At 42.1% G+C, this 60,339-nt stretch overlaps 1 long non-coding RNA gene across 2 annotated transcripts; it reads left to right on the top strand.

The window, feature by feature from the left end:
* The first annotated feature begins 25,014 nt into the window (after positions 1-25,014).
* Positions 25,015-48,838, top strand: LOC108496784. 2 transcript variants are annotated; one of them, XR_001874583.1, is made up of 3 exons: positions 25,015-25,100; positions 47,804-47,914; positions 48,316-48,838. It is a non-coding gene; the product is annotated as an uncharacterized LOC108496784 (long non-coding RNA). The 2 variants fall into 2 exon arrangements; XR_001874584.1 differs by having other exon boundaries at positions 25,021-25,100; positions 47,807-47,914.
* Positions 48,839-60,339: the final 11,501 nt, after the last annotated feature.

Below are 60,339 nucleotides of genomic sequence, written 5' to 3'. Positions count from 1 at the left end.
GGTTGAGATAAAGAGAATTAAATAGGAAAGTAGAAGCCACATGCATAAACAAAGCAAAAGAAGAAACTAATTCACTACTCCCTATGGGCAGGCAGGTGTTCAACCATCCCCAGGAAAGCAGGGCTCCATCCCACATAACTATTATTTGGGAAGACAAATACCATAGCTCCAAACATCCCCCCTTCCTTCTTATTCCCCCAGCTTTTATTGCTGAGCATGATACCGTATGGTATGGAATGTCATAGAATCATAAAATGGTTTGGGTTGAAAGGGACCTAAAAGATTGTTTAGTTCCAAGCCCCTTATCATGGGAAGGGATATCTCCCAGTAGACCAGGTTGCTCAATGACCCATCTAACCTGGCCTTGAATGCTGCCAGGGATGGGACATCCGCAAATTTTATGGGCAGTTCCCTTTGGAGAGTTGAAGTCAGCTGTCCTGGCTGTGTTCCCTCCCAGTCTCTTGTGCACCCCCAGCCTGCTCGCTGGTGGAGTGGGGTGAGAGGCAGAAAAGTCTTGATGTCATGCAAGCACTGCTCAGCAATAGCTAAAACATCCCTGTGCTATCAACACTTTTTGTGTCACAAATCCAAAACCCAGGACCATACAAGCAACTATGAAGAAAATAAACTCTATCCCAGCCCAAACCGGTGCATCAGCTCATCTATTTCGCTCTCTAATAAGGGCTGCCAATGATATATCTTCCAGATCTCCATTCCCACAAGCACCGACTTTTTGTCCTGACCTGCTGATTTCTCACCAAGCCACTTTCTCCTCTGTGTTGCTTAAGACAGGGTGATCCCTCAGGTCAGGGTGCAGAAGAAAATCTTCCTGTATTCTGCTCAGGCCCCAGGTTGCAGATGTGGATCTAAGCCTTGCCTGGCTTGCAGCAGCAGAGAAGTGTGGTTGCAAAAAAAAAAGGTACAGCACAGGTTTCCCTGAGCTTCAAGCTGGGGATACTTGGTCTGGGAGGAGGTGAGCTGTTGGAAGCCTACCTAGGCTGTGAGTTCTGGCTGTGAGGGTATATGGCACTGCCTCACCACTTTCCTGAAATCCTGCTTTCACATTAGAAGAGTTACTACTTTTGTAAACACAAAGTGCACCACTCTTGTACCTTCTTGCATTCAAGAAGAGCTTTGCTGTCTGCTTCTGCCCAGAATCATAGTGGATGCCAGCTTAAGCAGTCACTTCATCCATCACTGACATCCAACCATCTTAAACCTAAAATATGGCAGATTTTTAAGGGATAGTCTTTGCCCACAGTTTGTTCCCAGCAGAGATCAACGTGTTAAGTTTTGCATTTAGGGCCTTTATTTGGTGCAGAGTTATCTGTATGTCTGAGATGGGCAGGAAAGTGGTACCAGGAACAGACTCTCCCAAGACACTGAGAAGCCTCCAGCCCTCTTCTAATAACACTCTTCCTCCTCTCTCTTTCCTTCTTACCTCCATCCTTATCTCCTCCTGCTCTTCATCTCTTCTTAAACTTCATGAGCCACAATTTACCTATTCTACAAAGAGCACCTCACTGAGCCTAATTCTGTTAATAGGCAGCTTTAGATTAGGAGATCAGTTACTATTTGCTAACTACCGCAGGAGTACCCACACAGAAAGAGTACAAGTAGGAAGCTCTCAACTGCAGAAGTATGCCTGCACAAAAAGTCACATAAAGTTTGATTGCACTGATATTAAATTATGGTAATCTGAATTTTTATAAAGCAGTATTTATAATAACGTCATTTTAGTACCCTTTACTTAGACACATTAGACCTGACTCCATACAGTAGGTAGTTACTATCTGGGGAAAAATAACCTTCCTTCTCTGATGTGGCAAAAAGCTTCTTCATACAGAAGATATTGCCACTAGTGAGAATGTATAAATGAAAAAGTAATATCTAATAAAATATATATAGCTAGGTACCTTTTTCAGACTTTTGTAGTACATTGCTTATTGTGAAATAATGGAATGTTGTTTAGTGTTTCTCATTTTAATAGGATAGGGAAGAATTCAGATTCTTAATCACAATAATGTCCATCACATGTAAGCGACTTCACACTGCCAGTCAAATGATGCTATTATTTCAAGGATGAAGTATGGAGCTAATCTGTTTGCAAGCTGTTAATTACTAAAGCAATACTGAATCTCACAGGCAGCTTTAGATCCTAAGCTATTACCACAGCTTAGGTCATGGAATCTGCTTGTATGGCAATGTAGGTATTTTTAGTGATTTACAACTTGTAAGGTATTGTCTTGACCAAATTCCAGATGAAATCAATACAATAACAAATGGAACAGGCATTAAGGTCATGTAGCTGAATTGGTGAGAAAATTGAACCAATTTTTTAAGGCTATTGCTGGCTGCACACTGTTGACTACTGGTTGGGGAATTTATTTAATATCTTCAATTTTACTCTGTTAGATTGGCAAAGTCCTTTTACCTGCAGATTTTCTAATGAAATCGAGTATACTTCCTGCTGAGTGAATAGGTTGCTGTTAAATATTTCAGTCTGGTATTTGACCCATTTTGCAAATTTATCACCTTACAGCAAATTTTATCCCAATTTTATGTTTCCAAATAAGAAAACTCCATCACTCTTTTCAGCAAAAGCCAGCAAAAGCACCACTCTGTGATCATTTTGTTCTGTTCCTGCACTGACAGCTCAGTGCCCATGAACTCTGGCAATTAGGCATGATTAGCTGAACAAGGCAGATTCATCATTAGCTCAGAATTTCTTTGATTCTGGCAATTTAGGTCAGACAAAGTTTTACAAAATGAGAGTTTTGTGTTTTAATTTAATTTTTTATTATACCCTCTATAAAAAGAGAAGAAAGGTTTAAAAGGAAAAAGGTGTTACTGATATAAACAGAAGGCATAAAAGCTGGACTGATGGACTTAGGGAGGAATAAAAGAGAACTGTGTTTGGCAAAGCACTCACACAGAACTCAGCTAAGGATGATGAGAGATTTCTGTAGAGCAAGCTCTGGGAGAATCCCTGCAGAGAAGAGAGGCAAGTGGGGGGCGAAGCGTGTGAGGGAAGATCTAAAATAGATGAAAAAAGGTGAAACATGCAAATGGCCTTGGGAATGCAACCTAGTACAAATTATAGCAGCCCTGCTGCAGAAGCAAAGCTGACACAGCCTGCATTAAGCTCCCAGATTCCCTGCACAGGTTAGGGGGGAAGAACCAAAGCACAGAAGAAGATTCAGGGAGTGTTTAACAGGGACCTGTTTAATGTGGACATTGGGGGAAAACTATGAAGAGGTGACAACCAGGCTCGCTGCTGGTAAGCTGTTCCCCTGGACAAGCTTTGTCTGGTGACATGCCCATTCCCACTTCTCTGGAAGGCAAGCAGCTGAGGACCACGTGGTCACTGTCACCAGACATCACTGGGATCAGCCCTGGGATCATGCCTTACACCCTGAAGTCTCCAAGCTTTAACTACTTCATTCTGGGATGCTGAAAGGCATCTCCATTGAGAGGGAGGGCAATGCTCCAAGCCTGCAGGCACCAAGGGCTGTGCAGGCAGGGCCATCCCGGACAACTGTCTTTTGTGATACAGGGGACAGCTTCTCTCCATCCCTGCACAGCTTCCCACCTTGCATAGAATGAGTGACCACTACTTGGTGCCGAGGAAAACAACTTGCATGAGCAAGCACGTCTCTCATCTCTTACTCTCCCTGGAAAGGGAGAAGCTCCATCCTAAATCTTTGCCCCAGCAATGCTGGTTTCATGACTGAAGTTGTCCAGGGACTGAGGCTGGTGCCTAGGCCTGAGCACCCCCTCCATCAGGAAACAGACTTGCAATCTGATATGGGACTATAATGGGTGTAAATGTTGAAGGCAAGGAGATTACAGGCATTTCCAAGAACTCTGAAAACAATTTTCAGCACCGTAAGTAACAGCTGAGTAAGGGTTTGGGGAACTGTGACTTGGGAAGAGTGGGATGCAATCCTTTGTGTTTCCAGTTCCAGCCGTGACTAGGGGTGGCTTGGCTTTCTGCTTAGTCTTCAAAGCTGACTGTCTCCTGTGCTGCAATCCATGTTACCAAACTGGGTACTGTTTTTTTAGGGTGTTTTCTCTATCTCCAGTTATTGCCCACATGCAGTTCTCCTCAACTTTTAAAATACTAGCAGAACACAGTTAGGACTGAAACCTTAAAAGGGGCTAAGCTTGAGTGTGAACTAGTTGATTGAAAACTGTCAGATGAGAGCTTAAAGCATATATGGAACAGTTTTGAATTGTTTAAAAGAGAGTATTGTATTTTCTAGCTCCTTTCTTTGATAGGGCTGTAGCCCTATTTTTTTATATCATCCCGACAGTTTTAAAATTACTGAAATAGAGACTACAAAGAAGGTATAGCAGGTCCCAAATTAACACTTAGTGGCAAAATCAAATGCAAACACTTTCCTCATTTTCAATAGTTTAGGAAATGGTCTAGAAAAAGGAATATGGTACAGCCCAAGTTCATCGGTTCAGATGTGACCAGCAAGAAGTTAACAGGAGTTATTGCCACCAAATGCCTGCACTATCTCCAGAGGAGACATCCTTATAATGTTACCTTACCAATGGTTATTGATTTCCCTTTCACAGGTGCTGCTATGGCAGGGGACCTACTCAATCTCCCAGTCTGGTGATACTCCAGCTGCTGAAGAGATGTCCTCATTTTCGATGGGCTGAGGACACACAGCTGTGAAGTTTAAGGTCATGCCTTTGCAGGCCACCCTTCAAGGGGACTCCAAGACTCAGTGTGTTGCAGCAGTGACCAACCAGAGAGGGCTGGCCAAGTGTCCTCATTGTCACCTCTTGCAGAGGGGTAGGGACTCGCTGCTGTGGTGGCACATGTGCCAGCCTGCCGGAGACTCAGGCTCAGGTGCCTGCTGGGTGCCTACTCCTTCCTGGGCAGGTTTTGTAGCCCGTGCCAAGCATTCTGCTGCTCCTGCAGTGCTGGCAGCTGATGGATCTGGCCTAAACCAACCATGAGAGCGCCACACAATGGTCCAGCTGCTGGGGATTACATCTCTAAAGTCCATTCTGGCAGCTCCACAGGGCTGGGCTGGAAAAAGAGATTTGTTTTTATTGTTGATATGATTACTCTAGAAAACAGACTGGTGCGAGCTCCCCACTCTCTGATTTTATTGTCCTTCACAAGGAAGTCAGCCATGGAGCTGGTTCCTTCCCACCCAGCAGAAACCTCCCTGTGCCCACAGGAGCAGAGCAGCCACTGGGTCAGATCCTGTGGCCAGCTGAGAGCTGACTCGAGCTCAGCACTTGCAGCTCACTAGCCCATGACACCCGAATGCCTGGCCCAGGGAAATGTGACATTTGCATGTTGGCAGATGGGAGGGACTGGAGGAAACTGGTCTCAGCTCAGTGGTTCCCAATGTTGCCTCCTGGGAAATAAACACAGGGAAGGAAACATCTTACAGATGGGTGCTGGTTGTATGCAGCTAGCTGAATAAAACATTGGCAGCTGAACCACCCAAACCATTTGGCAAATTCAGGTTTAAACTTTGTTAGTGGCCTCTCGTTAATCAAATGAAACAATCCCATTCCCCTCTCACCCCCAAACACAGTATGTTTGATATTCAAATGCAGAGAGAAATTTCACACCTTTAAACCTCTCCACCCCCAGCTGTTTATATTGTATCAGTCATGCTGTTCCTGGTTTTTTCCTTTCTGAATCAATATGCACATCTTTAATACTTTTATGATTGGTCTCTATAAATATTATCAGGAAAACAAATGCCAGAAAAGAAAGGTCATTTAAATCAGGGGACAATTCTAGAAGCACAAATGGGTAGGGGAGTCTCAGGGTAAACCTGCCTTGGGAAGGTGTCCTTGCATCAGAAGAGCACAGCTCTGAAGCCACCGCTCTGCAATTAGCCACTGGAGGAACAAAATGGCTAATTTTTGTGCAAGACTTACCAAAGGGAACAGGCAATGTGATGACCTGAATTTCCAAACACCAAACCCAAGCCTATCTCCTATCTTCATAATGGCACTTGCAGTGGGGCTGAATAGCCAGGACTGTCTATTTTAGTATATTTCAAGAAGAATTTTATGACAAAATTGGTGTTTTCCCATTGTCCAGTTAGTCTCCCTGTTCCTAACTGAAAAGTTTCCTCATTCTTTGATTTGAATTTGGCTGTAGTTTTTAAATACTGTTTAGCAATTATAGATCCTGCTCATTATGCCAACAGCAAAAAAAGCAGAAGAGGAGCTTTCAATCAAATCTATCAAATTCTGGCTATCTTATGCAGGTCCCTTGTATGTTTTTCCCCCCTTGTTAAAAACCCCTGAGTGTTTTGCAGTGATACTATTAGGGAACTGCCTGCCTGCATACAAACAGCATTGCCACATTATTTCCATATGTCCAAGTGATTAACTCAGCTTCTGCCTGTCTTCATTTTATCTTGTTTTAGATAACTAACAGAGTTTCTTAAGTGTGTATTCAGGTCAATGAGCTCAAGAGCTATTGCACAAAGAGGAGGACTTACTGGGAAATAATAAGAAGAGCTCAATAAGGATTTATGAGTCTCTCTCTGGTGAGGTTGAAAGCTGATCTGAGGCAATAGTGACAGGTATGTTATTATCATACGCCAAATATTTAATATTTTGCTGGAACAAGTTTGATAGTGACAGTTGACTTCCCCCAGGGCAAGTGGCCTCTTATGAACGTTATCTTCACTGTCAGCCTTGTTGGATGTCTTGAAGGACAAGCTGAGAACTAATTGGGAGTTGGATAGCAAAGGGCTCATGCATAGGGATGAGTCCTGGGTCATGGATAGTTGGGATAAGGAAAGCTGGTGTCACGACTTCCAGGCTGTATCTGTTACTGGGTAATTAGAAGATTTCGATCTTCAGGGGTGCACAAACTCTGTTATCCAGACAGTCATTCTCTGAATTATTCACAACTCATTTAAAAAGATAAGGAAATGAAATATAAGATGTATGCACATAAATCATTGTGAGATCTTTCCAGTACTTGCTGTGGTCAAGAATGAAACTCAGCTTCCATTACAATCTCCTTTTCTTACACCTTTCTAAATTAGAAAATAAAATAAAAATAGAAACAGCAACTTCGAAGCAAATATATTTGGTTTGGTCACTCTCCAAGATTAATATTTAGGGGAAGTTCAACTGTCAGCTTTATGCCTTCACCCATAAGTGGCTTTTTTTCCTTTAAAAAGAAAATAAACAAGAAATTAAATGGAAAGTGTTCAAGTGGACAAATGCCAGGATATGTGAAAGGGAAGTTTCTAATCACCTCATTGTCCAACACTAGGGTTAATATAAAGTTAAATAAAATATTTTCTCTAGTTTAACTCATACCTTGCAGAGTATCCAGGGTTCAGGTTTTCAAAGTCAACAATATCTCAGCTGAAAAGATAACAGAAAGACAACTATTTTGGAAAAAAAATCCGACCTCTTTCTTAGGTATTCAAGGCTTCCCCTGATGATTAGAGGAGGTATCACTCTCCCACCAGTTTCCCCTCTGAGTAGGGTTGCTTAGATGGCATTGGTTGTGCAGTTGGAGTTTTCAAAATTTTCTCGATGTGATTAGGTAATATACAGTGCTGTGCTGAAAAAAAGGAATTGTGCACTCACAAAAATTAAAATGATCCATTAGAACAATACATGTATTAATACAAAATTTCAATGAGTATTTAATATTACCAGAATGTCACTTTGAGTTACAGTTGACTTATACATGCAATCCCATTGAATTTAATTGAGGGAAAAACTCACTACTTCTCTTTTCTTTAACAAATTGTTCATTAAGTGGTTCGAGTTCTCTACTGAACTATGTGGCACTTGAAAAGACCAGTATCTTCATTGCTCATTTACGATTTCTGCTGAAAGTTTCCATAAGAGTTGCAATTTTGCCCTATGTTAACAAATATACAAGTGGAATTACCCTGTTTTGGGCTACATTTACTCTGCATCAACAGTTTCCATGTTTTGTTTTAATTTTATTTCTGCTCCTTCAGGCCAGTTTTCTAATGAGTTTCTCTGTGTGAGGTGCAGGGGTGTAGGTGTCGGGGTGCTGCAGGCAATACAGTGCTAATCTGTAAATCCAGTGCCTACTTCAATGATGTTAGAGGATGCCAGGTCACAGACCAAATGAATTTAACATATTTCCTGTGCAATAATCTCCTCACAGTGAAATGCATGTGTGTGTCTGCAAGTGTTTTGTTGCTATTAAGAAATTGGTTAATTAAAATAAGAAAAACAACTTTAATTGGGTACTATAAAAATGTTCATAACAATGAAGAAGGCTCAGGGTCTGAGGTTTGGCTCAGGTCCTAAAGACAGTTCATAAAGCTCTGTGGATGGCTTAGTAAATTCCTAGGCATCAGCAGTATTTGTAGGCAACAAGATCGGTGGATTTAATGTATGTACATATTTTATGATATGGAAATATTGCAAAATCATTTTACATGGTCTGATCCTTATGGTACTGATATGATGCCTTCGTTGATGACTTGAGTGGGTGCACCTTTTTTAACCCAGTGAAATAGTGAAGATGTTCACTAGTGTTTGGACTGGCTCTTACAAATACAGTATCCCTTTGGCTATAATTTGTTAACAGGTGATGTGGACTCTGAGTACCTGGAACTTCACCGATGAAGTAGATATTACCAGGTGCTCAGTAATCCTATGAGATGCTGAAATATTTCTAATGAAGCCAGCAAGAGGCAGAGTGTCAGCCTCTGGCTGGCTTGAGGCTTTGCAGAACACAAACTAGATCCTATCTGCTTCTCCCCACTTTTGCTGAAAATGGTTGCTCTTTCGTGCTGGCTGGTTATTGCTCTGCTTTATTATAGCTTATGACGAACTAACAGAGTAATAAAAGTCAGGGGGTTTTGTAATCATATTGGAGTAGTGATTTAACAGGACATCATATTTTTCTGGGGAGATTTTACAAAGCTTGTTTTAGTCATTTGGAATGAAAACACACAAAGCAGTACAGTCACAGTACCCAGTTAAAGATTATTGGAACAAATATGCAATGTCATATATAATAGAGTGGATGGCTTATTTATTTGCAATAAAATACTGAAGAATTGCTCCAATTAGAGTGATATTTGTCCAGACCATCTTTGTTGGACTTGTAAAGAAACTACTGTGCTCTTCTTGCTGTTCTTTTCTTTCTTTTATTTGCTTTCCTCACACTTCCTTAATCTCCTGGCTTGCTTACTTTCATGGCTACTGCAAAACATGCAATTTAAGAAAAGGTCTACAAACTGGGCTGTTGTGTTTGTTACTATGCATTTGTATTAAAAAAAAAAAAAAGAAAAAAGAAAAAGGCAGTGTTTGAAAATGCCTTTTTCAAATATTCTGAGTTTGATGTCTGATGACCATGGAGGTTTCTGAGGGCCTGTCTAAATGAGGTGGGAGAAACAGGAGGACACACACTTTTTTCTCCACTCTTTACTTACACAGAAAACATCAGGGTTCGAGTTCTGTCTGTGTCTTACAATCTCTTTCTGGACATGAACATTGTGTGCAAGACCTTAACAGGAAAATATGGCATGGTCTTGAATCTGAAGACAGGTCTTAAGAAGATAATAGTCCTCAGAGATGCTGTTCTGCTGGCAGCCAATCTAGTCCTTGGTGTGCAGATCTGGATCTTGGTGACTCTTCCCCATTCCTCCTGTCTGCAGCACTTGTTTTTGCTGCCAGTTTCCTGGCATGCAGTGGTATGAACTGCAGCAGCAGTGGAGGTCCTTGCTCTGTTTCTTAGTGTGGATTTCAGATTTCAGTCCCGTAGCAAAAGCAATGCCAGGAGTTTTCTGGAAGTTGCACAAACTCAGGGGCTGGTAGTGTTTGTCAGGAGAGGACATGAACCTGGGAGGTGCCCCCCACGTGCCTCATCACTCAGGACCTGCCCATTCCATCTAAATCATGGCAGAGTTGAGATTTAATTTTGCTTTCTTCACATAAATTTTACTTAGATTTAAAGCTTATAGCTAACTCTACCTCTTTCTGCTTTGCAGAATACAGGATGGACATACCATGTTCCCTAAAACATTGGGTGATGATCTGGAGGGCTGCAAAAACTCATGAGCTATATAAATAATAACTGTAAACCTCCTGAGAGTCCTGGTAATATTTTAACCAGTCATCCTTCTTCAGGTTAGAGAAAAAAACTGTATCACCCTGTGTCTGCACACATAGCACTAGTATGATTCATCCCTCTTTCCTTCTTTCTCAGAAGATGCCTGAACAGCCGTTTGGTCCTCATATGGCCTTTTGCAGAACTGAACTGGGCATCTTTTCAGAATTACAGAGGAAAACGTTCACACCATAATCACAAGATGGAAGAAGTTGGGGTTTTTTTTCAGGTACTTGGGCATATGCATTTGTTTGCTGCAATGTATTTCCAGCTTAATTGGTGGATATAGTCCTCACAAAAGGGTTAATGACTTCTCTGCAGTTGCTAGGTAATGCTGTCTTGTCATTGGGACCACTTACTAGCTAGTGACAGCCTTTCTGATGATGTAATGCTTAAAAAGTCATTGTGGAGTGCATTAAATTGCCTTTTTATTTTTCTTGTTTCCTTTAGAAAGCTAGGAAATGAAACATAAAATGATATTATGGCTGCATGGATAAATCAACCAAAAGCCAGAAAATACAGAAGCTGAACATTAGTCCAAGGAGACATCTTCAGCTCTAAGAGAGTGAGCTCTTTTGCTAATGTATTGTACTACAGCTTTTGGTAAAAACTACTGTTGCTTCATAGTTCTTGGACCAAAGTAGATCAAAATGATGAGTTCAAGGTCACTACAATACTAAGTATGGAAATATCGAATACATTATATTACAGTTAAAAACTCCTTTGCTTGCTGTCATTTTATTTTTTTTTTTTATTTCTGTTTAATTTAGCAATTAGAGCCCCTCTTGTAAAACAACAAGCACTATTTGGATTCAGATTACTTTTGGGTGCAGACCAAACTTCTCAAACCCACATGCAGATCAAGGTGCAGCCAGAACCCATGCAGTCAGGTCAGTTCCCAAGGTGCGTTCTTTGGGTATCAGATCTGAAGTAATTGCTAACTTGTTCCTAGGTAACAGGAAAACACTTTAAAGTGAATACAACTATTCAATAAACATTTCATTCTCATTTCTATTCATTTCACTCAGCCAAGTGGTCCAGCTCCATGACTCTCCTTTCCTAATCTGGGAAATAACAAAGGAGAGATCTGAGTCTCAGTCCCTTAAAATTCTGAACTTGTGAGAGCCCACTGTGGCACACCCCACCTGTGCTTGCTCTCTCAGCTTCCTGGGACCCTTTCGTCCATTCCCTGCTCATTCCTGGCCTCCTGTGGACCAGGGCTGCTTTGCTGATATCTGTCCTAAGGCTGCACACCCCCAAACAAAGCTGCTTTGAAGTGAGTACAGTGCAGCAAGTAGTCCCAGATTAGCATTCCAGTTCTTCCTCCACATAGTATTTTTTTTTTCTCCATGAGCATCTCGGATTTGAAAATAGTGTTCGGAGTCCTGGGGTGATTACAAAGTGTCTGACTATCTTTTCATGCAAGCAGGGCAAATCCACTCGTGGATGCCATCCCCAAGACAGGACCTTACCCTAGGTTAGACAGCAGTCATATAATGGAGAATCTGGTATTTATATGGCTGGCACCAAACAAATGGAGAAAGAATGGCACAGTTAAACACCGGGTTCTTTTTTTCATCTCTTTGCATGATCATTTTTGAACCCTTTGGTAACTAGGAGAAACTGCATTCTCACTCAAATTTACATAAATGTGCTGAGCTCAGCCTGGATGCAGCTGAGAGTGGCTGTCTTAACCAGCAACAGTGGCAACCCAGCATCTTTGTACTTCCCATTTTTCAAATTAAAAGGTCCTATTTCAGGCTTTCCTTATGTATACTCCTACAGTGGACACATGAAAGGAGACCAATTGCTCTCTGACTGAGATGTGTGTGGGATTTGGTGTCAGGAGAGAACAAGAAATCTGCAGGCTTCAGCACCCAGCTTTTGTATGCTGCTGACAAAACTAGCAGGAATAAAATATGCATGCTGAAAAGGGAAATAATTGTTTCCTTACATGAGCCCCTCTCTGGGTTTTAGGACATGCAGTCATAATAATAGTGGACATTACACAGAAAACAATACACAGGATGAGATCATTCTTGTAGTCAGGTTCAGGACAGGCATTATTTACCAGAACTGCAGAGTGCAGAGACTATTTGCAGGGCAATTCTCTCCTATGACAGATCATTCAAATGCTTGTGGCAAGTACAGTGACTGCTGATAAAAAAAAAGTGGCAGTAGGAAAATAACTGACTACAGATTGTGAACCACTTTAGATAGATAGATTTAGATAGATAGATTTTATTATGCTGAGTTTTAGCCTGTATGTAGGTAGTTATACTTGCCGATACCATCCAAGAAGTCTTTCTGCTGTGCCTTTTGCAACTGGACTTGTCTATCTCGCATTGGCCTCTTTAGCCACCAGCGCGCTTGTAACGAATGTGGGTAGAGCCCTTCCCAAATCTTCGTTTGCGAAGCCCAGCCATGATGATGAGGTAGCTATACTATGATAAGGATGATGAAGTATCACCATAGCTGGGAATGACATTACCAGTCACATTTTATTCCATTTGATGAGATAGGAGATTTCATCCTACTCACTCATTTTTCTCAACTCAAAAAACATAATCCCCGTATACAAATACCTGGTATAATGCATCATCCCAGTCTAGGGAGCATGCACTGTTTTGAAGTTGTCCTATTTTCACTCATGTTTCTCCCCACACAGGGCAGGTGGTAGGTAAATGCCTGTTGCAGTGCTGAACAGCACCAGCATGGAGGGCTGACAGACACATGCTTATGAGGTGAAGTCTGGTCTACTGATTTGCTCATTTCTCCATTTCTGAACCCATCATTAACAGCAGGGCCATGTCTGATGCATGAGAAGCATTTGAGAGTTACAGAAGCACCGAGCACTTTAAGGGAAGAAGGTTTAGCTCCACAAATCAAGGCCATCAGAGATAATCCCAGGTTCTCTCATTGTTTTCCACTTAAGTAACAAAATCACAACATAGACTGAAACAGGATGGTGAAAGATTGCACTACATTACTACTGAAACTGAACTATCACTCTAGTACTGCTTAAAAATAAAAACAATTAAAAAAAATCAGTGCTCCCTGCAATCATCAGTTACACCATCATACTCTTATAATCATGCTGGCTGAGCTTCCTGCCTGTGATGCCGGCAATCGCTGCTGCCCTGCCTTCCGGAGAAAGAACACAAGAACACAGCATGCCAGCAGTCTGCCTGTCCTCCTCCAAGTATAAATCTTGGCACGAACTGTAGCCCAAAATTATTCACCTGGTCTACGATGCATCTAACTGCAGTTAACTACAGCCACCCGAGTACTGCCCGGGGCAGTCCTGGCAGTGCTGCTCACAGTGAGCAGCATTCCCTCTTCAGTTTCCTTTGGCTTGGGAGAGGCAGAACATTGTCCTCATTCACTGGCTTTGCTGGAGCAAACTCAGACTTTGCTTTAGCTGGCACAAGAAGTACACAGATCAAACCAAATAGTGGAATAAACATGTATTTCCAGGCTCCATTTTCTAAGTGTATCTGAGTTTAGGTCAGTGTCTGTCCAAGATCTTTCCCCACACTTTGTGGCTTCTGCATGGATCTACGAATCTTCCCACTTCTTGCAATCATTTCCTTTGACCATGGCTTATTCTGCAAGTGACAAGGTTTTAGCTACATAAAAGCCTTCTCCAAAGCTTCCTTTTATTCCCTACATGCGCCCTGCCAGGTTAATGAGTTCTAGCAACAACACCTGGCTTCTGTGTTCAGCTACTGGCAGTTTCTGACCTCTGCTGTGACCAAAATATGTGCCTGGTTTTACTTCCCAGGCAGTCCTTGAAGAGCCCTCGATGCCCCTACACAGACATGTGTGAATCAGAGAAATCCAAGGTTTTGGGCAGAAAGGGGAGATTGAGGGACCTGTGGGGAGCTCTGCTCCATCTTCCTTCACCTAGCATTGTCCAGACCTAATTCTAGACTGAGGATGTACGTTTTGTCCTCCACCCAAACTCTCTCACAGCAGCTTTGTCTGCAGGATTGGGTTCCTGTCAAGTCATTTCTATTCTGTCCATGCACTGGGGCATTCTCATCAAAAGGCTGCAAATGTTTGTTCATGCCTCTCCCCTCCTCAATAAATCTGCAATTCGAGAAGCAGATTTCATTTTGCTGATTTTTTTGAACTGTTTATTATACTGGATTTCTAAGGCACTTACACTTGGCTCGGTGATTCCTCAAAAAGAGAATGGTGTCTATTGTAGTTAACCCTGTAAAACGTCTAATGAATAATTAAATAGCATGTTGTCTGTAATTCAGCTTTGTCAGTTTGGTCAGTCAATTGCTGGTTTGCTGCTCCTATCAGACAAAAACCTTGCTGTGAAGCTTGTTTAAAATTCAGCATTTGCTAATTAGCATTGTTCCAAATGTAATTCTAAGTGCCACTTCTTCAGGCAATTCAAGAGAGCAATGTAGAACTTTGGTGTCTCTATGGAGACCATCTATAATTTAAAAGACAGAAACAACAGTTTAATGCCTTGTAATACCTAAAAAAATCACCAGTAGCTCTTTCCAAAATACCCCCAAAATGCCAGTAAAGAAAGGATTGGGCCCTGCTAATATACAAAGCCAATTTTTTGAAGACCGCTGAATTGTGATAGAGATGATTCAGTGAAACTACTTGAGGGCTAAGTTAAAGCACCAGGATTAGTCTCAGGGGGTTAAATTAAATACTGAATAAATATTTAAAATGCAAAAGATCAAATCATTAGGCGCATGTGCCAGTTGTAGGAAAGTAAAAGTATTTTGTTGGATTTATGTACAGAAAGACCAAGAAATTAATTCAACAGCCCTGCTAGCCATCTGGCTCACAGGACCATAAGCCATGACTGATCTTGATTTCCAAGGCAGAAGTGAAGCGAGTTAGATCACCCACACCAGGCATCTTGCCTCCAGCAACGCCTTACATCCAGCACTTCAGAGAAAAACAACACTGGGCACAACACAAAGGCGGGATCTCCTGCACATAACCAGTGACTGCACAGGTGAGCTCTGGTGGATGAGCAATGCAGAGCGTGTGTACAAAGCTGAGCCTTGTCCTGTGCAGAAGTGTTATGGCTGATCAAAACCCAGGGCTGAAGCTGGTGGTGCTGCAGCCTGCTGGGGAGAGGAGAGCTCACTACCTTGCAGCAAGGCATCGGAATAAACGCATCTCCCAGGGTTCTTCAGGCTTGCAGACAGCTCACCGACTCCTTGGAAGCTCTAAAATCATGGACAGAGAACAGTGCTGGGTATGATGTGGGAAAAATACGCAGAGAGCAAAAGCCATGCTCCCTACAGCCAAGGAGCAGAGTAAAGGTGAAAGCAGATAGGGCAGAGGAGAAGGTTCCAACAGCCATGAAAGAGCCCTCTTCTGGCCCAGACCTATGCTTTGCACTGGGCAGCTTCAGGGAGCTTCCTTGCCTGATGGCATGTCATGAAATCAGCGGGAAAGGTGGGAAAGGGAAACTAGGAAAGGCAGAAGAGACGGGAGAGAGCCTAGGTGAGGAGCACATCCCTTCTCAAAGTTGGGGTGGAGGCACCAGATATGAGGATGGATAAGCTCCATACTACAGTGGATGGGGAAAACACAACACTTTGCAAGGCCCAGCACTGTACCAGCAGACTTTGGGCAAAAATGCTGTGTGCCCTGAATTTTGCAGATAAAATGGAACACAATGAGTACAAATCTCACCATGCAACCTGTGGGAAGACATAGGAATAAAGGTAGGATACTCTGCCTGAAAAAAGTCAGTGCAAGTTAAAGAAAACTTCTAAAGCCATGGTCTTTATTGCTCAGATGTCTCTATACCTTTCTCAAGGTTGCCTTGCAGTTGAGAGCTTCTGCTCTCCTAGAGGGAAATATCCTAAAATAAATAACACTATCTTCTCCAATGGTGCATTATAATCAGAGTAGGAGTTTTTAAAAAGCCAAGCGGAAATGTGTGGTCTAATTTCTAGCTGATCTGCTTGGAGATCAGTTTTCTTACATCCTTAGAGGTATTTTAATATGGTAGGATTTCTTATTATACCTTGTTAGATCACAGGAAAGATTCACTACTCAAATTTGTTAAGGAATACATTTTACTGTATTCATTGTCTTATTTCCTTGTCTTATTGCCCCTTTGGCAATAATGTTCATTAGTGTCTATAAAATAGACATTTAATGAGATGTTTATTTCATTTAATTAAACTATAATATTTTTTGCATGGAGTACAGTATCTGCTTAGTCTTTTTTTCTGCATTAGATAAAAGTTAACTACATAACTGAATATTAACAGTGAAGAGGGATTTTGCTCTTTAATACAAATAATTCTGGGGTTTTTTCCTTATTATTCACTCACTGTTCTAGCTGATATCAGTGGAAGGACACACATAGGAAAAACATCGTGAAACAACTCAATGCACTTCATATTTCACATGCAGCAGCATTTTTTTTTGGAAGAAACTAGTGCTTTTTTACACACCAGCTTTAGTTTTTAGGTGGTTTAAGGGATTTCTTGTCTTGCAACATCTTCATTTGGAGCACTAGGGTATTTGCAGCCATAGGATGAAAGAAATGCTTTGGTAAGGGCAGTTTTCACAAGTTCTACTTGGCATATAGAACCATAGAATGGCTTGGGTTGGAAGAGACCTTAAAGATCATCTAGATCCAACTCTCGGCATGTGGGCAGGGAGACCTTTCCCTAGACCAGGTTGCTCAGGGCCTCATCTGATCTGGTGGCTCATTCCACTGCTGTGCTTGCCAGCTTGATGCTCAGATCACTCATTTTTGTTTCCTTTTTCACCTTCATCTTTTTGCTGTCCCAGTATGCACTCTTGCTATATGTGACCAGTTATCAGAGCCTTCAGCATTCATGTTGAAATACTGTCTTCATGGAAGCTGTTGGCGGGCACTGAGATCCCACTCCTTCCAGGTGGTAGATGCTGGTCCAACCAATGAACTGTGCACACTGCAACTGTCCAGTGTCTGCAAAAGCACATAAAGGGTGCAGTTCTGCAATCAAATGTCCCTCTGCTCCAGCAAAGCTTAAACCAGTGGTCCATGCTGCCAACACATAGGTTTGAGTTTTGCATCACAACTGTGAGCTAAAGAGAGTGAATAGTTGGGAGCTCCATACCTACAAAGCAAGCAGTGTATCAGGGCACAGCTGGTCATGCCGAGCCAAACAGCAGTAGGGTTGGATCAAGCCAGCTGTATTTTGCCCAGAGCCTTACCCCCAAATATTACCCTTTCTTAATTAGCCAACATTTAGTCTGAAATTATGCCTCATCAACATGGCTATATTCCTGCTGAACTTTTTTATTTTCTGGTGGATTAACATTACTTGACTGGGGAAAACAAATAAACAAACAAACAAACAAAACCAACCAAAAAAACAGATGATACCTCCTTTCACCCCCAGCTCCAGTAAGGAAGCATTTCATGGATCAACACATCTAGAATCAGCTGGATTTTTTACCACAAAGGCCTGGAGCCAAAGATGCTCCACCTCTCTAATCATGTATATCCATTTTGAAAACAAAAAATTATTCCCCTTCATTCTATTTACTTTTCTTCTGTCTGCTGGCATAAATAGATACACAACTTATGTCAAGAGTCTGTGTGATGCCTTCTGACCCACTGGATTGCACCTCAGATATCTGCTTCAGACCTCTTTTATAATATCGTGTCTCTTCCACTTCAGACTAGGTCAGCTATTATTGTGTTAAGAATAGTATAAGTGTTTTTAAAAATGAAATAAATTAAACCCCACCATTTCTTATGTGTCTCTTCTTCCTTTCCAATGATATTGTTTGGGTAATACATCATAAAAAATACCTCACTACAGTGATTTATAGTATTAATCTATCATGCAAGCACTATGTTTTTGGTGATATATTAGAACAATGCATCATTAAAACATCATTGATGTAGATATATATTACTCAGCTACTGACTGGCTAGAAACAAAACATATATATGGGGGCATAGATGAGTTCAATGTATTAAATCAAAAGTGCATGGATTTGAATCTAAAATAATAATAGCCAAATGCTGTTAAGAATGGTGTGAGGTCATATATTAATAGGTATAATGAAAGACTCCACAAGACATTTCAATTTAAAAAAAATAAATGCTGTTTTAATGAAGTAGTGGAAGCTGCCTTTCTGCCACCCACATTCTTTTCCTGTTCCAGAATGGGCCAGAGAGGAAAGTAAAAGGCAGAATGAAAAGATATAGGGCAATAGTCCAAAGGCATCACTGCCTCCCACGGCTTTGAAGGGAAATAGGAAAAATAATAAAAGCAAATTAAAAAAAATTAAAAGGAAAAAAGTAGTACCATTCTGTCAGGATTTGCTGAGAGCTTTGGGTCTTTCTAATATCCCTGGCTTTGAAGTTAAAAACCGGTCTCTGATCTTAAATAAACTGAAATGAGGTGGACCATGGGTGTGGGCACTAATAAAAAGAATGAAAGAGAAACATGACTGTATGTGATTTATTAGTTTCTAGCAATTTATGTGGCTTGGTCTTGGAGTATTTGTTAAATTCCATGCCTTTCTCTAGAATTATTTCCTTTACCCAGATGAAAATATGGGGTCACATCTGTTGAGGGAAAACTGTATTGCCCTTCACAGACTATTTCCATTTGCGCCAGCACATGATGCACCTGCTGTTACTGGACATTGTTGGCTCTTCCTAGCTCCCCATTGTTTGGAAGTATTCAGGAAATACTCAGGGGGCTGGGGAGAGGCCATTGCGTTCTCCTATATGAGGCCTTTTTGCTCCCAAGTGCAAGCTAAAGGCAGAAGCTGTGTTACAAACCTCTGTCTGCTCTGGTTCCTTTGAGGGGATGTTTTTGGTTTTGTAGGTATTCTCAATGACCTGAAAGCTAACTTCTCTTTTTAATCATCTGCTCTTCATTTTACATGGTAAGAATACTCTACAGGGTTAGTAATTTCCTTTCATAACCCACCTTTGAACCGTAGCAAAATTAACTAATTTTTCAGAAGCTTATTACAGCAAAGCAGAACAACGGCTTTATGCAAGCCCAAGGAACATATTGCTGTCAGAGCTGGGATTGCAGTTAGTAGGTTCCCTCCATGTTTTCTTAGAGTCTAAATCATATTTACCTTCCAGAACTTCCAGCTGTCCTTCACATTTGTTAACCATGTTTAATCAGTCTGATTTCTTGTATTACCACATTAGCAGCATAAACAAATTTTCACTGCCTACTGCCATAGCACAGCAGATCCTTCTCAATTATATACAGTATCCCAGAATCAGAGAATAATTTAGGTTGGAAAAGACCTCTAAGATCATCAAGTCCAACCATTAACCCAGCTCTGCTAAGTCCACCAATAAACCATGTCCGTAAGTGCCACATCTACATGTCTTTTAAATACCTCTAGTGATGGTGACTTCTTCACTTCTCTGGACAGCCTGTTCCAATGCTTGACAGCCCTTTCAGTTAGGAAATTATTCCCAACCTATCTTTATTTCTAAAGAGCAATGTAGATGATTATCCCACAGCGAAGCATTCTGTGGACAGGGTTTGGAAAAGATAATCCAAACTCCAGGGTAATCTCTAAGGTGCAGATGTACCATGATATGCAAAATGAGAAAGTTATCCACTAATATTAGACTGAAATCAGGATATGTTGTGGCTCACAAATGTTGTGGTGATGAAACCACAAATTATTCAGCTATGTTAACAGAGAGAGAGAGACACAGGAACTGGGAACAGCAGGTTCAGCACCACAAAGAAACCACTTGGTAGCCATTTTGTAATGGTGAGGGAGGAAGGGAGTGTGTTTCTGATGCCTGAGAAATTATTTTCCACAGAAAGACCTTTCCCTGTATACAGCCTTGAGTACATCCTGCACTCCACCAAGGCATTCCACATTGCCAGGCATTGGGTCATCATGCACCCTATAACTTCCAATAATTAATTTCCCTTTCCACAGAAAGACTATGTTACATCAATGAATATCACTGACACAGTGAGGTGGCAGTGAATGTCCTGGTTCTGCTGTTAGTGATGCAATGTAGGACCCAAAAAACAAACTGCCTTCTGGGTATTATCTGGGAACATGATGTTGATGTAAAAAATCAGTAGCACAGGGCATAGGGCAAGCTCATCTGTTCTTTTTGCAGTTTTGGCCATATTTTTTCTGTGTCTTTCAGCAAGTCCTCAGGTTTTCCGAGCCCAGACTGTAAAATAAGCCTTGCAGTCTTTTGTTGTGTCCCACATAAGGGACCATTAAAGATTGATTCATTCTTGTTCGAAAATTGCTGTGAAGATGAAAACTGCAGTATAAATTCTGCCTATTGTTCCAGTGGCCTCCTGATTTCAAAGGCTGCCAGGGTTAAAATGGTAGGAGACTGATTTAAGTGGAAATCAAGACATGGTGTGGCTGATGGAGGAGTCAAGACAGAACATGTTCACCAGCAGCAACCTGAGAGGGAATGATACACAGAGAGATGATACATAGAGCTCTTCAATACCATAAAGTCACACATAAAAAAAAATCTCATTACTGCCTTTTGCACTGTCTAGCCACTGTTCCTACAACTCTATTGGGCTCTGGCAGTAGTGAGAAACGTATTAATGAAACAGAACAGTATCTGTGAAGGATATTGTGTCAGGTTGTATAATGAGATACACAGACATCCTTTGGAGTTTACCAAGAATAAGACAATAATATCCATGCTCAGGATAAAATCCCAGCCTTTGCAAGTAGATAGCATCAGAGAGGCAAAGAGGTGGGAAGAGAAGCTCACACTGTGACTCACAGTGGCTCTGACAGAGTGCATGAAAGGAGCTGGCTTTGTCAATGCCTTTCATAAAACCTGTCGAGGTAAGAAAAGAGGTGAATACCAAAGCAATGGATACCAACATGCCTGCCTCAATAAAAGCCAGAGCACAAGCCCATGAACTCACCCCACAAGGGGAGTGCAGCTGCTTATTGCTGCAGACAGGAAAGCTGGTGCAGGAAAGAGTCCAGAGACTTTCACTCAGATTTTATCTCTAAGAAATGGAACAGCAAAATTAACAGGGTTAATTAATAACCTTGAAAATTCATCATTAATTAAAAAATGGCACTGATTCATTGAAGTCCAGGCATACTGGCACTCACAGTGTGAATGATGATGCTTGAGACAGAGCCCTAATCTCACCTAATTGAACACGCTGTGGATCTGGGCAGCCTCAGTGGCAGCACAGAAATGAGCCCAGGAATGGGAATGGCTCCCAGTGGCATGCTTGCCACTGCTGCCTGAGAGCTAAAAACCACTGGGGCAGTCCGAAAACAGGAGCTGCATTTGGGAGCTGACTGAAATCCAGTGATATCTGTAGAAAGAGCACTGTAAAGCAAAATATGTTCTAACTCCTGTGTTACAGTGTTATTACCATCACTTCTCTGCTTTGTGGCTGTGTCTGTTGAGGTAACCCATGACAGGACCCATTGCTCTAGGTGCCATACATACCTGTGATGCCAGCCTGGCTCCGCAGTTCGGGGCTGGACTCAACCCTGTCCAGCAGCCTGGGTCTGTATCAACCCAGAGGCCCAGAATAAAATGGAAACAACATAGAAACATGTGGAAAAATGCCATCCAAAGGGCAAGAAGCTTCAAAATATTCAGTAGGTTATCTGACTCAGCAGTTTCCTGCTGAGTGCAGGCTGCCATCCAGTGCCACGGTGTATAGGAGCAGCCTTTCCAACATACAAGGAAAGCAAAGACTTCCTGGTGTACGCGGGAGAAAGCAACCCAGGATGGTCCTGTAACCTACAAAGATGCCGTTGTGGTCCCTGCAATAGCCCTTTCCCTCCAGCACATTTGAAGGATCAACAATAATAAAATTAAAACACTGCCCTTCTACCCCACATTTCAGTGGTGGCATTTTATAAGCATTGCTAAACAAAGCTTCCCAATCCCACTGGGAGGTAAGAGTGATTGCTATCCATGTTTCATGGCTGGATAAGCAAAGTTCTGAGGAGACTGCTCCCAGCCTTGTCCAAATGGGCAGGGGAAGAGGCAAGGACCATAAAACCTCTCCTTTCCTCTTACATGGCCTTCCCTAGCCCAGCTACCACCCCAGGAAAGAGCCCAGCAGTTCTGGGATATCTGCCTGTCACTATGGCACAAGAGCTTTCCAAGAGGGATGGAACTGTGTGTCTCATCACACATGTGCCAGCAGCAAAGAGACCACTCACTAGGACAGAGAAAGCAGTACATGTCAACTGACAGATAATTTGCGCAACACCAGCAGGGAATTTTTTGTGGCCAAAGATTGATACCCAGGACTCTCAGGGATTGCTTCTCCCCTGCCAGCAAGATCGCATGACTTGGGGATAGCTGAAATGAACAGTCTGTAAGTGAGTAGGCCAAGCTTTTTATCATCTAAAAAAGGGAGATCATCAGGGTCAAGACATTGGAGTGACTGCTCATAACCAAACTGTCTTATTAGATTTCTAGCTCCAATTTTGGGCCCAGATGTTGTAGCATATAAAAGCTGACACAAATTTATGATAGAAAAGTTGCCTTTGGGCTCTCTAGTGTCCATCGTCAGCAGTGCATGCAGTCATTTAATGTTTCCTCTGGGCATCCAGAATAAACACTGCTTTTATGTAACATACCTACACACATGCACATATGTGCAGGAGGATCTGGGAACAGTTTCACTAAATTCTGTGTGGAGAAATTAATCTACCTGAATGTCATGTTGAATTTCATTGTGCTCATATCACCACACATCTGGCACAGCTGTGGCCCTCTCTGGCAGACTGACAGCCTGTGACTTCACAGCAGCTACATGGCAAAGGCCTTCTGTTTGCAATGCTGCCTTCTGCAGCCCTCTCTCCTAAGAGGCTTTCGATGATATAATACACACCACTGTTTCAGTTGCTCCTGCTTTTTCATCCAGCAAGATAAATTAATATGAAGACCCACTTGCCTTCGCCTGACCACAGCCTCCTCCATGTGTAGTGAAGATAAAGACTCAGGCAAGCCACTCATCTCAAAAAACATCTAGGAAAGCATTCACACTATTTTAAAAATCCCTGCCTGACACTGTGGGGGCAATTCCCACAAAAAAACCCTATAAACAAAGTAAACAAATACAATACCACTGAGAATGAGGCAAAGAAAGCAACAGTGATGCTTGCTATTCCACAAACACTTCAAAATCCAAAACAAACGAACTAAAATTGTTTCCTAGTTGTCTTTTCATCCTTTTCCCTAGGCCTTTTCCATAAGATACCTAGTGGAAATTCAAGCAACAGTTTTATATAAATAAATCCATAGCATTCAAAAGAGACTGATCTCTTTCTCTTGATGCTCAAACACTGCAACAGTCTATATGGTGTTTGAAAACCATGTGGGAAGGAGATCATTCTCTTGTAAATTCAATAGGGTTTTAGAATCACATTTATTCACTTCTATAGAGTTTTTCCATATGGGATTTCAGAGCCTTTTATACTAGAAAGTGCCCCCTTTTCTCCTTTTCTCCCCTTCTTTTGTGCTTGTTCTTTCATCAGCACAAAGCTGAAGTGAACAATAGTACACACTCAGCTTTACATCCCGCAACATCTAGGACTCTGAAGAACAAAGAACAAATACCCAACTGAGGGGCTAAAGATAGCAAATTCAGTGCAGTGGGTAACTGCAGCTCCAGTGGAAAGTTCTGGTGCTGGTAGAAGAAGGTTCATTTTAGGAGCCAAAACAGATGAGCACTGAAAGCCGGTTCTGATGTGGGCTGGCTATAAAATCCCAACTGAGTCACTCTACCTCTACAAGCTGCATTTTCTACAGCTGCAAAATGGGGTTTTGGCCCAGAAGCCTGGGTAGTGGTTTTATAAGGCATTATAATGGACGGCAAGAAATATAAACAAGTAACTATATTTTTTCATGTGGGAGGGCAGGAGCAAAGACCAAAGAGAAAAAAGCAAATAGATTGAGTGGGAGTGTGGGGACAGGAGTTGGGACAATGTATTAATTTGGTTTCCATCCTTTTCTCATAAACAACTTATAGCTGGGTGAATCTGCTTGTTGATCATTCTCTGCCTGATGAGTGTTTCCCCACATTGGTGCTCCAGTCCCTGCTCCATGCTGGAGGTTGCCCCTCACTGCCCTGCCTGCCCTCAGTATCTCCACCCTGCCAGGGCTTACTCTACTTGCTCCCACCTCAAGGCACTGAGCCCAGCCGGCTGCCCCCGCTTTTCTCCATGAGGACAGTTGGGGTTACTGTGGCTCTGCACCCTTTTGTCACTGCATCACCCTCTTTTCCCTCGGTCTGAAAACAGGGCTGGGGAAACACATCTCCTTCCCCAGCTGATTTGATACAGGAGGAGGAGGGAAATTGTTTTTCTCTCCCTGACTCAGATTCCCTCAGAGACCTCCGTTCGAGGCAGATGCCACCTGTGGGACCGGGAGAGCAGGGAGAGGGAGCAGGGTGGGTCAAAGCCCCTGTGTGGGGAAGACAAGATCTTGCATTTGTCCCCTCCTCACTGAATCTCTGTGAAATCATGTCCTTTCCTGCTGCTATAATCACTGATTATATGCCATTTGCCTGTTGTATTAAAGCTGCTTCCTTAATTAATATAATTTTAAAGGACGGTCTTGGCATGAAGGAGACAAGCTCTTTTGAAGTCCAATAAACACATTTTGTATGTGATCATCGTAAGCAACTCCTGCAGCTTTTCTATGGTGAGGAGGCAGAAAGCACCACGAGTTAATGAACGTGTTTTAACCACCTGATGCTGGTCAAAGCTTTAATCTATTAGGTTTAAGGCTGAGTGGAGGAGGGGAAGCAGAGCGCTCTGCCATGCTCCCCAGTACCACCGAAACTGTTAATCAGCCTGCTCTGCAGTCTACTGCGGAGTTTGCTTTATTAAAGCTCCCTGCTGCCTGCACACGTTCACTGGCACAGACATCGAGAGACAAGCAAACACTTACCCAAGTGCAGAGTACTCACTGCTGCATTGCAGAGTTTACTGGCATAAAATGATGGGGGTAGGTAATTGCAGGTGGAGGCTTGGGTCCTCCCTTAGCCTGCCCGCATCTGCAATCTCCTGGATTTCTGTAGTAGGGGATATGAGGAGGGCTGGGAGCAAAATATGCTTTTTAGAGCTCTCTTTCTAATTCCTAAATGCCTGGAGAGCTGGCACTGCTTGTACTAGTCTCAAATGTGGTCTATGCTGCTTAATGTGGTTTTTGTTCACAGTTATTCCATAAAACTAAAAATTAATTTCCTTTGAGGTACTTGAAGGGGTAAGCATAATTTTATTTATTATAGTTATAAACTAACCTTGCCTCTGCCCAGAGGCTCTCTCTTAGGCTGAGGATGTTGTTGTGCTGTTGAAATATTCAAATTAAAATCAACCTCCTTTCAAGGACCTGGCAGCTTGAGTATTAGAGGCTTTCTGGTTTTCCTATGGGTTTTCTCATATAGAAGGTTGAACAGGATGAAGTCACTTTTGGAGGAACTTGTGGGTGATTAATTCGGTTCATTTCCTCTTTCCCACCAATCCTATCTGCAGGGTTATGCTTTTTTTCTTTTATTTTTTTCCTTTGTGCCAGCACAGAAATATTTGATTATTTATTGAAGTTTAATACCAAATAGCTGCTCTGTTCTGTAATATCTGTAACCAGATATCTGTAATGTTTGTATCTGGATTTGTTGTTTTCAACAGACAGGTTTTTTTCTGGAAGAAAGCTGGTATTTGCTTAAGAATTGTTACATATTTCTAATCTGTAAATATGCACATGGAAATTTAATTATAATAATTTTGTTCTTTGTGATTCAGAATTTCTTATTTCCCCTTGTATTTCTTAGGTATGCGTCTCAGCTGCTTTTATTTTTTTAATGAAACAAGGATGGCTCAGATTTCTTCTCCTTGCACGTTTCCTAGTGATACAGTACTGCAGTCTCTGCCTTGCTCAGTTTATGTCTAATTGCAGAGTATTTAGCAAAAGAATCCATGTGCAAGTTTTAGATTTGAAGTTAACCATCTATTATACTTGGCTTTATTAGCAGATGTCATCTGAACAGCAGAGACAGTGTAATAGGGAGAAACTAATCTTCAAGCCTATATGAAGATAGGATTGCATCAGTCAGATTCAAGAACTTGTAGCCTGGGAGAATTTAGGAAAAAGGAAATTTTCTTTTTGTTGTAAAGCCAGGATGTTTCATTGCAAGTGTGACATCTGTGGCAGCACTGGTTACTGACAGTCTTCTGGGACAAGCTGGCCAGAAGGATTGGGTATTGTGGGAATTAAATGTTCATATGGCAGCTTAACTGTTGAATGCACATGTTCTGAAGGAAAAACATGATTTACCTAAAGAGAACTACTGGGGCTTGATTTCTGGAGTTGTTGAAAAAACTCTCTTTACTCCCACAGAAATTAGTGGGAGCCTTGGGTACCAGAGGCTTCCGAAAACAAGGTCTTATTGTCAAGATGAAGACTGTGAAAGAGAAGCCTGATATAATTTCATTATTATTTTAACCTTCCATATCCCAGTTTTCATACCAATAAAATGAGGATGACATTTTACTACCTTTAAGGAGTTGTGAGTGTTAACATAGTACAATCTTAGTAGTCCTGCAAGGAAGACATTGAGAAGTGACACTGTTTTTATGCTGCTAAATTGCTCAAAAATGGTCACTTTCTTATTGTTCAAATCTGACTTTAATTCACTTCCTCCAGTGACCCTTTCAGTGTTAATCTACCACACAGAAGTGTTGCAGTTTTAATTAAAAAGGAAATCTTTATCTCACTAAGCTTAGTCTGCCATCTGATCATGCAGTATGGTTTACAGACAGTATTATCTGTCTAATTTACATCATAAAACTGTGACTTAAGCAAGGCAGAACACATTGGCAATCCTCAGTAAATAATGCTGTTCTAACCAAAACTGGATATGTTTTAAGCAAAATTTGACTGTAAGAATGGAGATGCGAGTACGTGGCACATGGTGCTGCACACAAGGAGGGTTACAGGGACACAGAGAACTCAGTGGGATGCTTCATTAAAATAAAATCTCTAAACTCAGTTTGGAGCAACTCCTGAAAATACATGCACCAGCTCAACCACGAGACAGGAATTTGAGGCAGGATTTACCAGATTAAATTATTTGGTTTATGATATAATGAGGGCTAGTGGTTCCTATTGACCTTTAAAATCTATGATCCTAAATACTGGCAGTGGTTATGTCCCACATCACTTGGAATTCCATAAATCATATAGCATGGTGAGCTGCAAAGCTATGAACTGTCCTGAGGGCCTGCATGTGGCAAATATTCACATTTGACTGGCTAATATCCCCAAATCTCACCCCAGAAGGTGATGAGATTAGCAGAAGTCAAGGACTTTAGCAAAATTCTCCTGTTAGTTGTTCTTATATTTGGGTCAAGGTGAAGCAGTTGTCCCAGGACAGGACAGACTTGAAGAAGAGCAGGAAAACCAGCGTCACTGCTCAGTTCCCAACAGCACTGGCACATCAAGGTAGCAAACATGATTCAGGAGTCACTGAGCAAAAACAGAGCCCTACAACACTATTTTTCATATTACTGTCACGATTTTTAAAACATTGTGGGAGGAAAGCAGTGGGGGAAAGAAGAGGAGGGAGAAACCGGATCTTGTATTTCTTATTAGCAGAGGAAGGAGAGAGGTACAAGATCTGTATCACACTGTAAGCTCTTTACCTCAGAGGAAAGTGAACCCCATCCGGCAAGAATTAAATGTTAATGTATCAAATCATGTCCAAAAGCATATAAAACTCAAAGGACAGCTTATGATACCCTCTGAAAACAAGATCTAATTTAATTCATTTGCATATCTTGACACCCAATCCTGCAAATTGGCATTGGTGGGCTAATGCCCTGCTACCATTAAACTCCCTTGAGCTTATCGGAAAACTGCTTTCAACAAACTGCAGGCACTGAATTGAAGCATCTGGTCAGGGAAAACCAGATCAAACCACATCATCTTAACTGTGATCCATTTTGGGATGCAGAAGGGTGGCAGCAATCCTTGGTAGAAAGAAACAATAAACTGATTTTGCTGAGAACCTCATCCATCACTGGTCACAGTGACCCATGGATGATTAATCTCATTAAAAACTTCAGCCTCATGGCAAAAGTAATAGCAGACACACTAAAAGTGTGCTAGATACGCTTTCACAAATATGAATGGGTCTGGCTCATGTCCCTGAGAAGAACTCCATTTCCAAATTGGGCAAACTTTTCACTGACTCTAGTTGAACTTCGGCCATTTACTCTGTGTCAGATGCCATCTTTAAGACCTGTGGAAACTGTACAGAAGGTACCTGGCCTGTTATTGAGCCAAGTCCATATACTCAATTCAGGGAAGGAAGAGCTGAATCAGTGGGCATGAAACGTTACCTCTTAATGCAGTGAGCTTTCTGACAACTAGCGTCTCTGCTGCCTCAGCTCTTTAAATGAGGGGATTGGTAAAGAGTCTGGGCAACATATCTGATTTTCTGTGTGTCTGTGAATCCAAGGAGTTTTCACTGTTTTGGAGGATTATATACGCCTAACAGTATAGTCAATTTTTCATGTTGGTCCTTTTTGCTGTCTTCTACCTACCTGTAGAGTTGCAAGAGCATGCATACAGTTGCCAAAACTGCTCCTGTGCACAGTACAGCTTGGAAAATTGTACATTTTCTTCTCATACCTTGTGAACACAATCCATGACACTGAGTGCATCCATGTTGTCCATCTGTAGTTAGATTTGGTACTTGGCCCTGGTCTTTCAGTCATCTACATGAAACTGTATCAACCCAGTATCTGGGTTTAGCAAGCTAAATAGCTACCTCTCTTAAGACACTTGGATGCATTTGAGAGGGTGGGGCTCAAGGATCTGCACACCATGGACACTACCTACACAGACCTGGGCACATTCACTCCCTTCTCCCAAGAATATTCTCCAGTTCCCATGGTCTTATGCACACAAATCTCACTCAACTGTGCTCACCAGCCTACTAGCTGGCATGAAAACCTGGGGAATTCTACATCAATCCTCTCATTATTTGACCACTTGGGATTTTTACTGAACCTTGTGAATAAAATATCCAAACATTTTTCAGGTGCAAAAAGTAGTTCAGGACTTCCATATTCGGCACTTTCAGGATCTCCATATACCACATAACTGAGGCCAGTTCATGCTATGGGTTTGGCCTGCAGTAGTAAGTAATTTGACTTCAGATTCATCAAAACAAAGGCTGTGCATTCAAAGAGCTGTGATACCAATCAGTATGCTGGAGCAGCTTGACATGGAGGCTCTGTGAAAAGCTACACCAGCTTGGAACTGCCGTAATAGCATGCTCCATGCTGCACTTTCACCTGGGACTTGAGCATCACACTGGGTCTGAGAGGTCTAGGACCTTGACAAGCCTTGAGACAGGAGAGACTCTCTGGGGCCATTCATTCAGCCCTTCCATCTTCATTGCCATGCTCAGGACAAATGAAGGAGTTCCAAGCATGAGCCCATACCTCTGGCACTGCCCCTTGCTCTGATAGGTGTCTTGCCTGAGTTATATTTACTGGAGAGATGAGAGTAAAAAGATATGTTTAGGTACAACTGTGCTTAGGAAAAATACACTGTGTGATTGAGGCATTCTCCAGCAGAGAAGGACAGCTCAGGGACCAGGACAAAAGAGACTCACCTCACCCCATGCCTTGGATATCGCTAACGTGTGTGCAGACAAACACACACACATACAAGCAGCCTTTTCCAACAGCAGCCTCCTGTCCTTGTTTGCCAACAGTGACATCCAGACCCTATGAGCACTTCATTTAACAACTTGCTATGTCACAGCTTGGTTGGCAGTTAAGAGCCAGGAATATAACTGGGGCAACAAACACCATCTGGCTGAGATCAGCTCTAACAGGCATCTGTGTGTACACATCCGTAGCCCCAGTTTGATCTGGCCTTGCCAGCACCCCAATGCATGAAGTTTGCTGTGGTGGGACTGACATCATGTGCTGAGGAAGCAGTGGCAGCACACTCAGCCATAGCAGAAGCAAGAAGTGTGTTTTTGTAACAGCCTCTGAAATCGTTTATTGCACTTGGTCACCTTATGAGGAGGATGTTGGTTTGGTCCTCTGCCATGCTTGGGGCAAGTGCATTCTGATACCAATGCTGGGGAAGCAAGGTGACACTCACTCCTAATTGCAGACAGCAGTGGAGTCTGGTAGGATGCCAGATCTGTTCCCAGAGCACCGCAGTGTGGTCACAGTTCGTGTGCTCCTGAGGGACACAGGCCATATCCTACAGGCAGCCAGGGAACCAGTGCTTGCTCCAGGTGTGAACTGCAAAGACAGCCTGTAAACAGGCTTTTTTGTCTCCTCCATAACAGGGTCCCAGTACATAATGGTGTGTTTGAGCACAGTACACAAACCCAAGGCTCAATCATGTGTGCAGGGAAGCATACCAGATCATTGCTTCCTAGACTGTTGAATTAAATGTCCAATACCTAATGTTAATATTAACCTATATACTGAATGTTTTGGAATGTACCTGTTTGTACTGAGCTCTCCCAACTGAAACACTTCAACTGCAGTTCTCGGCACAGAATTCATTATTCTGAAACTTGCTTTCTCAATTAGCTGGAAAGAGCCTGATTGTTTTCACCCTTTGGATCACATTTTAACTCCTGTAATAGCTTTACCTGAAATAGATTGATGAGCATTCAACAGTGCTATGATTACAGGCTGATTACATTTTCTTCATGAATGACACTTTTCATGTAATTGGGTGTGAATTTAGGGAGAGTCTTTTTAAACTTCATTAGTAATTCAGCTGGTTGTCTCTTCTGATTGGTACAACTTGCATCTGTCACAGGAGGGTATTTCATTGAGCCATGCACTTTTTTAAATGTAAACGTGAACTTAGACCAAACTGAAAGTTCTAAGTCTGCTTACACCTCAGCATGAACCCAGGGTCTCCATCACATAGTTTTGAGTGCTCCAGCTGGACACAACTATGCCCTGGCAACCCTATACATCAGCAGACATACCTGCCTCATGCCTTCCTGATTAAAGAGCAGACAATGTGATCCCAAGCTATTGCCAGCAATCTGGACAAAAACTGCATAGCTCACAGGTACAGCATGACTGAGCCTGTAGTCAGACTGGTGCTTTCACCTCAGTATTGTTGGTTTTGTCTGCAGCTTGCAGAATATCGGCTCTGCCTTCACAGGCAATACGCCGTGGAGTTAAAGAGGTTTGGGAAAATATGCTTTATGAGAAAAGATGGAAAATGTTTAGGTTGTTTTGTTTAGAGAAAAGTTGACTGAGGAAGAAAGGATAACTTTTCAAATATATAAAAGGCACTGCAGAGAGGAAGTTATATATGCTACGGACAAGACAAGAAGCAAGGTTCTTGGATTGCAGTAAGGCGTATCAGGGTAAAAACTTCTTATCAGTAAGGAGGTGAAAGGCGGAAACCAATTATCAGGAGGGCATGGCACTTCCACCATTTCACCCAATGCCTGTTGGGCATGTCATCAGCAGGGGCAGGGCACCGACGTAGCATAAGCAGGCAAAGACAGGCTGGATCAGAAGGGAGAAGAGCCTCAGCACCTCCTGAGCAGATCCCAGGTCACCATGAGCAACAGTAGAAAGGCTCACTCCCGCTAGACCCTCCATTAATGGAGCTGCATAAATATCTGCCACAGGTGTAACTAATTCAAACTTATTTTCAAAGCACCATCATTAAACTGCAGAGCTGAGACCAGAGTGCGGGTAATCTAATTCTTAGTTATCTGTGCTGCCAACTATACCACAAATACTGCCATTCTCCTGACACATGAAATTAAGCCAGGCTGATGACGACTTTTCACTTCAGTATGGTTTAACACAGAGGTGTTAGCAGCAGCAGCCCCGAGTCCTAGGGGACCAGGGAAAACCTCAATCAGAAGGTGGGGGAAGTTATTTGGTGGGCTAGAAAGCTATTGTAAGTGTCCTCCCATGAATGCGACCGTGAGCAATAAATGATTTTTGTGCCCCCAGGTTTGTAAGCAGGTCATATTTTCACGATGTCCAGCATGCTGCTGTGTTTTCTGCAATAAAGCTCACCTAATCAAAACAAGTCAGAGCTTATCTAAGCCCCTAGCCGCAGATATCTCTGTGGTGGCTACAGAGCCGGGTTTCCTAGCAACCTAAAAGGCATTAGACAGGGCTTTGTCGACATTTATCTGTTACACACAAAACCCCCGGTTTGAATAATGTTATGGGTGTGACATCAACTGACAAAAGCCAGGAAATTCAGAGCTGGGTCTGATTTTCTATCCTTGCCGCTCATCAGGCTGAAAAACAAAAGGCACAGTCATGTGAATGATGAGCAGAGCAAACCAACCTTTATATTTCCTGGCTTTTCTCCCGAACGAGATGCCATTTAAATGAGGTGTTTGGTATTAATTTCCTCTGTTTAAGACAGGTTTAATACTCACATTAGGTAGCATGTTGCAGAGTTCTCAGTTTCTTCATGGCCTACCTTCTTCCTTGGAGGGGCCGGCCTGAGTGAGGAAAGAGGTATCCCTCTGTAATTTTTGTTTTCTCCGTGATGGAACCAGCTTTCAAATCCATGCCTTCATAGGTGAAGGCTGTGAGCCTGCTCTAAGCAGGGCCACCAGTGTTCTTCAGCAGTAAAGATCATTATTGGCTCGGGGTGGAGCCGTTGAGGATATGCAAGTTAAAAACACTACATCTTACTACTAGTGCCCAACTTCAAAAATGGGAAGAACATTTTTATAGGTTTCAAGGGATTCTTGATATGGATTCTTGGAATGGGTCTTGTTATCAAGCATTATGAAAACAAAAGGTCAAGAGAAAAAAGAATTAATGTAGGTGGGTTTTTTACCCAGACCAAAAATATACTGGGGACTGATGAATGGTCTGAAAAGTGATACTTCAGCAATGTCCTTTATTTCTCCACTTGTAGCAATAGCAGTGTTTAAAACCTCACAGCTTGCAGTTTGTGGAGGAGAATGATGGAAGAAGAGATGGAAGAACTGCCATTGCTGCTGATTGTCACTTCAAATCCTTGGGGAAAGTCTTCTGGAAGTGAATGGGAACTGATCACCTCTCTACAGACTTCTTGAGTCATCTCAGAGAATTTAATAGAAAATAATTCTTTTGCTTCAGATTGGTATAATGTGACTTAAAAGTGCTAGAAAAAAGTCTTAATTTTCACAATCTAAATTATCAATCAGATGGAGTAAATTAATCTGACTTCTGTTGCAATTCTGTGTACCAGCTNACGTTTATTTGCACTACACAGCTTTTCCTATGTGTATTTGCACTTGCACTACTTTAGTAGTTCCACCTCTGGGGCTTTCACACAAAGATAAGAGCCTTTTTTACATTTGTTTGAGGCCTGACGTGAAAGGTTTATCTCCATGTAAATTTTTCCAGCCTGGTTGTGAAACCTCTGAAATGGATGGTAAAGAAAGTTCTGGTGAAACTTAGCTGTAGTTGAGTACTCCAATGCTGTAAGGGAAAATCCCCTGAATTGCTGTCAGTGGGTGAGCAGCCAGGCTTTCATCACCTTCATTCTTCACTGTAATCTTCATTAACATAAGAGTTGGTATTTTGCTCCTCACTGATGGATGCCATACTGTTTGAACTCCAAGGGACTGGTGGAATAAAGGCATGTACACAGGCCTCTCTGCTGACCACAGCTAGCATTTCTTTAGCAAGCATAGCATGAATATAACCGCTACATATACCATAATGGAGAGGCATTACTATGCGCGTTATCACTTTCAAGCTTTGAAAGAAACAGAAGCAGAAGGAGGTTCTTGCACTTTCTGCCGACATCATCTTTACTGTCCATCCATTTGTTCCCCATTTAGCCTCCCCACTGGCAAAGCCTCTATTATGTGCTCAAAGATGAGACAATGGGAGCCCACTACCGTGGCGAATGGGCGCATTGTTCCATGGGCTCCCTATAGAAATCCCTGCGTTCGCATGACCCGTTTTCCAAAGTTTGTGCGGTTTTTTTTGAAGAGGGAGGGTAAGAGGAAAAGGGACAATGTTTCACAGCTCTGCACAGATTAGTGGTACGTTCATGCCCATACACTGAGATGGATAAAATAGCCATATTTTTTTTCCCAAAGTGCTTATTTGTAATGCATGCATGAACTCACTTAACAAGCTTAAAATATTTAGTGAACATTGAAATGAATGGAGAGTGTGGGAGGGGGGACAAAACTAGCAGAGATAATTGAATACACTTAGCAGTCATAGCAGCTTTACATAGCTGTATCGTATTCTCTATGGATAACACAGCTGGGACAATATGATTAGAGTTTTAAAATATCTAGGGATTTCTGTCTTAAGATAGTTATCAAAAATTGCAAACTTAAACATTAAATATTTTTGGCTAAGTTAAAATATATACCTCTTTATTTAATGTGTGATAAAATATTGTAAAATAGAGAATATTTTCCCTTTGCCATTTTTGCAGGACCCATATAAGAAGGAAGGCTCTCTGAGAGGGTCTGTTTTGGAACAGGAGTCTGCCTTGGGAAAGCCAAAGGCTGCCAAAGACACGTGGATTAAAACACAGAAGGCAAAAGTCCCTCAGACTTGACAGTGCTTGAAATGTCAAATAAGATCAAGGAGACAGGTTGCTATAACACAGGTTCATATCACCTGTAAAACTGCTGAAGTCCTCCAGTGCTGGAGAAAATCTTGCCAGATTAAATCACAAATTTCCAGCTTCATTCCAACTGAGCCTAAATTTGTACCTTTGCCCTTGTTCTGACTAGGAGTAGGACCTCAAACCCACAGACTGCAGCAACACATCCATCTCGGCTCACACCTTATTAACTGCTTGATTAGAGCAGCACTGGGGAAACTCTGCACTTTGCTTTCCCTTTCTCTCTGGTGCCTGATGCCACTCGTTGCAGGACCATGTTCAGCACAAAGCGCTTGGAGAGGCTGAGCCTTCCTGATCACGCACGGTTAGTGAGAGGTAAAGGTCTCCTCTGCTGGGCTTTTCCTCTCTTTTCTGAGATAACTGACCTTGATGCCACAACGAAGCTCTTCTCCAGGTCACACCACTTGCTCTGCATCCAGTACCTTAGCTGGAGCTGGCGACTAATGCATGGCTGCTTAATTTGGAAGAGCAATATGAAGGTCACTAAGGAAGGTAATGCGGTTCTGTTGGTTGAACATGGGGATAAGGGCACCACAAAAACATAATCTACTTTGCTGGGGATGCGATCAACCAGGTTTATATATGCAGTTGGCAAGCGGTACTTCTGAGTGTTATTCTATCAGATAATCCAGACAGCAGAGCAATTATATATCTCTCTGCTTCCCTAATATGGCTTTAATCTAGGGATTAGGTAATTTTCATATGTGTAGGGTTTTCTAAAACAGTATTAAAGGTAACTCTTATTTTCTTCCTTCTTGTTTCTTGTTTTTCATTTATGAAATACTTATTTCTGTAACCAAGCAAAGGTTACAGGTTACAGTCTAAGGGGAAGATTCCTAATATTCCAAAGGGCAAAACCTCAGTGGGACAAGCCCTCCTTTTCCATCCAGAGTAAGATGTCCAGAAACCTCAGAAAACTCTCTGGGGTTTGCAGACAGCTTTGCTGCGTGTGTGCAGGTGGCTGAAGTGTCCGTCATATGAGACTCATCACATACATGGAGCCCAGGTGGTCTGTGGATGGGCAGTAAACTTTCTGTATATCTCTCTCCAGCCCAACCATCACAGCATATATCAGGGAATTAGGGTCTCACAAAACAGTCCTGCCCAACACTTAGACAATTCTCTCTGACAGGGATCCCCAGCTCAACATCCTGTGCCAGGCAGGGTTGTGAGTGGGAAGGAAGGAAGTGGTTGTGGTGTTAAGGTGTGATGGATGTGATCCAGAGGAAGCTTCTGCAGATGGAGGCCCTATCTTCTAGCTCCTGAGATCAGGGTCCTGCATCAAAGCTTCAGCTAGGTTTGTGTGATTCAGCTACTCAGCAGAGGGATGCCTTTCTGACCAGGGAACATCACATCTGCCCATATATTTGTTATTAAGTGTAAAGTGATTCAGCGTTGAATTCTCAAAGGTGCTCTGACAATTCTACATTCTTCCATAAAATTCTACATTTTTCCATAAAACAAAGGGCCCACTGTGGGCTTGGGAGAGGGTGATGATGGACCAGACACCAAGGACCAGATAGCCTGTCAGAATTTAAAACACAAAATCATATAAAAAGCATTTGGACTATTTTTCTTGGTTCTTTTCTTTGGAGAAAAAATTATTTTGTTCCTCTCTCTATTTCATTGTATTACTCTTCCAAGATCTGTTTCATTTGTTTACCTCTTGCATTTTACAAAATATCATCTGAAGGGATGTGAAGGCTCTATGTCAACAACACGCATAAGCATACAGCTGACTACGAGTGACGTGGTTAGATTGTTCTTCTGCTTAATGGCAGAAGCATCTGATGTGAGGAAACCGCTAGCTAAGGCACTGCCACCGCCTGGTTTCTCAGCATTCCTCCTCTTACCTCTCTGGCACTGGAATGATCATACCACTACCTGAGGAAGGGTCTTTAATTATATAGGGAATTCTCTGGGGAAGGCAAAAGTGCTAAGAGCATGTTAGGGCAGGACTGGCAGAGACTTCTAGGCTCCACTTTCATACCTCTCCTTGCCTGTGCTGCATAGTTCTGACAGTTCACTTGTCCCAGTGCTTATGCCTCATAACTGTGGAATCAGGGATATTTGCTGAGTTAATTTTCAGCTAGATGAGTTTTCTAAGACTGGCTGACCATGAGATCAGCAACAGAGTGAGCACAGTGTAGTGTGGAGGAAAAAGTGTGACCACATGGTCAAGAGCAGAGATGCAGGATGTGCCTGTGCCACCAATTGGAGGGAGGTGAGGAAATGGCTGTTTGAAAGCAGGTCACACGCAGAGGCAGCTTAAGCTAAGGATAAAACCAGAACTGAGAGATTAACATCAAGGGAGAACTACTTAAGCTGCAGTTAAGACTACAGCTTAAAGTTCCTCAAGAAGATGTGGACATACAGCTATGAATAATATTAGGCTGGAAATTAAAGTAGTTCTAGCCGTGAGAGAAGTAGGATTCCAAAATAGCTTTCCAGTGAGAGTAGAAGTACTCAAACAAGAGACTGAGCTTAAGGAGATTTACGTGATACAGTTGCTGCAGTAGAGAGGAACCTGGGCCAAAGACCCAGAAGGTATATTTCCACCCTATCTCCCCTGCTTGTTTTCATTTTAACTCTCTCTGTTACTCTCCTTTCTTCTTCTCTTTTTTCCTGTTCCTTTTCTACTCTGATGACAAGCCGGAAAATCCTCTCTGTGCATTTTCTCTGTTGCTGTTACATCCATTTGGCAGAACAAGGCAAAGGCAAATCCTGTTCTGGTACATCTCAGTAGGCTTATTGAAGTCTGCAGGCAGAGCCAGCATGGGGCTGACCCTCGGGGCACAGAAGCAGGGGCTGTGGAAGGCCATGGAACCCTGGTGACAAAAGAGTCCTTTCGCTCCTGGTGCATGGCTGGTTCCCCTTGCTCTGTGCCATGGACATGCTCGTGCCTTGGCAGGGCAGTTGAAAAGCACTTGATTTCTGCTGGGGAAAGCTGATGGCATAGTATCTACCCAAGAAGGCTATTGAGGGTTTAGAATCATTTAGAGCATGACTGCCATGTTTCTGTGGAGCAGAAAAGTCAAAAATCCACGTACAACTGTAATGACCATCACTATAAACATAATGTTCTGTTTAATTGGAAATGGAGAGGCTGACTAGGTAGCAGTTATTGGGGCGAAGCAGGCAACACCCTCAGAACACAGTTTCAAAGGCCACAGGAAAGCTGCATCTTGCTCTGCCTTTAGCAAAAGTGATTACCCATCACTTTTGGAATCCAGTCGTCCCATGCTTGGCCAGGCTGGTCTGAGGCTGAACAACATGGTGTCAGGCTTCCTCTGCTGTACCCTGGCACTGTCAGAGCACGTGACTCATTCCTGCACCTCTAGGCTCTGAAACTAAGCTTGAATAGAGAAACTTGTTTTAACACATAATTAATACAAAGAGGGGCTCTTTGGCAGAGGGTATAATGCTTCCTGGCACTGACTGCTTCGTTTGCACTGGTGCCCACTTACAGTGACTGTATTTTGCAGCTTGCAAAAGAATTGCTTGATTTTCACTATATGCCTTTCTATAAAAAGTGAGCATGTCTTGCAAGAAGGTTGGTCAGTTAATACAAAAGTAATTTAGGTGCTAGATAGACCAAGCCACTTTTTCCTTCTGTCACACTATTGCAGCAGGTGTTTTGGTCATGAGCATCCACCTGAAAAGTTCCCACAACTCTATTAGTTGGCATTAGCGCCTTCACTTCTCAGAAAGAAAACTGTTGCTTTTGACTGTTCAGGCTGTAATTCCACAAGTACCTCAGCCATATATCAACTAGGTTGCTGTGGTCATGCTCTTCCTCCCATCTAGGCCATGAAACCTTGCCTCTTCCCTCAAACAGCTCCGGCATTAACCAGCTCCAGTGCCCTGGCATTTCAGCATGCCTAACTGGCAGAAAGCCTCTGCTTCTTTCTTAGCAGGTCAAAGGGGTATGTCCAAAGTCACAGGAGCTGGCCAGAGAGCAGCCAAGCCTGATGATCCTGCAGTTAGTTGGGTTCAGACTGAGGAAGAACAACAACATCCAGGTCTCACTCACAGGTTGTGGGGAACAGATTTAAGGCATCCAGTGGCTTAATTCATCTTGCTGGAGTTTTCCTTAATTGCCACAGCAATGAATTTAGCTTCTTTCTGTGAAACCTCATCGTTAGAGATGATATGCAACTACATACATACCCATCTAAGTACGGTATTAACAACTGAGTGAAGGGGAATATTAGAACTACTGCAGTTTCCTTCTCTCGATCAGTGTTCTGTGGGATTTCCCTTGTTGAAAGAATAAGTTAATACTAATTAAGATGAAAGCAGAATACAAAGCGGAAACTTCCAAAGTGTCTGTCACTTGTGTTTATGTAAATTAAAATATCTCATATACAGGAAACCCTGGGCCTTCCTTTTTTGTCTCTTGATTTTAGGTTCCACTATCAGTTCTGTGGTACAAGATGTGTGCTGTCATCCTGCCCACTCTTGTGCAGCCCAGGCTCCATCAGTCCCAGACAACCTAACAATAGGTTAGCATCCTGCACTGGTAGCTGTTTCACCAGCAGGTGCCAAGGGAAATGGCTGCGAGCTAGAAGTACCTCTAACAAAGGCAAGAGGAAGTGACCAGGTGTCCTTTGAGCACCATGGTCCCTCTGAGTGGCTAGTCAATATTCAGAGCCTTTACTTTTTTTGTTGGTTTTTTTTCCTTTGGAAGTGTCTGCTGGGCTTTAATCTTAAACAAAAGCATTTTATTTACAGCCAATGACCATAGGACCTTATTTGTCTGATTGTGATAGAAATAAAAAACAACTAGGCCATTTTCATGACCCAACTCTACCTGTATTCTCTGCGCACAGACCTTCCTGATGACTCATTCTTGAGGAAGTTCTTGCAACATAACCCATTGCTATTTGGGCAGGTTTTATTTTTTTTTAACTCACACACATACATTGAACTTGCATTGGTTTTGGCCAGAGAAGCCTTCTGCTCAACCCATCATTTGGCCCAGAGTTTGGCCCACTGATGGCTGTTACTTTTTTCTTGTATAATAGATTCACAGAATGGATTGGGTTGGAAGGGACCTTAAAGATCATCTACTTACAACATCCCTGCCATGGGAAGGGATACCTTCCATTAGACCAGGTTGCTCAAAGTGCTGTCCAACCTGGCCCTGAACACTTCCAGGAACGGGACATCCACAACTTCTCTGGGTAACCTGTTCCAGTACATCTGCACCCTCACAGTAAAGAATTTCCACCTAACATCTAATTTAAATCTCTCCTTTTTTATTTTAAAAACATTACTCCTTGTCTTATCATGACATGCATTTGTAAAAAGTCTCTCTCCATCTTTCTCGTAGGCCCCCTTTAGATACAGTTTATCAGGTGTTTCACGCAACGAAGGGTCTTAACTGAGCCTTAAGGAAATTTTCCTTGTGCTTTAATCAGAACTATGATTTTGGGTAAGACAGATTAGTAACTTCTGGTATTATTAGTTCTCTTGTAGCAATGGGTAAAGTATCAGATCTTAGAGAAACACTTATCAGCAGCAACTTCTCAGAAAAATTTGAGCCTATAAATAATGAAGTTCTTCCCTTTCTGGAACATCCTTGATTATCATAATCCTGAGGGACTGTTACAGCTTGTAGAATGTATCCATGCACATAACAAAGTTTTGCATGGTGCCAAAGTATTCTCTACAGTTGGAGGGATCATGCAATTAAAAAAATTAGAAAAAAAAAAAGAAACGAAGAAATTGTTCAGCATGGTGGAAATCATCTGCTTAAAATAAATCATGATTGAACAAACTGCCTCAGGAGTGGAAGGAGCTCAAAAAGTCAGCAGAGCCCATGTTCTGGGTGCTAAGTGATACTGCCTACGGATCTGTGCAGAAATGTGGGCATTTATATTACTTATATGTAGGACAGCATGTCAGCTGAAGGGAAAAAATAGCTGGTACTCTATTAGGTTAGGCCTGATGAATACCTGCCCAGAAGCTAACCTAATATCTGTGTGCCAGATACCCTGACGTGATGCCCAGATCACAGAACAATTTGATTTTTTGGTGAAGGACTGTATCTACTGAGGCAGATTAAATAATATGAGATAGAAGAATGTGGGGAAGAATTTAGCAAATGTTTGTGGTAGCTCGGAGAACCAAGTGAAAATACAGATATATTTGTTTGCAGACCTCATTGCTGCTCCATCCTGCCTTCATGTTCACAGATTTCTTCCTCAACAGGCTTCCCCTCACTTAGTTGGCCGTCGCTCACATGGCATCAACGTGTAGTCCCTTTTCAGCCACCAGACTCTGGACTTCTTGCTTTAGGTTACTGTTTCAGTTTGAATAATGTGGGATGAGAATGAGCCGTGGATCTATAGATGTGCTCTCCTGCCTATTCCTTACTGGATTGTAGTTTCACAAGTACAGCTTCATTAGAAAGGTCTGCAGCGGAGATTGCCTTCCCACTCTTTCCTGTTTGCATGCATGCAGGGCAGAATAGTCTTTTTCGTCTCTGCATTCCCAGTATAAGATGTTTATAGATGCACAGAGGCCACTTTGGTCTAATTTTATAGTCTCTCTGTAGGAGGGAAGGCAGAGTTAAAGCAGTTCATTGGGGCCTAAGAACACTGGGATCAATTCCTCACTTAATATACAGACAAATTGGGTAATTCAGTTCATTTCCTTCTTTATCTTAAGTGTCTTTTTAAAATAGGGATAATGACATTTAGATACATAGGATCACAGCAGGCCAGAGGTGACTGCTGCATGAGTGGGCATTGCCCTCACAGCTTTAAGCTGACTATCACCCGTAGCAAGGCAGTAAATTTCAGCCCAGGCTTTTACACAAGTGCTGTTAAAGATGTCCACCAGACTGTTACAATTTGTGCTGGAGCCTGTGCCTGCTGGCTGTGCTGGCTGCTGGCAGGTTGTGTGCAGGTGGCTCTCTGTGCCACAGGCAGTGGTGCAGCTATGGCCCAGGCGTGCTCACAGCACGCTGTGGTGCTGTGTGTGACCTGGAGAAAAACGTAGCCCAAACCCTCTTGGTGCTCCGTGTAAGAGAAGCAAGAACCAATTGCTAAAACTGCCCATATTGTCTTTTATCCCTTTCTCAAAAGAGAAAGGAATATTATGAAGAGGTAAGAGTTGCTGCAGTGACTTGGTGACTGTGACTCAGCTAGTCTGATATTTTGTCTGGCAGAGACACCTACCAGGCATCTAGCAGGACAAGGCAAGAAGCAGCACGAGAGGCCAACAGTAGTAATTTGCCACCAAGAAAACCCATTCCTAATGGCCCATGGTGAGATACTACGTGGAACATGATTTATATTTGAGTTTGTGCTTATGATGCACCTTTAACCCATTCAAGTGCCTAGACTCCCTTTGAATCTGCATTTTGATTCTATTCTTCACATGCATAACAGTCTGTGACAATGAGTTTCCCTTCTAATTATTTATTGTGGGGAAAAATAGTCTTTGAATTACCAAATGTTCCATTTAGTGAATATCCTCTGAATTTCTGATAACAATATTCTATCTTTTTTGTTTCAGTTCTGCAGGACTTCATAAAGATATTATATGCTATATGAACTTTACAGTATTATGTTTTCTTTTGGAGCCCTAGAGTTGAAATGAAATATGATAAGTTTTTTTAAAAAGCAAATAATGTTTTTCCTGTCATGGTCATTGCTTGCTCAAACTCAAAGAAAAAAGAAACTTCTTTCACTTAACATCACAGAATCATAGAACCATTTAGGTTGGGAAAGACCTCTAAGTCATCAAGTCCAACTGTTAATCCAGCACTGCCATGTTCACCACTAAACCATGTCCCTAAGTGCCATATCTACGCCTCTTTTAAATACCTCCAGGGACAGACTCCATCATTTGCCTGGGCAGACTGTTCCAATGCTTGACAACCCTTTTGATGAGGATTTTTTTCCTAATATCCAATGAGAATCTCACCTTGTGCAACTTGAGGCCATTTTCTCTTGTCTCATCACTTGTTGCCTGGGTGAAGAGCTGCAACCTCCTTTCTGGTAGTTGTAGAGAGCGACAAGGTCCCCCACAGGTCCTCCTTTTCTCCAGACTAAAGACCCCCAGCTCCCTCAGCTGCTCCTCATAAGACTTGCACTCCAGACCCTTCAGCAGCTCCATAGTCCTTCTCTGGACACGCTCCAGCACGTCAACGTCTTTCTTGTGGTGGAGGGGCCCAGAACTGGACACAGTACTAGAGGTACAGCCTCATCAGTGCCAAGTACAGGGGGATGATCACTGCCCTGGTCCTGCTGGCCACACTATTTCTGACACAGATCAGGATGCCATTGGCCTTCTTGGCCACCTGGGCACACTGCTGGCTCATGTTCAGCAATGCTGTCGATGAGCAACTCCATGTCCTTTTTCAGGCAGCTTTGCAGCTGCCCTGCCCCAAGCCTGTAGCGCTGCAGGGGGTTGTTGTGACCCAAATGCAGGATGCGGCACTTGGCCTTTTTGAACCTCATAATGTTGGTCTTGGCCCATCAATCCAACCTGTCCAGATCCCACTGCAGAGCCTTCCTACCCTCCAGCAGATCAACACTCCCACCCAAATTGGCATTGTCTGTAAATTTGCTGAGGGTCAACTTGCTTGCCTCATCCAGATAATTGATAAAGACATTAAACAGGACTGGCCCCAATACTGAGCCCTGGGGAACACCACTTGTAACCTGCCACCAACTTGATGTAAATCCATTCACCACCGCACTCTGGGCCCAGCAATACAGCCAATTTTCTACCCAGAGATGAGTGCACCCATCCAAGCCAGGAGCAGCCAGTTTCTCCAGAAGAATACTGTGGGAAATGGTGTCAAAGGCTTTACTAAAGTCCATGTAGAAAACATTGACAGCCTTTCCCTTATCCACGAAGTGGGTCACCTTGTCATAGAAGGAGATCAGGAGGATCTCCTTTCATAAGGAAAGGCAGGAGATGCCTTTCATAAATCCATGCTGGCTGGGCCTGATCCCCCAGTTGTTCTGCACATGCCTTGTGATGGCATAGTAAATGATCTGCTCCATGACCTTCTCTTGGCACTGAGGTCAGGCTGACAGGCATGTAGTTCCCCAGATCCTCCTTCCAACCCTTCCTGTAGATGGGTGTCTCATTTGCCAACCTCCAGTCAACTGGGACCTCCCTGTTAGCCAGGGCTGCTGATAAATTATGGGAAGTGGCTCAGTGAGCACTTGTCAGCTTGCTCAGTACCTTTGGATGGATCTCATCTGGCACCATAGACTCGTGAGCATCTCAATGGTGTAGCAGGTCACTGACCACTTTCCCTTGGGGAAATGGGGTTTTCATTACGCTCCCTATCCCCGTTTTCCAGCTCAGGAGGCTGCGCACATCTGGAGAACAACTGATCTTACTATTCAAGACTGAGGCAAAGAAGGCATTAAGTACCTTAGCCTTTTCCTCATTGTTTGTCCCTATGTTTTCCACACATCCAATAAAGGATGGAGATTCTCCTTAGCCCTCCTTTTGTTCCTACAGTACTTATAGAAACATTTTTTGTTGTCTTTTACGGTAGTAGCCAGATTAAATTCTAGTTGGGCTTTGGCCCTTCTATATTTCTCTCTGCATAACTTCACAATATCCTTGTAGTCCTCCTGCCTGCCCTTTCTTCTGCAGGTCATAAACTCTCCTTTATTTCCTGAGTTTCAGCCAAAGCTCTCTTCAGCCAGGCCACCAGCTCATATTTTGGTAAAATCTAAATTTTTCCTCTCGTGTAGCTGCTTGGCTTCTTTTTCAGCTAACCTATGCCTGCTATAGGCATATACAAATGCATATGAAGAAATTTCTATTCCTTCTGATGAGCTTGGTTCTATGTTTTGGCAATTAACTAGCACTGAAGAGTTAAATGATGGAAATAGCTAGTTTTGATTGATTCACATAGTTCTATATTCCTAAATTTTGAAACTTTTCAGAGATTGAAGACATACTTGAACATAATATTTTATTACCTGTTGTATTACCTGTTTGATCATCTATCTTGCCTTAACTGTTTACTGCTTTAGTGGTATATTTAGTCTCTGGTTCAAGTATATGCCCACATATTATAGCGTTGAATCAGTTCCTTAAGGAGAAAATACACTTTCAGAGTTGGAATTAAGTCAGTGTGACTAGAAGTACTTAAATATACACTCCATTTGGATTTCATCTGGGTTTGCTTCTTACACATATTCCTTTCCCTTACAGGTTTTTAGCCTGTTCACTCACATGGACTGGATATTTACAGTAGCTGCTTGGAAAACAGGGTGACTTAGATGGGCTTGAGCAGATCTAAGGCTGAGATTCAAGAACCTTGCAGTGCATTTGCCTACTAAAGACAAGGAGCTAGAGAGCAGGATTAATTTATACAACAGTGACTATAAAAATATTTTATTCTCTGCCCATAGTCACCCATTCATTCAGAAACCACAGAAGCAGACATTTCTGATGTGAACACTGAGTTAGGTCCCCTAGGTGTCTTATGTCCCAACAGCAGGGCAAAAATGAGGAAAAACTGACACTTGCATGAGAGTTTCAGGTACAGACTGCCACATACACTTCAGACTTAAATAAGCCTCTGCTTCAGAGGCTGACTTTGGATGTCCTTGAAGTCTGGTATTATGCATTCTGATAGGCAAGTACAGAAATGAGCCAGATGCAGCAATTTAGTCATATAGGGAGGTTTGTAGTAAACTTCTGCACAACAGGGTAGTGACAGTGTACTTAGTAAAGCCACATGCTTTTTTAAAAATAGTGCTATTGATTTTCTTAGTGTGTGTATCAAATGTTAGCACATTCATTAGAACAGCAGCCTTCCAAACACTGCTGTAGAACAACCAGCAGGCCTAGAGTCAATATCTATCTGAATACTGGCTCACTTTCAAAGGGCAACTTAAAATTAGGGCATTGACTTTTCATGTTACAGAGGAAAGATTTTAAAGGGAGCATTTATCAAAGAGTGTTAGGCAAGATTTAGTAAATACAGCTGGGTTGCAGGTCCTTCTTGAGCAGGCAAAGATGTGTGCATGAAACTGTGTACGACACTAGCAAAACAACATAACACGTGTTTATATATATATATATATATATATATATATATGTATAAACATCTGGGGTAATGGTCTGGTATAGTTACATGAGAGAAAAAAGAGGAAGACATTTGTCTAAGGAAACTTTCAGTTCTAAACTCCTGTGTGAGTATATTGAAACATCCTTGAGTAGGAATGTAATGTATTACAGTGATTAAATAAATACTGTGTCTGTGTCCTTATAATGTAATTTTTTGAACAGTACTGTGAACAAAGCAGCATGTCAGGACAAATATATCCTTTGTTGGCAATAACTTAACAGGAACAAAATACAGTCCATTGTGTCTGTTGAAAAAGAGCTAATATAACATAGTAAAATCAACTTTTTTTCTCTCTCCTTGTAAGGATGAGAGACGAGGGAGGAAGAGTAAAGGTCATTCCACTTCTCATAGATTTACTATGAATTTGTGATTTATCTGGTTTTAGTTTTTCCCTTTTGTGTCTGTTCATGCAATCCTTCAAACTCTCGTGGTCTCTGAGAAAAGGCTCCATGCAATGGGTTCAGTATCTGCTGTGTCCATCTATATTCTGAATTTAATTCTGTTTTCTTAAACCCACGAGGATGATTTATGTCTCTGGAGAACAAATGTTCGCACTGTCAGGTCACTGCTTGTTTCCTCTGTTTAGGTTTATCTAATTTCTGTGGATTTAATTTGGTTGGTGTGTTGGTTGGCTGGTTGGGGTTTTTTGGAGGTTTCTTTTTACCCAGTTCACCATAGTGCTCCACTGTCAACTACCTACCTGTGATGATGTGGGTGGGGAGAGGAGGAGGTGAAGATGTCTGGTTGCATTGCTTTAGCTGCCAGCAAAAATGGCCCTAGGAACAAAGCCAGAACCACCTCCTGAAGTACCCTATTTCTCTTTCTTATGTAGAGAGGGAGACAACCTCCTCAAAGGCCCTAACTTAAGCACCTTAATTAATTGGAAGAGAATAGGGACATGCACAGTTATATAAAGATTTTAGCTGTGTTGACTGACCCTTCAGAAATGTCCATTACTGCTGTGATGCAGAAGGACACTTTGGTGAGGTGACTGATGCCAGTGGCTACCACTGGTGATACCACAGTGGTGGCTCCCAGCTGTCCCAGGGCCATCACATCTGGGCTGGGACTGCTGCCATAGATACTGGATTCAGTGAAATCTTCACAAAATCCCATGTTGATCTCTTCCTTCTTCCTAGCCACATGTTGAAGACATTGCATTTTCCTTTCGTTCTGTATTTTTTATGTTTTCCCTACTTTCTCTTCTGTGATGCAGACCATCAGTCTAAGAGAATGATTTCATTGGTTTTATTGTTTACAGGTCTTGTTAATTTTTAACCAGATTGCCACAGAGACTTGTTTGGTGAGGTTTGCGTTTTGCAACTTCCAAGTCTCGGCTGTCACACACTGAAAGGGCTTTTGTGGTGTTATTGTGTGGCAAGCAGTAAGAGTAAACAAATGTTTCAGAGATACTCTATGTTCTAATGGAAACAAAAGGTAGAAAACACCTGTCTCTGCATTATTCTCTCCATCCAGCTGTCCTTGTAATTGATACTAGATACCTCTTTCCAGTGTGTATCTTATTTTGAACCAGGTTAAAGTGTTCCTAACGATGAGACTCTCCTTGTTTTATTTTCTTTTATGTTGAATGCATTATAACTGCAAATGAATTTTACTCTTTGCTCAAGATGCAAATATTTTTATTTCCTGCTCCAAAAAGAAAAAACATGGCTTTGGGCAGTAAGCCTGTGTAAAGCACAGTTTTAGCAGTTTTATTGTTCCCCAAAGATTATGACCTCTCTGAAGTCTCTCTGAACTCCTGAATTTCCTCCTAAACTGTAACCAAAGTTGGGCTCTAGAGTCTAAGGGGTCATTCAGGAATCCTTATTATTATGATATATTGCATTTATCTTGTCTCCTTTGATGAATGCTGAGCAATAATGTTAAACCTTTCTTCCTTTCCCAGCAGGATAGATTTTCATCTGGTATTAAGTGACTTCAAAATAAACCCAAGATAAAGTCAGCAACAGAATGAGCGAATGGAGCATTGAGGAGCAAATATGGGGCCACAGTGAGGGTTTGAGTTTTCCTTGTCATTATACCACCAAAAAGAACCCTTGTAACCAGTGAAATCAATTCTTGACTTCTTTTCCATTTAAACCACCAATTCAGAAGGTGTCTTTAAATTAATCTCTTAGAGCAGTAATTCACATGTGATTTATGGTGATTCAGCAGATTCATGGTGAATTTAAAACACTGGTTTGAGAAACTTGACCCCTGCGGCAAAAAAGTTAATTTCCAAAACTGTGAAGTGCCCAAAATATGGACTCCTATGTCTGCCTGATTTTATGAAATAAGACTAACATTCTTTACCATGTTTTTAAAATACTCTGCATCAAGGCTGCCATGGATGCTCAAACTATTGAATTAGACTTACTCAGGTAACCCTCCTCTTCCTTAACCTTCTCTTTCTTCTAGTTTTAAGCGCCTTGGAGCTACCAGAGATCGAGTTGGGATCTGCCATGGGGATTTCACAGTGAGCTCTGAGAAACACCAAGTGTAGACACTGTTGGGAAATTAACCAAATTACCAAGCTCGCACAATTTATAAAAAGTTAGTGTTTTATGTCCTTTCTGGAAAAAAAAATCCTTTCAAAGCAAGCAGATCCTTTTGGAGCATGAGGAAAAAAAATGCAGCACTAGCTAATCCCATGAAGACTTCCCTTTGGCAATGCCTTCCTGTAAGTAAAATAGTCCCCTAAAAGCTGTCCAGAAGGATAATGTTCTCAGATGGCCACAGAGATAATATGAAAAAATGCTTTTTGGAAACATTTGCCATCAAAACCACTCAGAGGATCTCCTTGCTGCTTTGGTACCTGGACATTTCCTGTGTGGAAGGAAGGCAAAATCTGTTTTTGTCCATGCCAGCCCCAGACACCCTGGGCCTAGGCCCACAGCTAAACCTGGGCCCATTTTTATTATGGTGTAAAAAGTCCCCAGCTGGCCTGGCTGTGCTGAGATCTGTAGTTCACTCTCTGCCTTCTGTACAGATGGACACATCAAGAAGGGTGAAATGAGCCACATGCACCCCCTGGGGATTTGAGATCACAGAGGTCATAGAATATTCTGAGTTGGAAGGGATTCACACAGGGGTCAAAGCCACAGCCTTGGTGTTATTATCACCTTGCTCTAACCATGGGACATGGCACTAAAGTAAAAGGGACAATAAAAAACTGCTCAGAAATGAAGTTATGTATGTTATGAACCTATTTGTGAAATTACCCCCAGATTTTATTTTTCATTCAAAAATAGGTTCCTTCCTGGCTAGAAAATTATCTATTTGAAATTTAAATGACTTTGACATTAAATTAAAAATTTGATTTCTGGATTTTAAAATTTCATTTTAATTAAGTGGTAAAGTCCTTTGGAATTTAAAGCAACTGAAACTCTCTGAAGACAAATGGCAGACGCATTATTTGAAATTTGATGATAAACTTGTCCATAATTTTATCCAATTATATTAAGAGGTCTTTCTATTACAAAGCATTAAAAAGCACTACTAAGGCCAGAGAGGTGTTAGTGAAATATTGTTTCTGTTGTGTGGAGCTCTGTACAGAATTGTGTGGGCTTAAATAAAATGTATCTTGATAGTTTACCTTAAAACTCTCTGTCCTTTTCCTCAGTTCAGTTGAATCCTATGAAATAGATACGCAGCTTGGAGAAGTTCTTCACACCCCCACAAATGCTAAAAATGGCCCTGATACAACATGTATTTATGTAACAAAATCATCTGCATTAATATCTTCCTTTCCTTTCTGCAAGAAGCACAGGAGGGACCCAGGCTGACACATTTTCATGCAGCCCCTTCCATTCTTCTCCTTGCATTTGGGGCAGCAGGGATGAGCTGTGTTTTCCCTTAAAAGAAAGGCCACCGAATAAACAGGAATATGATATGGCTATTAATAGGGTCTGCTGCAAACCTGCAGCCCAAGCTTTTGGGCTCTCTCCCTTCAAATATTCAATATCCTGTTATGGATCAAAATTGCGTGGTAACAACAGTTCTGGTCACTGTTGTTCTCCTGATCTTTCAAAATAAAGAGAGTATTAAAACTGAAATATTTCTTCTACTTTTCTGAAAAGACAAGATGGTATCTGATGGGATAAAGTGTGATGTATTGAGCTGTTAGCCTCTTACTTACATCTGGCAGAATGAAGAGAAAAATGGCCCTGCTTGGCAGCTGTTTGCTGTCCCATTTGTCACCATCATGTTCAGGTGGACATCTGCTCTCTAGATCACAGCTGAAACCCCTGGCACCTGGGCAGGTGTGCAGCTGAGAAGAGGGCTCAGGTGAACAAAACAAGGGGCTTTATGTTGGTCTCCTAGGACTGGCTGCCAGGCTGAGATGAAAGGAAAGAGGAGTGAATTGTTGCTACTGCTGCTGCTGCCAATAGGGTCAGAGAAAGTCTTGGTAACCCTGCCATGTTTAGCATCACTAAAATATCTGGGATAATCAACAGCCAACAAGCCTCACCATTTTTCATACAGAGATTTCTGTGCCGGCTCTGCCATTCTCCTCTGACATCCAAAAGTGCTGCATCCCTTCCTTATGCCACGTCTCACCAGGATGGCTCCCAGCTGCAAGCTGGCTCTTTGGCCGAGTGTGTTACTCCCAAAAGGCTGTCCTGAAGAATGACCTCCTAAGTCTGCTAAACCAACACTCACCTCCCCAGCCTGCTGCCTGTTGTTGAAATGAATCCCGACCAGCAGTGAGAATCAAACCAATATTCTCAGCAGCAGCTGTAAACTCGATAAGCCCCCTGTCCTCCTTTCTCTCCCCCCGCCCCATCCCTCCCTTTGCTGTTGAATGACAGCAGAGACACGCTGAGAGAAGCAGTGCAATGCTCTGTTTGCAGGATAATATGCAGACCACATGTATGTATTAAAGACTGTATGGAGTTATAATTGAGCCAGGAGCATTTAAATGCAAACCAAGGGGAATTTGCTATTCTGTGTGGGCAGATTTCAATTGTAAGGTTGGCAGCTCTGGTATCCTGTTCTCTAATGCCATGGGATGAGAAAAAATAGGCTTTTCTTTCAGAGCAGTTGATTATTGAATCCGCACCAGCTGTTCACCCTAATCCAAGCTTTCTGTGCTCGTTCCTTGTAATAGAGGCATCCCTCATCCATCCATCCATCCGTCCATCTCTCTGTTCTCATTTTCATGGGTCTTTTGTAATCTTTCAGAAAGGTGGTTAGCAGATATCAGCCATCTAAAGTGACATAAGCATCGGTACCAGGCAAGGGTTATAACTAATTAACAAGAGAAGAAAGGCCCCCCCAGCTATATATTGAAACTCAAATTATATTTCACATCCACTGCAAGATAGGAAAAAAGCCATCATGAATCAGAAGGCAGAGAACCATTTTTTAACAGTGACACCTGACTCTGTGCCCAGCAAACCGTGTGGGATCAGAGCTGGAGTGAGTCCTGAGCCGGCGCAGAACGGCAGCTGTCCCTCCCTCCCCACTGCGAGCCCAGGGACCTGCACCCAGGCATGCGGCAGCAGTAAAGGAAAAATAACCTTTTTTTTTCCTTTTTTTTTTTTCCTTTTTATAATAAAGGGGGAGGAAGGGGTGAGATGAGAAGTGAGTTCCTTCTGGGTGCTTCTCACTCAGCCTGCAATGTTATGTAAGGCTGGTACAGCTAATGCCTGCTCTGCTTCACCATCAGCCCGGCTGTTTCATCCCCGCTACACAATTATTTCATCAGTCTCTCCTACTAGACATCACAGTGCTATTGTGATTAGTCACATTTATTAGGATAGCAGCTAAAATAAAATTAGCAAGCACAGGGGCCCAGTTGCACAAGGGACTGGGTGAACATGGCTCCAGGTGGTCCGTGCCCCAGAAACATTCTAATCTCTTAGAGGAGGAGGACAAGAGACAAGGGGGTGACACACAGGACCCAAAAGAGGGATGTGAAAGCAGCAGGAGAAATGCTGTTTCCATGAAGAGCTTTGGTAGGGAAGGGTGAATCTAAGTCAAAATGAGCCAACTGGATATAAAAGGCAGTAGGAGAAAGGATATTGTAGAGAAAAGTAGAGTGGAGAAAAAGGTAATACAGTAAGTGACAAGCTGAAGAACAGAGGTTGATGGTGGGGAAAAAAGACAAATTTAATCAAAAAGGCAGCCAGCACAGCAGATCCCATCTGAATGTCTCCTGCCCATTTTGGCTTCTGCTGCTGCTGCTGCATGTTTTGGCCCTCTGTCCAATTCCCCCATACTGCTTCTCTATCTGAAAGCTGCCTCCTTCTCTGCTTGCTGTGTTCTCCTCGGCTCAGTGGATTACCCCATGCTATATGTATAGGCAGCCTATAGCCTTCTCTCTGGAGATCTTGGCTGAGTTGCAGATACTGAGTGTAATGCCAGAACCATGCAAACTGAAAAGCTGCATTAGCACTAAAGATTGTATGTTCAGGTTTGGAAAAGAGAGATCGTGAATGCGCTGGGGCATGGTGGGGGAAATGGACTGCATGACCTGAGAAAGGACAGACAGACAGGCACGTACAATTGCATTCCTGTATGTTATAGGCATATGGATGGAAAAATGAGCCCTTGAAGTGACTACTGGATTTCCAGGAGCTGGAGCTGCCAAATGGTATATGTGACTTAGCTAACAATTTATCAGTATATCTGGACAATTTACAGATAAAACTTCATAAAGAATTGGCTTGGCGACTCGTTAGATAACAGGTGTTAATACAAAAAGAGGCCTGAATGTGATTCTTGGATGAGTAAAGAGAGGAATAATAACTTACAGATTTTTCCATTGCAAATGGCATTGCTAACATGTCGAGTGTCCACATTTTCAGCAGAATATTGAAAAAATAATGAAATTGCAGAAAAGAGTTCCAAAAATGCTTAGAAAAACAGAATTATAATTTGAGATGATACTTTCTAGTAAAAAATTCATAGTGCTTAACCTGTTATATTTATTAAAAAAAAATAGAGAAATGTTTTGATTACAGTGTGAATACCTTCATGATGAGAAAACACCAAGTATTAAAGACCTCATTAATTTAGTGGAGAAAAGCATAATGAGAAACAATAATTGCAAACTGAAGCTGACCAGACAAATTTAAAAGAGGAATTAGGAATAATTTGCTTTTTAGAAGTAGGAATGATTTCTGAATGAACAAATTTTAATTCACCTCTGTATATGTCAGATGAGGACTAAACTCCTTTCATAAAGGTTCAGTCAAACACACTATTTTTGTGATTCACTGCAGATGATATTGGGTGAAAGTTGATGGTTTGTGTTCTAATTTGGTGGTGTTTTTTGCCTAGAATTTCATGAAAAGCCTGTGTATCCACAAGATAGATAAGAGCTAGAAGCTTTTTTGTTCCACACACTTTATCTGATCACTTCCTTTGTTACCAGTTTATAGGTAGAAACCTGATGATCTGTACATCTTTGCATAGCAGGTAGCAGTCATCCCATTCACATGCTAAATAACTGTAATTAAAATTTAAAGTGCTTACAGCCTCAATTTCAATCAAGACTGACTTCCAAGAGTATTCTTTTGGGCTGACAGCAACAGAAAGGCAGATATGAAGGTTATATGAGTTGAGGGAAAATTGGACAGAACAGAAGTGTTAATTTGTCAAAGCAGAAAGTTCCTTAAATCTGGCACTCGGCAGGTACCTAAAATGGTTAAAATTGACATACAGTTCTTGGCAAGTACTGTTAGAGGGTGGCTGATAAGGTGCTGAGAACTGTTTGGTATAGAGTAGATGCTGTCTGGACTTTTCTGGATTAAACAAGTATTAGATGAAGTCTGCAATCATGACTAGATTCAGTAATTCAGTTGCTTCAAGTCATATGGTCCTAAAACATCCTCCGCTGGGCTGTGCTGGTATGCACCAAATCCGCAAACATGTTTGTTTGGCCCAGCCTGTCTCCCATTGCTGAGGACGCTCCCTGCGTAGTCTAACAAGGGAGCTGGTTGGCATGAATCTTAGTGTCAACAACAAATAAGGGCAAATATGTCCCAAATTTAGAGCCAGCAAGTTTAATAGACACAGTACTTCATAGGACTGCTGAAAATGAACCACAGCTGCCAGGCTGTTTGTCTCACAACTTCTACCACTGCGAGGGTCCAGTCAAAAAACAGAAAAAGAACATCCCAGCCAAACAAAAGCTTGGTACAAAGCCTGCCCAAATGTGAATCAATGCAGAGCCCTTAAATCACCATGGCCTAGCCCCACGTGTGGCAAATTTACCCCATGATGAATCAGTGCTAAAATTGTGACATCTCACAAGCCTGTCTTTCCGAGCACAGCCTCCTTGCTCCTTTCTCACACTTTCAGATGAACAGCCGGCCCGTTTTGTACACAGCTGCCACGGTGTGATTCGCTTTGTGTTTATGCCTCAAGCTTTGCCTCTCTGTTTCCATGTCCGCAGCCTCAGTCTATTTTATGTTATCCTATCTGGAACGCATGCGAGAGAAACATCCCGTCTAGTCACGTGTGAGGGCATCAGGGCTGCAGTGACACCGAAGAATTCTAATTTCTCTGACACCTAATTTCTCTGATTGACTCTGGGTGGTGTTGTGGGGTGATGGGGTGTCCTCGCACTTGCCACCCTGCCTGTTCCCATGTAGCACCACATCAGGTGTGGCTGGGCCATGGGTCTCGGGGTACCGATCTCTGGCAGGTTGTCTGCTGCCTCCTGTCCATCATCCAAGGAAGGTGCTGATGCAGCATAGCAGGGGACAAACAGCCTGACCAACACAGTGTGGCACCTAGCCCCACACTCTGCAGCTCATAGCTCCTCTTTCCACAGGTATCACGGGTTTGGATCTGAGCCCAGAGCTGTGGTGCAGACCCTGTGTGGTAACGTGGGTGTAAATAGAGAGCAGCAGTTCTGAAGTCGGTGATGCAGCATTGGTGTGGAGCAGCGGTGTGGGGGCTGTGCTTTGGTTTGAGAGAGGGAGGGAGGGGGAAAAAGGGAGGGAGTGCTAAGGTAACCACAGAAACATGGTATCCTTGGATATTAGCAATCCTGACCTACTTCTGGGTATTCACTCACTCTTTTAGTGCTGTTGACAAAAGAGGAGTAAGATGGAGGGCTTAAAGCTCTGAGGGAAAAGAGGGATCTTTCTATCATTTTCTAAGATGAAGATTATTCATGATAATATTCAGCTAATTAAAATATTTAACAGTTTTCTTCCCTTGCACATCATACTGTTTTCATTCCTGCTTTGTATACTATGGAAAGTATTTTAATAATACATTACTGAAATATAACTGACAGAGATGAATTGTTATGTGTAGGGTGTAGATCAGAGTGACTGACTGGGATGTCATTGTGCATGTATAATCTAGCTGCTGTCAGTGGTGTTAATCTGGCTCTGCATTTGATTTAGATCAGAGAGAAACCCTTCACACGTGGTACCTGCGCCTGCAGGGCTCCTGGTGATCCTGCTGCAGTTCTCCACTTATATCAGTAAAATCACACTTTTGTAAGTGCAGGAAAAAACAGACCCTGGATGTCAGTGAGATATGGAGAATTTATTCTACTAAGTAACTGAGAGCAACTGAGTCTGTCTATTTTATGCCAGATTAAATACCTCTTTCAGACTAAAAAACCAATGACAAGGAAAATGTGGAATTCACAGTCATTCTTAAACTATCAAAGAAGAGGGCATTATTGATAAACAAAACCAGATGGGAAGACAACAGTGCTGTTTGCTTTTGAGCAGTAAATAACCATTGTAAAGCATGGAAAATACATAGTTTAGGCCTTCAACTGAACCCCATTGAAGCTTTCATTTCAGTGGACCATGGACCATTGTTGTGCAAAAATCTAACCTGGTGCATTAATAAAGACAGAAATTGAGGTTTAAAGCCATAACTTTAGCTTCTAGTCTTTTTTTCATTTCTGACAATTCTGTACCAAAAAAAAAATTAATAATGAGTCAGGGCTTGTCAAGGTGTTTTTAATATTTTTCTCAGCTGCAATTCTTTCCTGCATACACAGTCTCAAACATTTAGACTATGCTGGCAAAATGAAACAAAAAGAATCTGAAAGTAAACGGTATTGAAAGTGGAGCTTTCCAGTACAACTTGTTATTAACTGCTAAGTGAAGATCGGATTAGCTAGTGATACTAACATAATGGTGCCTGAATTCTATTCCAATATTGGGTATATGCAGAGCTGCAAATTGAAATCCACATGTATTTATATACCTTCTGCAGAATTTGCATCTCAGCAGCATGGTACTGACTAAAGACATGGCTTGAAGAAAGCCTGTGTAGCCCTTCACCTACACCAGACCTGGTTCAATCTCTATTGTTAGTCCGCAGAGCTGTAAATTATGTGCTCAGTTGTAACAATTCCCACTTTATAGGTGGAAAACCAGTAAACCAGGTTAAATAATCTACCTAATGCCACTCAATGATTCTTTTTGCAGGATTGAGTGGAAATTCATTAATTCCCAATCTGCAGAGTGCAGGCATTGATCCAAATATTTTCACTATTTCTTTCATCTGTTCAAGAAGGATTCTGCTGATGATTCGAGCATTGTCTCATGTAGACTTGCTTTGATCAGTCTTAGACTGTCTGGATTGAAATTTTGGCTCCACTGAGGTCAGAAAGAGTCTTATCATTGATATTGTGCTGTGATTAATGGAACTAAATCTCCGCCAGTTGCTCTTACCAGTAGCCTTGTCTACTCTACACGGTAAAGCCTCACATACACAGCACTACCTGGCAGTAAACATCGAATGAACCTCTGGTGGAAACAATGGCAAATGTGGGGCATGCACTGCGCTCTGCCTCTGCCTGTGTCCCCTCATCCTCCGCCATCAGCATAGACATCCGGGGGAGGGTGATAAGCAGGCACAAGGCAGCAAACATGGAGGAGGGAGAATGTGTCAGTGGGCTGTGGATAATGCTGAGCAAAATGTGCAGTTTTGCAGTGCTGTCTTAATGCCCGTGTCCTCAGCGAAGTAGACTTTCTTATTTTGAAAAGGGCTTGTGCAGCAGGTTCATGAAAGATTTTTCAGAAGAAGCCTGTCTCAACAGCATATTAGTAACACTAACTTATGAAAGACTCAGAGATATTTCTAAAGCTGTTAGCTTAATTTATTATGGTTGGACTGTGATATCTGAGGCTTTATTTTTTAAAAAGGAGATTTTTTTTTTCTGTTACACTCCAATTTTGATGGTTTTTAATTAAAAATACATGAGACAGATTGACTTTCTGGTCTGATTTTTAATAAGCTCCTGCACCATACTATACTGGCTCTGCTAGTGGGGTCTTATTCATTGGATAGTATTTCCCACAAGCCTGTAAATGCCCTTCTTCATTTAAATAGTTACTTAGTCTTTCTTTACTCCAAAGCTGAACTTAAACGAAATGTAATTTACACAAGTCACTCAGAGACTATTGTGTGTCAAAAAAAAACAAAAAACACCTGCCATATTTTATCTTTTCCAACTGACAAGTAGAAAGAAATATGTTGAAAGGACATTACCATTATTAAGGGGGGTTGACAGTATTTTTTCTTTTATTTTAATTTGGTGAAGTGGCCTTGCTGTAAACTAGGATTTTTAAACAAAAAAAGATCCTGAAATATTAGATTGTGCTATCTGGACTGTATTCTCAACAACAGGCAGAATGACAATGCAAATGGCTTGTAGGAAGAAGCTCCAAGAAAGAGGCAAGATTAATAAGGCATCCATGATGGAGTAGAAACCGGATGAACTGGTTCTTGCATAGCATACAAGTCAATTCCATTGACTTTAAGTAAAGCATTGCAATATTAGATCCTCTAATTCTTACTCATCTTCTTGGAGATGTGCTTCACTGCATGGGATTCATAGTAAATAGTGCTTTGAAAGACTGAGTTGTAGGTAATCAGTTGAGTTTGAGCTTGCAATTACTATCAAATACCTGAAGTTGTAAGGAACATCTGGGCAACATCGAAGCCTTACAACCTATGAAATGCACAACAGAGGTCATAACCAGCCAAGGATATTAAACATCCTGTGCAGTTTTCTAAGTCTAGCAATTGTTTTTTGTGTACAGGCCACATTTCAAAGTGGTCACATTTCAAAAAGAATCTACCTGTGGCAGTTTTACCCATCTTCGTTATTCTATTCTGTCCCAAGCCACAGCATGGCATGCTCTTCACTGACAAAAAAGCTCCCGCTCTTTGTCAGAGAAATTACAGTCTCAGTGGACAGAAATACCAATGTGCTGAAGTCAGTGTGACAAGGAAATATTTGTGGTGAACAGAAACGTGTAAATAAAACCTTTTCTCTGGAGCAGGTGGGATTTTCTGGGGGTTGACCCCATCTATGAGCCCTCATGGACTGGAAGTTCTGTGATCCTCCAGCATCAAGGTCTGAAAAGTCTGTTCATGATCTGCACCAGCAGTAGCCATTTCTTCCTGGTATCTCCATGACAAAATAAGCCCTATATTTGCAGCTTTTTGCTAATGGCACGATTAGTGGGAACACTGGGTATCCCACTGAGGAAAACCTAAGAATAACATTAATAATGTAATCCTCATGAATTCAAGTGTTGGCCAGTCTTTCAGAAGCAGTAGAAGGGACATGATACATCCTGCAGCTAACATAGCAACTTCAAAGTGCACAGGCAGTGTACTCACAGTGCCACTAAGCGATATAAATACTTCTCTTAGCACTCTGTGCCAGGCTCCCTGTTGATACAAGCTGTTCACAAGAGATCCAGGCTAAACCTATCAGTAGACAGAAGGAACCCAAAAGGTTAGGATTTTTTAGATGGAAAATATATGAGGCCGATAAGCTCCCACTTACTAATTATCCTGTACTTCTTGGAGGTACCATTTTCTGTTTTAAGCCAATCTCTGTATTTGAACATGTTTACCCACCAGCTACAGTTTACTTGGGGAATGGTGGGATTCATCTTCACTGGAGTGATACAAAACTTCATAGGATCCTTTTGTGCCATATTCCCACCTCCTCACATGTTGGCACTGAGCCCAGCACCACATCTCACCAGAGTGAGAAATGTACACCATGAGGGGGGAAGTGCACAATACCCCTTTGGCAGGGATGCCCATCAGTCAAAACAACTTAGAGCCAAATACAATTCCCAGGCAGGACCTAAATAATAAAAAAGATATTATAGAAGTGTCTGCAACAGGATCAAACTCACAATGGAAATTCTGCAGTCAGAGGATCTGGCTACGTATGACTCCATGCTGGCCTGGGGAGACAGCTTCTTCCCTGTCAGCTCAGAGCAGCTCAGCAAAGCAGAGGCTGTTCCTGCCAGTTATTACAGTGCTCACTGACAACACTAGAGCAACACATTATGCAAGCAGGATGAGTAAGAACATGCAGGCAGTGCCAGGCAGCTATGGAGAGTTGAGTGTCCATGATTGCATCCCTGTCATGGGACACAGGTTGAGTTGTCCAGAAATGGAAACCACCCCAAAGGACTGGCTAGGTAGAGTGAGCCAGTAAGCGGCCAGTGATCCTTGGGTGTTGCCTCTGTTCCTAAAAATCCCTAGTCTTCAAATACCATCTTGGTGAGGGAAGTAGCTTCCCTTTATCTTCAGTATGTTCTTAGTATGATGACATGTGAAGTACATGTGGCATAGAATGACCTGATTATTTCTAGGATGGAAAGACAAAGGGCTAGCTTTGCAAAACCCATTGTTGTGCTGTTGATCTCAGCACAGGGTGAATTTTAAGTGGGAAATGGACATTACTATAGCAACACATAATGTAAGCATACAACCATAGCTTCCAGAAGCTCCTAGAGGTTGCATAGGTCTCATTTTCCTTTGTACAGCTCTTCTTTTTCCTAAAACAGATTTTTTGGAAAGCTAGCTGTAGGGAATTCACATCTGTTTTCCCTGCTTTCGTTACTGGTGAAAGCGAACAGCAACTGGAGGCATTTGCAGATTATTACATTATAAAAATCTGGTTTTGCACAGCTTAGGAGGCTATACGCTTTTGTGAAAAAACTGCTTGTTGATTAGAGCATTAACTTGGATACTCAAAATGCTCCTGGCCAGCTCCTGGACCTGGGTGACCTTGGATACGCTACTTAACCACCATACATTACTAAAAGACGTTTTTCCCTTACAAGGTTTTGTTAGAATAAGAATACGAAAGATTGTAAACTACTCAACATGGTACAGTGGACAATATACATTTAAGATAGATATTTTTGTATTGATAAAGCATGGGTCTTAGGTGACTTTGTTAGGTTTGCCTAATTAGACAAACACTGAAATAATCAGGGAGCTAATTAAAAGTGTTCTGCATAACTTTATTGAGAAAACAGCAAGTTGTCATAACCATGCTTGTTTTGGAGAGTATCTTGACAGAAAAGTACCTTATAGTTCAGAACCAGAAGCTTTCTGTATGGCAGCTGGGTCTGCCAGTGTCTATTCCTTTTCTACTTTTATGTCTTGCTGTATTCCTGGTACCTTCGCTGC

This window comes from Lepidothrix coronata, unplaced genomic scaffold, assembly GCF_001604755.1.
Source record: "Lepidothrix coronata isolate B3197 unplaced genomic scaffold, Lepidothrix_coronata-1.0 Scaffold43, whole genome shotgun sequence".
Classification (NCBI taxonomy): domain Eukaryota; kingdom Metazoa; phylum Chordata; class Aves; order Passeriformes; family Pipridae; genus Lepidothrix; species Lepidothrix coronata.
This window is presented reverse-complemented; position numbering and strand designations above follow the sequence as displayed.